This window comes from Heptranchias perlo, unplaced genomic scaffold, assembly GCF_035084215.1.
Source record: "Heptranchias perlo isolate sHepPer1 unplaced genomic scaffold, sHepPer1.hap1 HAP1_SCAFFOLD_118, whole genome shotgun sequence".
In the NCBI taxonomy this organism is placed as follows: Eukaryota; Metazoa; Chordata; class Chondrichthyes; order Hexanchiformes; family Hexanchidae; genus Heptranchias; species Heptranchias perlo.
The window spans coordinates 1,072,283-1,136,946 of NW_027138407.1; the positions used below are offsets into that span (position 1 = coordinate 1,072,283).

At 42.9% G+C, this 64,664-nt stretch overlaps 1 gene segment (V, D, J or C); it reads left to right on the plus strand.

The window, feature by feature from the left end:
- The first annotated feature begins 19,347 nt into the window (after positions 1 to 19,347).
- Positions 19,348 to 33,194, plus strand: LOC137308014 (Ig heavy chain C region-like). The segment is given in 8 exon segments: positions 19,348 to 19,472; positions 19,593 to 19,899; positions 20,769 to 20,779; positions 21,122 to 21,169; positions 25,982 to 26,281; positions 28,025 to 28,333; positions 30,736 to 31,044; positions 32,735 to 33,194. Coding segments are annotated over 8 exon segments (1,719 nt in total).
- Positions 33,195 to 64,664: the final 31,470 nt, after the last annotated feature.

The window sequence follows — 64,664 nt, forward strand, 5'->3', positions numbered from 1 at the left end:
TTCCTGGGGCAGCAAATTCCACAGACCTACCACCCTCTGAGTGAAGAAGTTTCTCCTCATCTCAGTTTTGAAAGAGCAGCCCCTTATTCTAAGATTATGCCCCCTAGTTCTAGTTTCACCCATCTTTGGGAACATCCTTACTGCATCCACCCGATCAAGACCCTTCACAATCTTATATGTTTCAATAAGATCGCCTCTCATTCTTCTGAACTCCAATGAGTAGAGTCCCAATCTACTCAACCTCTCCTCATATGTCCGCCCCCTCATCCCCGGGATTAACCGAGTGAACCTTCTTTGTACTGCCTCGAGAGCAAGTATGTCTTTTCTTAAGTATGGAGACCAAAACTGTATGCAGTATTCCAGGTGCGGTCTCACCAATACCTTATATAACTGCAGCAATACCTCCTTGTTTTTATATTCTATCCCCCTAGCAATAAAAGCCAACATTCCGTTGGCTTTCTTGATCACCTGCTGCACCTGCATACCAACTTTTTGATTTTCTTGCACTAGGACCCCCAGGTCCCTTTGTACTGCAGTACTTTCCAGTCTCTCGCCATTAAGAAAATAACTTGCTCTCTGATTTTTCCTGCCAAAGTGCATAACCTCACATTTTCCAATATTATATTGCATCTGCCAAATCTCCGCCCACTCACCCAGCCTGTCTATATCCCCTTGCAGGTTTTTTATGTCCTCCTCACTCTCTACTTTCCCTCCCATCTTTGTATCATCTGCAAATTTTGATATGTTGCACTCGGTCCCCTCCTCCAAATCGTTAATATAGATTGTAAAGAGTTGGGGACCCAGCACCGACCCCTGTGGAACACCACTGGTTACTGGTTGCCAGTCCGAAAATGAACCATTTATCCCAACTCTCTGCTTCCTGTTTGATAACCAATCCTCCACCCATGCCAGAATATTACCCCCAATCCCGTGATTTTTTATCTTAAGTAATAATCTTTTATGTGGCACCTTGTCGAATGCCTTCTGGAAGTCTAAATACACTACGTCCACTGGTTCCCCTTTATCCACCCTATACGTTATATCCTCGAAGAACTCAAGCAAATTTGTCAGACATGACTTCCCCTTCATAAAGCCATGCTGACTTTGTCCTATTAAATTATGCTTATCTAAATGTTCCGTTCCATTGGATGTCAACTCGGTGGAGGCTTGAACTGTTAAAACAGTGACAAGACCAGTGTCCAGTGCATTAATTTCAGAGCTTACAACATATTGCAACTTGTATTTTAAAATGTTGCTAAGGAAACTGTTTTGGCAGAATAAATAAGGAGAAACTGTTTCCAGTCGGCAAGGTTCGGGAACCAGAGAACAGCGATTGAAGGCAATTGGCAAAAGAACTAGAGGCTACATAGGCTATGTGTTGTTATGACCTGGAATGCACTGCCTGAAAGGTGAGGGAAGAAGATTCAATCGCAAATTTCAAAAGAGAATTGGATGAATACTTGACGGGAAAAATTACACGGCTATGGGGAAAGAGCAAGGGAGTGGGACTAATCGGATAGCTGTTTCAAAGTGCCGGCACAGGCATGATGGGCCGAATTGCCTCCTTCTGTGCTATAACATACTATGATACTATGAGCTTGCATTTCTGTAGCGCCTTTCACGACTTCAGGTCGTCCAAAAGCGCTTTACAGCCAAAATTACTTTATGAATTGCAGTCACTGTTGTAATGTAGCGAAACATGGCAGACAATTTGCGCACAGTTTGCTCCCACAATCAAAAACATGATAATGACCAGATGAAATGTTTCTAAATGTTGTTGGCTGAGGGGTAAATATTGGTCCAGGACACTGGAGAGAACTCCCAACCTCTTCTTCGAAGTGTTGTAATGCGTTACCTACATTACATCGAATTACATAGACATTACAGCGCAGAAACAGGCCATTCGACCCAACTGGTCTATGCCGGTGTCCTCCCACCCTACTTCACCAAACCATGCCTGCAATCCAATCTATTCCTTCCTGCCGCATTTACTTATCGAGCTTCCCTTAAATTCACCAAAGCTATTCGCCTCAGCTACTCCACGTGCCACATTCCAACGACTGTCTGGGTAAAGAAATTTCTCCTCAATTCCTTCTTGGATTTATTAGTGACTATCTTATATTTATGACTTCTGGTTTTAGATTCCACCCACAAATGGAAACATGTTCTCTACGTCTAAGCAATGAAATCCCTTCATACTTTCACGGACCTCTATTAGGTCACCCCTCAACCTTCTCTTTTCTACAGAAGAGAGCTCCAGCCTGCTCAGTCTTTCCTCATAGTTATAACGTATCATCCTTGTAAATCTTTTTCACACCTTCTCCAGTGCATTTATATCATTTTTGTAATAAGAAGGCCAGAACTCTGCACATCACTCCAAGTGTGATCTAACAATGGTTGTATATAAGTGTAACATAAATTCTATTTTGTTCAATTCAATTCCTCTAGAAACGATCCCCATTGCTTTGTTTGCAAATTATTGCCTTCTGAACCTGCGTTGCTACTTTTAATGATTTGTAAATGTGTTCCCCCAGATCCCTTTGCTCGCCTGCCCTGTTCAGACTCTTATTTTCCAGGGATTAGGTGGCCTCCTTATTCCTCCTACCAAAATGCACCACCTCACACTTATCTATATTGAAATTAATTTGACAATTACAACAGCAGCTACACGTCTAAAAATTGTCTGGAGAACTCTTTGAGATGTCCTGAGGTCGTGAATGGCGCTATATAAATGCAAGTCTTTTTATGGTTTGAATGAGTTTAAACAGCCTGTCAAAGTGCTCGGATGCAGCATTTCCACGGCCAAGAAGCAGAAATATCAAGTAAATAGAAAGAAAAAGATGGCATGACAAATACACGTAAAGCAATGTACTCCACAAACAATGAATGACTTTGAAACCTTGCTAATTAACAAAAGGGGAAGTCACAGAGCAGTGAAATAAATTATGTTGTGGTGGTTGAAGGAATGGTGTTAACCCGGACTCCCGAATAAGTCCCTTCCCTTCCTCAAAGGGCACCACAGAACATTAGAAGTTCGCGGCACAGAAACAAGCCTTTTGCCCATGGCCTCCATGCAGGATCTGTGTTGTAACTATCCAAAGCTAAATTCGCTCTCATCGCATGGCCCGGTGTCATCTTTGCTTCGAATATATTTCTCGACCGTTCCCTTAGAAGATGCAATGGTCTCTGTCTCAGTCAGGAGCGAACTCACTTAACTTCCCTCTGTGTCCTGGGGTTATATAATATTGGTGATTTCTGGTCATTCGGTTCCGCCAACTGGAGGAATTTTTTCTCCGCAAATCACCATTTCAAACCAATTCATAATTTTAAAAGTTAAGTCTCTTTTTAGTCTTATTTGCGGCGCAAATAATCCTACATGGTCACAAATCTCCACACCAGATATCGTGCCGCGCCCGGTACTCTCTTGGTGAATCTACACTGTATCCTGTTATTGATCTACTGACATTTTCATCAATCGGATGCGCCAAAACTATGAAATGTTTAATGGCCATCTGAAGCACCCGAACAGGTGCATAGGAAGTCGGTTTAATGACGCATTCGAGCGTCTGCACCTCCGACTTTGCAGCCGAGATAATGAGCACTTTACGTTCTCGGTCACATGGTTGACTCCTGCCCAGAAACTCTGATGCTAAGTTCAGGATGTCAACTTCTTGTGATTCCATAAAGAGACAAACTGAAATCATTTTATTTGTTGTTGTGAGCAACGAAATTATGGAGTGAGCAATGTGCATCTTAGAATCCTCCAATGCACCGCGCGGAGGGAGGCAATCCTTCCAGCCCTGTCTGTGCTGGTGCCGGCTGTTCAACGGGAGTTGTTTACTGTAGTCTTATTTCCCTGCCCTTTCCCGCTATCATTTATATAGCCTCTATTTTCAAACGTCTCTCCATCTCTTTGTGTCTATTCCTCTGCCCCTAATTGTATCACTCTGTTGTAATATATCCCCCTGTCCCATCACCTCTTCCGTGTGTACTTCTCTCTTTCTCTCTTTCTTTCTTTCTTTCATCAGTGTTTTAATCTCTGCCTCAGCATCCACTTGTGGCGACGCCTTCTACTTTCTAATAACCATCTTTGGGGGATTTCTGTTTAACTGCCCCTCATTTCTCCCAATGATTTCCTTCAGTTTTTCTCCCTTTTTAGTGAACGTATGAAAATCAAATAAGTTCATGTGTTTTATTCTTTAAAATTAAGATGGATGCGTATACAATGTTGAAACAAGAAGCAAGCTATACTCTGGTTATCGTTGCTGTCAGGGTACTCCCGCCCACACATACAGGAAGAATGTTCATGAGGAACACATGAAGCTGCTGCCTGGTATTTCATTCTGAGTGGACACACTTCCTGTTTTTTCTGCTGCCGGCTCGAAACCGCACATCTCACTTCTGAGCAAAACATAAATACAATGGCTTCAATCTGATGGAAACATCTTACAACGCGGCCTATATCTGACCGCAGAGTCGGGGCAGGACGGCAGAGATAGCATCGTGGTGACATTTGCAAATGAGTCCATTGTTTCTGTTAGAATCTCCTTTCCCGGACATGCCTGGCGTTATCCTTAGAGCAGTCTCTGAGCTCCCTCTGCTATCTGAAGCCGTGAGCTGATAGTTTGATCCCTGTCATGTTATATTTTCTCTGTGTTACTTGTTTCTCTATTTCTCAGCTTTTATCCTCGTGTCTCTTTCTCTTTTTAAATGTCTTTCTCCAATTATTTCTCTCTTTCTCAGTTTTTCTGTCTGTCTGGGCTTCATAAATAAAGTACAACATTGGACACAATACTGAAAATAGTGGGCAAATAAACAAGTATTTGATCCCAGCAAACCCTTTGGCCCTGCTGAAGAAGGTGATGAACCGACTATTATGGCAGCATATCCTTCCTTTGTTGTGGTTACACTAAAAAGCTTGGGAATAATTTTCCTCTTCATTGCCGGGGCAGTAATCCTTTCCCAGGATCAATTAATTATAATTTGTAAAAGTTCCGGGGCCTTTCTTAATGTCTGAATAGGGCTCAAAGACACTCGCAATTTCCAGCTCTCTCCCGCCCCTTTGTTTTTTACACTGGATCTCGCTTCTGGATCACTTCGCTATGTTATTCTTCAAATAGATTCCATTTCCGCTCTGGTAACATTACACCCCTCCCTGTTAGTTTTACAACAAAAACACATCTATTGTTTTGGACAAAAAAAAGGAAAGACTTGAATTTATATAGCGCCTTTCACAACCTCAGAAGCTTTGCAGCCAGTGAAGTACTTTTGAAGAGTAGTCACTGTTACAATGTCGGAAATGCTGCAATCAATCTCTGCAAAGCTTGTGCCCACAATTAGCAATGTGATAATGACTAGATCATCTGTTTTTAGTGATGTTGGCTGAGGGATAAATATTATCCAGGACACCATGGAGAACTCCTCTGCTCCTCTTTGACATAGTGCCATGGGATCTTTTATATCAACCGGAGAGGGCAGATTTAACGTCTCATATGTAAGGTGGCACCTCCGACAGTGCGGTACTCCCTCAGTACTGGACCTGGAGCATCGGCCTACATTACGTGCTCAAGTCTTTGAAGTGGGACGTGAAACCATGACTTTATGAATCAGGGGCGAGAGTGCTGCCCACCGGGCCAAAGCTGATATGATCCCTTCCCTGTTCTCATTAAACCAGACCGTGCCGGTGTTATTACACTCACCCCACCCCATTAATAGTGCGGTGGTCCTTGACTCTGTTATTCGATATTAGTCAATGTCTTCGCTATTAAAGCATTAGGCCCTGACTCGAACACGCTGCCTGTTATTATTGCATGCGTGCCAATCTTTGTTTCGATTGCATGAGACACTCCCTTTTTATCATCATACTAGATCCAGCATTGTGTTCAGTATTACTCTGGAGTCTACCTCTATTATTAGATCAAACACATATCTCAGTTAATATTATATTAGGTCCTGTCTCAGTTATTATTGTACTTGACCATGTCTCTCTTTATATTACACCATACCACGGCTCTCTTTATTTTATACGAGATCCTGTCTCTGTTTATATTAAACTAGATTCTGTTTCTGCTTACATTAGACCCCGTCTCAGTTATTACAGCGCTAAACCCTGTTTCTGTTTATATTAGACGAGACCATGTCTGAGTTATTAATGCATTAGACCATGTCTCTGTTAATATTACACTAGAAAGTGCATCAGTTATTACTGCACGAGGCCACTTGTCTGTTTATATTACACTAGAGCGGGTCTCTCTGTTTGTATTACACTTGGCCACGTCTCTGTTTATATTGTACTATACCATGCCTCTGTCTATATTACTCTAGATGGAGTCACCTTTTGTTATACTAGGCCCTGTCTCAATTATTACTGCACTAGACGACACCTCTTTTAATATTACACTATCCGTGTCTCAGTTATTTCTATACTCGACCATGTCTCTGTTTCGATTACACTAGACCAAGTCATGTTTATATTATACCAGGTCCTGACTCACTTATTACTGCACTAGACAATGGCTCTGTCTATATTACACTAGGTCATGTGTCTCAGCCATTAATACACAGGGACATGTCTCAGTCATTACTGTACTAGGCCATGCCTCTGTTTAAATTACACCTGGACATTTCTCAGTTATTACTGCACTGGACAATGTCTCTGTTTATATTGCACTAGACCCTGTCCGAGATATTACTGCGCTAGACCATAGCTCTGTTTATATTACACTAGACCAAGTCCAGTTATTATTGCACTTGATCCTATCTCTGTTTTTGCATTACACTAGACCCTATTTCCGTTATTACTGCACTAGACCCCGTATCTGTTTATATTACGCCTGTCCGTTTCTCAGTTAATACTGCACTACACAATGTCTTTTTTTCACCACACTGCGCCCTGACTCACTTACTACTGCAGTACACCCTGACTCTATTTATATTACACGAGACCCAATCTCAGTTGTTACTGCAGTAGAGAATGCCTCTCCTTACATTACACTGGACCATGTCTCTGTTTATATTACAACAGTCCATGTCTCCGTTTTTAGTGCACTAGACCATGTGACTGATTATATTACACTAGACCCTGCCTTAGGTATTAATGTGCTAGATCCATGCCTCTGTTTATATTACACTAGACCATTTCTCAGTTATTATTGCACTAGCCCACGTCTCTGTTAATATCCTACTAGGTTATGTCTCGATTATATCAAGCTTCTGTTTATACTACACTAGGTCTCCTTTCATAGAGTTATAGAAACATAGAAAGTTACGTCACAGAAAGAGGCCATTCGGCCCATCGTGTCAGTGCCGGCCGAAAAAGAGCTTTCCAGCTTAATCCCACTTTCCAGCAGTTTGTCCTTTGCCCTGTAGGTTACGGCACTTCAAATGCATATCCAAGTACTTTTTAAATGGGGTGAGGGTTTCTGCCTCTACCACTCTTTCAGGTTATGAGTTCCAGACCCCACCACCCTCTGGGTTAAAAGATTTCTCCTCAGCTCCCCTCTCATCTTTCTACCAATTACTTCAAATTTATGCCCCTTGGTCTCTGAACCCCCTGCTAAGGGAAATTTGTCCTCCCTATCCACTCCATCTAGTACCATAATAATTTTACATTCCTGAATTAAATCTCCCCTCAGCCTCCTTTGTTCCAAAGAAGACAACACCAGCCTATCCAATATTTTCTCATAGCTAAAATTCTCCAGCCCTGGCAACATCCTCGTAAATCTCATCTGAACGCTGTAATGTGGTGACCAGAATTGTATGCAATACTCAAACTGTGGCCTTACCAATGTTTTTTACAGTTCTAGCATAACCTCCCTGCTCTTATATTCTATGCCTCGGGGAATAAAGGAACGCATCCCGTATGCCCTTTTAACCGCCTTATCTACCTGCCCTGCTATCTTCAGGGATCTGCGGACATGTATTCCAAGGTCCCTTTGTTCCTTTACACCTCTCAGTATCCTTCCATTTATTGTGTATTCCTTTGTCATGTTTACCCTCCCCAAATGCATTACATCACACTTCTCTGGATTAAATTCCATTTGACACTTTTCTTCCCACCTGGCCAGTCCAATGATATCTTCCTGCAGTCGACAGCCTTCCTCCTTCCTATAAACCACACGGCCAATTTTTGTATCGTCTGAAAACTTCTTGATCAAGCCCCCCGCGACCCCCACCCCCACATTCAAGTCCAAATCATTAATATATACCACAAAAGGCAAGAGATCTGGTACTGAGCCTTTCAGAACCACACTGGAAACAGCCTTCCTGTCGCAAAAACACCCGCCAACCATTATCTTTTGCTTCCTGCCAATGAGCCAATTTTGAATCCAACTAGCGACTTTCCCTTGAATCCAATGGGCTTTTTTGACCAGTCCGCCATGTGGGACCTTTCCAAAGCCTTCCTAAAATCCATGTATACTACATCAAACTCGGTACCCTCATCGACCCTCCTTGTTACCTCCCCAAAATATTTAATCAAGTTAGTCAGACACGACCTTCCCTTAACAAATCCATGCTGACTTTCCTTAATTAACCCGTGCCTTTCTAAATGAAGATTTATGCTGTCGCTCAGAATTGATTCCAATCATTTGCCCACCACCGAGGTCAAACTGATTGGCCTATAATTACTCGGTCGATCTATTTCTCCCTTTTTAAACACGGTACAATGTAAGCAGTCCTCCAGTCCTCCAGCACCACGCCTGTAGCTGGGGAGGATTTTCTATTCATTTAAGACCAACCCTGCCTGAGTTGCATTGCACTGGAACCGGACTCTGTTTGTGTTACACGAGGGCATGTCTTGATTGTTATTATACCAGGCCTGTCTCAGTTACAACTCCACTTGACACTGTCTCTGCTTAAATTATACTAGACCCTGTCTCAGTTATTACTGCACTTGAGCACGTCTTGATTGCATGAGACGAGGCCTTGTGTGAGTTATCACTGCAGTAGACTCTGTCCCTGTTAATATTACACTCGGCTCTGTCTGTTGTTAACTGCACCAGGACTTGCCTCTATTTACACAACAGTAGACCCTCTCTCATTTAACACTGCAACTAAACCATGTCTCTGACTATAATGATGTGGAGATGCCGGTGATGGACTGGGGTTGACAAATGTAAGGAATCTTACAACACCAGGTTATAGTCCAACTGTTTTATTTGAAAATCACAAGCTTTCGGAGGCTTTCTCCTTCGTCACACTCGCTCAGCTGACGAAGGAGAAAGCCTCCGAAAGCTTGTGATTTTCAAATAAAACAGTTGGACTATAACCTGGTGTTGTTAGATTCCTTACATCTGACTATAATGCCATAGACTATGTCTCAGTTAGAACTGCACTAGAGCCTGTCGTTGCTAATATTACATAAGGCCCTGTCTCAATTGTTACTACACTAGACCGTGCCTTTGATCATATTACAGAAGGCCATGTCTCTTTTAATATTACACCAGTCCCTTTCTCTGAACATATTACACCAGAGCATGGCCCTGCTTGTGGTACAGTGGACCCTGTCTCAGATAATATTACATTACTCTGTTTTTATTACACTCGGCCATTTCTCAGCGAATACATCAGTATACCATGCCTCTGTTTATATTACACTAGACCACATCATTTTTATATTATACTCGGCCCTGACTCATTTATTATTGCACTAGACACTATCTATGTTGATATTACACTTGACACTGCCTCAGTTATTGCTGCAATTGACCACGTCTCTGCTCATTTGACACGCAGCCATGTGTGAAATAGTACGTCACCAGACCCTGTCACTATTATTATTACACTTAGCCCTGTCTCAGTTACCACTGCCCAGAACATACCTCTTATTTTACACGACACCATCTCTCCTTTAATACTGCACTAGACCATGTCTCCAGCTATATTGCAATATACTATGTCTCAGTTAGCACTGCACAAGAGGCTGTCTCTGTTGAAATTACACGAGATCCTCTCTCAGATATTATTGCACTAGTCTCTGTCTCTGTTTATACTACAATAGGTCATGTCTTAATCATTACTGTGCTAGACCATGCCTCTGTTTCTATTGCACTGGACCATTTCTCAGCTAATACTGCAGTAGATCATGCCAGTGTTTATATTTCAGTAGACGGTGTCATCGTTATATTACACAAGGCCCTGACTCAGTTATTGCTGCACTAAACCATGTCTCTGTTTATATTGCACTCGCCTACCTCTCTGTTAAAATTACACCATGCCGGTCTCAATTATTACTGGACAAGAAAACGCCTCTGTTTATATTACACTGGATCTGTCGCAATTATTGATGTACTAGCGCACGCCTCTCTTTATTTTACACTAGGCTGCTTAATCTATTTAATTAAAATCAGACCCTATCTCAGTTGTGCTGTACACGGCAGGAGTGAGAGGGGGTATATCCGAGGGTTCGGCCATTGAGTCTATATGGGTAGAACTGAAAAATAAGAAGGGAGAGATCACTTTGATAGGATTGTACTACAGACCCCTGTAGTCAACGGGAAATTGAGGAGCAAATATGTAAGGAGATTACAGACAGCTGCAAGAAAAATAGAGTGGTAATAGTAGGGGACTTTAACTTTCCCAATATTGACTGGGACAGCCATAGCATTAGGGGCTTGGATGGAGAGAAATTTGTTGAGTGTATTCAGGAGGAATTTCTCATTCAGTATGTGGATGGCCCGACTAGAGAGGGGGCAAAACTTGACCTCCTCTTGGGAAATAATGAAGGGCAGGTGACAGAAGTGTTAGTGAGGCATCACTTTGGGACCAGTGATCATAATTCCATTAGTTTTAAGATAGCTATGGAGAATGATAGGTCTGGCCCAAAAGTTAAAATTCTAAATTGTGGAAAGGCCAATTTTGATGGTATTAGACAGGAACTTTCAGAAGTTGATTGGGCGAGTCTGTTGGCAGGCAAAGGGACGTCTGGTAAGTGGGAGGCTTTCAAAAGTGTGTTAACCAGGGTTCAGGGTAAGCACATTCCTTATAAAGTGAAGGGCAAGGCTGGTAGAAGTAGGGAACCTTGGATGACTCGGGAGATTGTGGCCCTTGTCAAAAAGAAGAAGGAGGCATATGACATGCATAGACAGCTGGGATCAAGTGGATCCCTTGAAGAGTATAGAGATTGCCGGAGTAGAGTTAAGAGAGAAATCAGGAGGGCAAAAAGGGGACATGAGATTGATTTGGCAGATAAGGCAAAGGAGAATCCAAAGATCTTCTACAAATACATAAAGGGCAAAAGAGTAACTAGGGAGAGAGTAGGGCCTCTTAAGGATGAACAAGGTCATCTATGTGCGGAACCACAAGAGATGGGTGAGATCCGGAATGAATATTTCACATCGGTATTTACGGTTGAGAAAGGCATGGATGTTAGGGAACTTGGGGAAATAAATAGTGATGTCTTGAGGAGTGTACATATTACAGAGAGGGAGGTGCTGGAAGTCTAAACGCGCATCAAGGTAGATAAATCTCCGGGACCTGATGAAATGTATCCCAGGACGTTATGGGAGGTTAGGGAGGAAATTGTGGGTCCCCTAGCAGAGATATTTGAATCATCGACAGCTACAGGTGAGGTGCCTGAAGATTGGAGGGTAGTAAATGTTGTGCCTTTGTTTAAGAAGGGCGGCAGGGAAAAGCCTGGGAACTACAGACCGGTGAGCCTGACCTCTGTAGTTGGTAAGTTGTTAGAGGGTATTCTGAGGGACAGGATCTACAGGCATTTGGAGAGGCAGGGACTGATTAGGAACAGTCAGCATGGTTTTGTGAGAGGAAAATCATGTCTCACGAATTTGATTGAGTTTTTTGAAGGGGTAACCAAGAAGATAGATGAGGGCTGTGCAGTAGACGTGGTCTACATGGACTTCAGCAAAGCCTTGACAAGGTACTGCATGGTAGATTGTTACATAAGGTTAAATCTCACGGGATCCAAGGTGAGGTAGCCAATTGGATACAAAATTAGATTGACGACAGAAGACAGAGGGTGGTTGCAGAGGGTTGTTTTTCAAACTGGAGGCCTGTCTCCAGCGGTGTGCCTCAAGGATCGGTGCTGGGTCCTCTGTTATTTGTTATTTATATTAATGATTTGGATGAGAATTTAGGAGGCATGGTTAGTAAGTTTGCAGATGACACCAAGATTGGTAGCATTGTGGACAGTGAAGAAGGTTATCTAGGATTGCAACGGGATCTTGATAAATTGGGCCAGTGGGCCGATGAATGGCAGATGGAGTTTAATTTAGATAAATGTGAGGTGATGCATTTTGGTAGATCTAATCGGGCCAGGACCTACTCCGTTAATGGTAGGGCGTTGGGGAGAGTTATAGAACAAAGAGATCTAGGCGTACAGGTTCATAACTCCTTGAAAGTGGAGTCACAGGTGGATGGAGTGGTGAAGAAGGCATTCAGCATGCTTGGTTTCATTGGTCAGAACATTGAATACAGGAGTTGGGATGTCTTGTTGAAGTTGTACAAGACATTAGTAAGGCCACACTTGGAATACTGTGTACAGTTCTGGTCACCCTATTATAGAAAGGATATTATTAAACTAGAAAGAGTGCAGAAAAGATTTACTAGGATGCTACCGGGACTTGATGGTTTGACTTATAGGGAGAGGTTAGATCGACTGGGACTTTTTTCCCTGGACAGTAGGAGGTTAAGGGGTGATCTTATAGAAGTCTATAAAATAATGAGGGGCATAGATAAGGTAGATAGTCAAAATCTTTTCCCAAAGGTAGGGGAGTCTATAACGAGGGGGCATAGATTTAAGGTGAGAGGGGAGAGATACAAAAGGGTCCAGAGGGGCAATTTTTTCACTCAAAAGGTGGTGAGTGTCTGGAACGAGCTGCCAGAGGCAGTAGTAGAGGCGGGTACAATTTTGTCTTTTAAAAAGCATTTGGACAGTTACATGGGTAAGATGGGTATAGAGGGATATGGGCCAAGTGCAGGCAATTGGGACTAGCTTAGTGGTATAAACTGGGCGACATGGACATGTTGGGCCGAGGGGCCTGTTGTTGTAACTTCTATGATTCTATGATTCTATGTCTCTGTTTATATTACACTAAACCATGTCTCAGTTATTATTGCACTAGCCCACGAGTCTTTTAATATTACACTCGGCCACGCCTCAATTATTACTGTACAATAACATGCCTCTGTTTATATTACACTAGATTTTCTCGCAGTTACTAATGTACTAGACAATGCCTTTGTTTATATTACACGAGACCATGTTTCCGTTGGTATTATACTCGGCCTGCCTCAGTTATTAGTGCACTAGACACCGTCTCTGTTTATATTATACCATACCCTGCCTCAGTTATTAGTGCACTAGACACCGGCTCTGTTTATATTCCACCAGGCCCTGTCTCAGTTATTAATGCATTTGACCACGTCTCTGCTTAGAGAACACAAGGCCATGTCACAGTTTGTATTACACTGGACCCTATCTGGGTTATTACTGCTCTGCACCCTGTCTCTGTTCATATTATACTATTCCCAGTCTCAGTTATTACTGCAATAGGCACTACTCATGTTTATATTACATTATTCCCTGTCACATTTATTACTGCACTAGGCTATGTCTCTGAATATTTTGCAATATGTCATGTCTCTGTTTAAATTACACCAGAGCGTCTCTCATTTAATCCTGCACTAGACCATGTCTCTGACTATATTACATTAGGCCCTCTCTCGGTTACTTCTGCACTAGGACCTGTGTCTGTTTAAATTACAATAAACCCTGTCTCAGTTATTACGGCACTTGGCCAATGTTTCCGATTATATTACAATAGACGATGTCTAAATTAGCACTGCACTAGACGCTGTCTCTGTTGATATGAAACTAGACTATGTCTCTGTTCATATTATTCTGGACCATGTCTCAGTCATTATTACACCAGCCCAGTCTCTGTTAGTAGTACACGAAGCCATGTCTCAATTATTACTGTACAAGAACATGCCTCTGTTTATTTTACACGAGACCAGTTCTTTGTTTGTTTAAAACCAGACCCTGCCTCAGTTGTACTGCAATGGAACCTGTCTCTGTTCATATTACACTGGACCATGCCTCTATTGGTATTGCACTGAGCCTGTGTCAGTTATTACTGCACTAGACTCTATTTATAATAAACTAGACCCTGTTTCAGTTATTACTGTACCTGACCATGTCTCTGACTATATGACACTAGGCCAAGTGTTTTTATTACCGCTGTAGACTCTGTCTTTGTTCGGATTACACTCGGTCCTGTCTCAGTTATTACTTCACTGGAACATGCCTCTGATTATGTTACACTGGACCATCTCACATTTTATACTGCACTCGCCCACGTCTCTGTAAATATTACACTAAGCCAGTCTCAATTATTACTGCACAAGAACATGCCTCTGTTTATATTACACTGCACTTTGTTATTAATGTACTCGACCATTTGCCTGTTTATCTTACACGAGGCTACTTCTCTGTTTATTTAAAACCAGACCCTGCCTCATTTGAATTGCACTCGAACCCGTCTCTGTTTACATTACACTGGACCATGTCTCTATTGGAATTACATCAGGCCCTGTCTCGTCTTTTATGCACTAGAATATGCTTTTTTTATATTTCACTAGTCCCTGTCTCTGAATATATTTCACTTGACCATGTCTCTGATTATAGTGCTTTCGACCCTGCCTCAGATATTCCTTCACTAATCCCTGACCCTGTTTATATTGAACTAGGCCATGTCTCTGTTTATATTAAACTTTGATGAGGCAACGTTATGATCTCATGTCATTATCAGTCCACGCAAATTGACAGCAATTCTAATAATTGGAGCTTAATTGTTGTCTCATTCCTTGATCGATGTGCTGAGTCGAGTCCATGACTCGATGTAACACTGATCGAGTGCGGTCGAGGGTTTCTCGGTGTGCAAGGAGAAATCTGCACGACTCTTTCTGCATGTATTGTTTGCTACCCCCTGGTGGGCACAAGTAGCAATTACACTGATTGCAATGAAGAGCATGAAAATGGCATATTCGTTTTCTAGTCCATTAAGAAGGAATATGCATTTAAACGTCATCTTATCACGTGTTCCGAATGTTTCAAAGCGATTCCAGTACATAGCAATTCTATTAATTGGAGCGATCTGGAATGAGTTAAATGTGATCTGATTGAATTGATCATTTTAACATCAACATTTTGCATTTATACAGCGCCTGTAACATAGTAAAATGTGCCAAGATGCTTCACAGGAATGTAATCAGGCAACATTTGACAGGGAGCCATAGAAAGAGATAATAGGACAGGTGACCAAAACGCTTGGTAGGTATGATTTAAGGAGAGAGAGGCAGATAAATGGAGAAGTTAAAGGAGGATATTACAGAGCTGAGGGCTGGACGGCTAATAGCAGGAACGGGAATAGAACATTCGAGCCCTCGAGCCTATTCCGCTATTTAATTCATAGCTGATCTGTGTCTTAACTCCATTTACCCGCCTTGGTTCCATAAACCTTAATAATCTTGCTCAACACAAATCGATCAATGTCAATTTTGAAATGTTCAGTTGGGCCTCAGCCTCAACAGTTGTTAGTGGGAGAGAGTTCCAGATTTCCGCTATCCTTTGTGCGAAAAAAAGTGCTTTCTGGTATCACCCCTCAACGGCCGAGCTCTAATTTTAAGGTTATGCCCTTTGGCTCTGGTCACCCCCCTTCCCCCACCCCGCAGAAGAAGTTGCACAATGAAAGAGGAGAGGCAATTGAAACTAAATGGTACAATTTTGAAGGGGTGCAAGAACCGAGAGGCCTGGGGGCTGAACGTACACAAATCTTTAAAGGTGGCAGGACAAGTTGATGAGGCTGTTTAAAAAAGCAGATGGGATACTGAGCTTTTAATAGAGGCATAGAGTAAAAAAGCAAGAAAGTTATGCTGAACCTTTATAAAACATTGGTCAGGCCCCAGCTGGAGTATTATGCCAAATTCCGCGCACCATACTTTAGGAAGTGTGTCAAGGTCTTGGAGAGGATGGAGAGGGATTTTACTATACTGGTAGCAGAGAAGAAGGACGTCAGTTATGTGGAGAGACGAGAGAAGCTCGGATTGTTCTCCTCAGAGCAGAGGAGGTTAAGGAGAGATTTAATAGATGTGTTCAAAATTATGAAGAGTCTTGACAGAGTAGATAGAGAGAAAATCTTTCCACTGGCAGGACGAGTGGTACCCAGAGGACACAGATATCAGCTAACTGGTGAAAGAACAAGAGGGGAGAGCAGGACTTCTTTTATACACAGCGAGTTGTTATGATCTGGAATACACTACCTGAAAGATTGGTTGAAACAGGTTCAATAGTAACATTCCAAAAGGATATTGGATAAATATTTGAAAAGAATAAAAACATTGCACGACCATGGGGAAAGAGCAGGCGAGTAGGACCAATTCAATAGCTCTTTCAAAGAGCCGGTACTGGCACAATGAGTCGAATGGCTGTGAACTATTTTAATATATTTTGGTTATGTGGGCTGAAGGGATAATTTTATGCATTGGAACATAGGAACAGGAGAAGACCATCCTGCTCCTCGAGTCTGTTCCGCCATTAAGTTAGATCATAACTGAACTGTACCTTAATCTGTGTACTCAAAGGAATACAAGTCAAGTCGATATAACCTGTCCTCATAATCTAACCTTTATAAACTTGTTTCTTTTTCAATAGAAAATTTGGTGCTGGAGGAGCTGACTTACATGAGAGTATGCTCGCGTTGGAGCAAATAAAAAAAGATGGCGACAGAGCTCATAGATTTGTTCTCGCCAAAATTTGCAATGCACAATGTGACAAGTTTACAAACGGGGTTTCTGTTCACGTGATGTCTGCAAAAGAATTAGTAATGAAAGGAAATCTGACGCAAAGTGTAAGAAAACTGTAACATCCGAAGTAAGGCCTTGTAGATAGGAATTACGGCGAATGATTCCCAATTTAGTGTGATATCACAATAGATTTATGATGAAACCCTGGCAACTTGGGAAGCTGAGATGTAGAGTTGGGTGATTCTATCTAATGCGCCTATTGAAATGGGAGATGAAAGGCTACAGCATTATCCAAGGGAGAAGGTGCAAATACAGAATGATCGAGTTAATCAGGGAGTTTCATTATAATTCTGGACATAGTAATTTGAGGAAGATAGATGAAGGTTGGGTTGAGTACATTGATATGGAGAGACACCAATGGAGGGAGATAAAGGTGTGACTGAGTACAGTGAGGGATACGGAGCGACATCAACAGTGGGAGATAGAAAGAAGGGTTTACTGAGTACGGGGAGTGATACAGAGAGAAACCATCAGAGGGAGATAGATAAACTTATAACCTCCACCTATTTATCCAATCCGTCCGTCCATTAAGCTTCTCATTCACCTATTTATCCATTCCCCAAATATTCTGCAACATTGAAGCAACCATAACTGTTGGGATCTATGGTCACTCCTTCTGTCTGTCTGACTGTCTCTCCCTCTCATTCTCTATCTCTATCTCCTTGTTCTTCTGTCTGTTTGTCCGTCAATGTGCACCCTTGAACCGTGGCCCTATTTTGGATCATTGTAGTTAGGGTGCAATTGTTCATTGTGTGTTGACTGTTGCAATTGGCTGGGTGGTTAAGGGGCCATGGCAGAGAGAATCAGTTACACCAACATTATTAATGCATCATCAACTTCAACTACTTAGCAAGTGCGTCTGTCTAAATGAACTTCCATATAACCAATAGGGTTGTGTTTTGAAAGCATGCGAATATTGTTGCTGGGCAAACTTGTTTGGTAAATAAGTTCCATTCTTAATAGATGGGGATTGGAGTTAGCTTTATATTGCTGATCAGTGGGCTGGAAACAGCTCATTGATTTTTCTGCACAGAACCCACAGATGTTTCCTGTAAATTGCATTGTGAGTTCTCGCCCCTCCCTGACTGTGAAATGATGAATTTCTATCACAAAATATGTGGGAGATATATCATCTGAGTGTGGGTGGGAACAAAATGGAATTTAACGCTTCGACTAAAGAATGATTCGGCAACGTTCATGAAAATATGTTTTGTCTGTTATGACATTAAAAATGTGACCTTTCGTACATAACAAGTGCACAACCACATAAAATACGACTAGAGCAATGTAAAGAGTTTGAGACATTAATTAAGGAAGTTTTACCGAAATATAAAGTCAATTCTACACTTATTAAATGCGATGTTGTATTATATTCCTGCAGAATGCAATGGAAATTGTGCTGGTATCACTTACACATAGAAACGTGCAGATATAAAGAGCGCAATAACCAATATGTTACCAGATTTTGATTCCATTGATCATTTTGAACCTGACCCCATAAAATGCATTCTGTCGAGGTACAGTCCCAGCAATAGAGCCTCTGACCGGGAATTCTAGTTACACACTAAGGGTTTGGTCTAATTGTAATTGACAACCTTTATGTTTTAAAATGAATCTCGCACCTGGTCAGCTGTGAGAAATGTGCCCTTGGTATTAGAACAGCTGTCCGCAGCTGGGTTAGCGTCGGCGCTGAACCAAACTGCACCATGGTGACACGCAATTAAAGCAATCAATTTAATGATTTCCCTTACTTGGTACAAATTAAAAAGTTGCCTAAAACTAATGATATCACAAATGCAATTTCTCCTTTAATCGATTTGCACTGATCGATAATGTTTAATCTGCAGTGTTGACGGCATGTCCATTGTCTGTGGGACACTAAGGTAACTACAAATAGAAAGGGAGGCTGCCTGATTTAATTCTCACCCAGACAGATTCGGACGGACTATGCAGTCCTCACACCTAAAAAGATCGGTATCGATCTTAACTTGTATAATTTAGAATTGTTGTGTATGAAATAAAGTGACAGTCTTCACACAGGTGAACTAAGAGCCAGTGCCCGATTGTACCAGGGACGATTGTATTAGGTGCGGAGTTGCACAGAAGCGATGGATGCTATCTGACAATAAATAGTGCTATTCCCAAACTTTCTCTTTCCGTCCTGGAAACAAATATAATAAACTCTTTTGTCCTTTTCCAGCCATCGCACAAACAGGTGCCAATCGGGAATGGACACTGAGTAAATGCGTGGTGGGTGTGGGGAATGTAAATTCTCACACTGATGCAATTTTAAACTATACCTGTTTTGGATAGATGGTATCATCGCGAATAATAAATCCAAAATCAAAGATAAAGTATTTTTGGGAATCGACACGTAACACGGATTATTAATGGTTATTTTTTTTTACCCATCTTGAATCGGATTTGAAAATAGAGGAGGAGTCAAGCTGCTGATGGGAGAGGCGTCCCCAGCTCTCTCTCACACACATAAGGATCCACCCAGTTTAAATAGCGGGACGGTTCGGCTTCAAGTTCACAATCAGGAGGCTGTTCTGTGGCGCCTATATACTGTACCGAGCCAGTTATACCAAGAGTCCGAACGATGGGACTTGCTTCATGCATCTGTTTGTTACTAACTTTCTTCACCTGTGAGTTTTTCTGACTGCTTTATTGCTGTATTAGAAATGAGTATTAGATATTGTGTTTTGATTTCTATTAATTGATTTGAATGTATCCAATTTTAATTGGATTTTTTTCTTCACTGGCAGATGTCCGGTCCGATATCGTGCTGACACAGCCGGCTTCAGAGACTAAAAAGCCCGGAGAATCTCTCAAACTGTCCTGTTCAGTGAGCGGTTTCAGTCTGGATAGTTACTATGTGCACTGGGTGAAGCAGGTTACCGGGAAGGGGCTGGAGTGGTTACTTGCTTACAGACGTCCGTCGGATAGCATTTATTACGCGCCTGGAGTCGAAGGTCGAATCGTCCCTTCAAGAGACTCGACCACAACATATATTACAATCAATAGTCTGAAAGCCGACGACACCGCCATGTATTACTGTGCAAAAGACTCACAGCGACCGAATCAAGTCCTGGGCTCGTACAGAAACAGAACAGGAACAATTGCAGCAACTCCCATCGAAAGCTGACGGTCAGTAATGGCATAAAATATATTAAGAGTTGTGATGCAACCTAGATTGGAATGAGGTATTTGCTACAACAATAAACTGGCTAAGAATAAAATATACATCAGCGAAGTTGGTATAGAAGAGGACCCATTGTTACTGTTTACAATGCCCGGGATTGGAGACGAGGGGTTCAATGAATGCTTTAATATTGTATCAGTGGCCACAATTTTTGGTCCAATTTTGCCCATCTGAAAACAATTCTTGATAGATTCTGAACAAATTCTGCTAAAACCTTCTGTTGACTGAGCGATTTATTTCCTAAGGTGTTGAACTGAGAGTGAGTGCAGTATTTGTACGGGTTCTTGTTACTGTGGTACTACAGTGGGAGTCACTGTGCTGTACAGAGCGAGTTCCTCATACAAAAACCCCAGACATGGAGGCTGCTGAAACCAGCGATCACTGCAACATTAACAGCAGTATAGTGAATGGAAGTTAAATATAGAGAATGAGTACAAGTAATAATGTAAAAAAATGCATGAAAACTTTCACCGACTGTTCAGATTTCAGTGGTATGTGAGGTCTGGACTGGCGCACTAACAGCCTTTCATCAATGTAATGGCTTTTTCATCTTCATACAGTGCATTAAGGCACTTTCCTGGGAATCTGAATCGAGCTTTTGAAAGCTCTCTCCAATTTTCCATCTGCATTCCAAGACTAACCGTCCACGGGAGTATTTGACACGGTGTGTGTCACTGTGAACTGGATGGCACAGCCCTAACTGCCCAGACAGAAACCCCTTCAGCAGTAATTGAGTCAGTCTGGGCCATTGCTCACCGGTAAAACCCCACTGTGCATTTGGTGACTTAAGTGTTTACATTGTTAACTAGCACTGAAGTCCTGGTAGGATTTACGTGAGAAAAAAGTTAGATAATTTTTCATGACTCAATGTGCAATTGGAAGAAACGTTCAACAATTACTGTGTACAGTAATCAGGATGAAATTACATTATGAGCAAGCAAATGCATCCACTAACAGACTTACAATACTTTAGAAATCCATTGTACACGTACTTTAGTGATGGGATGCCAATATTTAAAATAATGCCCCATTTTCTCGATTTTATGCAGAGCCCATTACTGTGTGACGCAGCCCAGGGAATGTAACACTGTGATGCGCTTGACTACTGGGGACAAGGGACCATGGTGATGGTGACTGCAGGTAAGAAACATCCATTCGCTGAATAACTGTGTTGTATTTCTATCTTTATCTTATATTTCGCTTTATTTTAATAATTAATTATTTCAGTGATCCCGTGGAACTGGTGGCTTCTTTCTGAGATAGATTACAATGTTACTTTTGATTGTGCTTCAGAAGTTGACAGACTAAAGCAGCTGTTCCACGGTAAATGGTAGTTTGGGATTTAACGTCTGATTGATGTGGGTTCCTTTTGATCGGCTGCTGAGATTGTATGTGTGGGTTATTTTAAAATCTCCGGCCGATATTAATCTGCTTGGAGTTTCTACATTGTTTCATCTGGGTGACATCTGACTGCTGCAAGTTCTCGGTTACAACGTGAAGAGGATGTCTTCAGAAATGTTTTATGCTCCGCCTAAACTCTGCAGACTAGTGACTGAATCCAACAACACTGAATAATCTAATTTTAGCTCTTGGATGTGTATCTGGTTCTTTTCAGGGCGTACTGCAATTCTTTAAATACTTTAGTAGAACATTAGCAATAGTCCGCGGTGATATAGAGAACTGGTTAAAATAGCTCACTCCTAAATCCATCATGTGAAATACACTCTGCGACGAACCGGAATTTTGATTATATCGATATGTTGAGAGAAGTACAGAATTTACAATGGAATAGGTCGAAAGCAGGACATTATTCGAAGTTAAAGATCATTTAAATTATTCAAATATGATTTGATTGAAGAAAAATAATATATTTGTCTGAATGTATTCATCTATTATGATGTTCACTATTTTAATGTTGATAAAGTGTCATGTAAATTTAATTAAAACCCTAATATTGCACAAGTTACTAGGCAGAAACAACTTTAGAATTGACATTAACTAATTTGAAAAATGCAGTATAACATCAGCGAATATGAATCTAACTTACAATATAATATTAGTGCTAATTGATTAAACATAAATGCCCTCCCACAATTGCGTTGTATACCGGTCAGGATTGAATTTACTGGAAAACCTCAAAGGTTGGAGGGAATTTTTAATTTTGTCTAAATTTAATTTAGAAAACAATGCACTCCTTATTTAGCTGTGCTCAGACCGATAAGGTGTCACCGCAGATTTATTGACTCCCTAGTGTTGTGTTTTGCCTTGATGATTTTATAGGTTATATTTAATTCCGAAATTATATAAAACCAGTTGGTAATCGGTTTTCAATGTCAATGTCTCCTCGTTTGTTAAATTCGTATTCTGTCACTGAGTCCCTGTTACGGGAAGTAAATTGCCCAGGAATGTGAATTATTTCTTATTTCTTGTTTTGAGAGAAACTCAATCTTACACGGTTTGCAAGATTGTAGTCAGAGAGGGGGAAGTTGTTGGAAGTCGAAGAGGGGTTTTCAATTTAATATCAGTTGAATTTCAAAGAACGTGGAGAGTTGACGTGGCCTGAAATTGACAAGAGATAAATTAGAAATCAAACAACTTCATTGAAATCGACAGATTGCACGGATCTATCGGTTGAGGGCACAATTGTTGCACCGTTTGTGTCTGTTCTGTTTTTGTGCGACTGCTTACTGTGTGAGAATCAGGAGAAATCTTGACAAGTTTCAAAACTTCTGGTTCGTTCTCCTGTATTTCAGGGAGTGCAGTTCGTCCCATTTATTTAATAAGCTTGTATCTGTGCGAAATGCAAAAGCTTGACTTTAAGATTGAAGAGGCGCCTGAGAAATGAGATCAGAAACCCAACTTGTGCCATTCCGAAGGAGCACTTCAGAAACACTACTGGCAGAGTGTAGAAGGAACATTAATCAGTTTCTAACCCATGCTGTAACTGCCATGGGAGTGTTTGATGGGACAGTGTGTGGGGTGCTTTACTCTGTATCTAACGCATGCTTTACCTGCCCTGGGAGTGTTTGCTGGGACAATGCAAAGGGAGCTTTACTCTGTAACTGACCCGTGCTGTACCTGCCCTGGGAGTGTTTGATGGGACAGCGTAGAGGGTGCTTTACTCTGTATCTAACGCATGCTTTACCTGCCCTGGGAGTGTTTGCTGGGACAATGCAGAGGGAGGTTTACTCTGTATCTAACTCGTGCTGTACCTGTCCTGGGCGTGTTTGATGGGATAGTGTCGAGGGAGATTACTCTGTATCTAACCCGTGCTTTGCCTGCTGCGGTGGAGTTTGATGGGACATTGCAGCGGGAGTTTTACTCTGCATTCAACCCTTGCAATACCTGACCTGGAATATCTGACTGGACGGTGAAGCGGTTGCTTTACTCTATCTTATCTGTCCTGTATCCTACCTGAGAGTGTTTTGGACTCAATATTCAAGTCACCTTAGTCTGCATCTAACCAATTAAGGTGTGAGTGCTCGAGCCAGATAGATGAGAATAAATCGTTCTATTGACCCGATGAAACGACCACACATTAATTGATGTTGACTCAGAGTAAAGATCCCTCGACACTGTCCCATCAAACTCACCTACAGCAGGTACAGCACGAGTTTGATACAAAGTAAAGCACCACACTGTGCATTTAAATTATGAAAATAACATTCAACCTCTTATCAGAACAGAGCAGACGCTGCTTTCTGGAGCGTTACAGTCACTTCCTCAAACGGTTTGTTCTGAAAGTGATAACAGGATCAGGCCAATCTCATTCAATAATTATCTGATACTCAAAATATTTAACCGTTATCACTTTATTGAAAATTGGGCAACCCGTGCTGTACCTGGCCTGGGAGTGTTTGGTGGGATAGGGTCGAGGGAGCTTTACTCCGTATTTAACTTGTCCTTCATAAGGACTTTGTGTTTCATGGGGCAAGGTCTCAATTGATTTATCCTGTACCTATCACTTCCATGGATGAGCTGGGGAGATTTAATGGAGCAGTGTAGAGGAAGGTTAACTATGTATCTAACTATGCTGTACCTATCCATGAAGAATTTGAAAGGACAGGTTATAGGAACATTTGTTCTATATTCAACCTGTGCTGTACTTGAGCTGGGAATATTAGATGTGACAGCATGGACAAAGTTTTACTCTGTATCTAAACTGTTTATCATCTGACCTCGGTGTTTGATAGGGCATTGTTGAGGGGGCTTTGTGCTGTACCTAACTTCTGCTGTATATGAGCTGTGATTATTTGATGGGACAATGCATGGAGAGTTTTATTCTGCATCTAACTCTTGTTGAATCTAACCTGGAAGTGTAGCTTTAAACGGTGTCTAAGCCTTTCTATACCTGTCCCGGAGTTTCTGACAGTGCAGTGTAGCGGGTGCTTTACTCTCTATCTTATCTGTATTGTATCTGACCTGAGAGTGCTTTGTCCCGTAGTGTTGAAGGAACCTTAATCTGCATCAAACCAATAAATTGCGAGTGCTCGAACCAGATATATAAAAAAATCAATCGTTCCATTACCCCAATGAAAAAATCACACATTAATTGATTTTAATCATCTTTAGAAAAAATATCTGCCCTTTTTTAATGAAGTGATAATGTATAAATATTTTGAGTATCAAATAATTATTGAATGAGATTAGCCTGATACTGACGTCACTTTCGGATGGAACAGTTTCAGGAAGTGACTGAAACCCCAGCAGAAAGCAGCGCCTTTTCTGATCTGATGGGAGGCTGGAAGTTATTTTGACAATTTAAATGAAGAATATGGAGGCTCCCGTTCCAAGTAACCGTCATGAGAACATTATGTTTCAAACCATTATTTCGTTCAATTCTTTTTTAGAAAAAATAACGGGCTGGGACAAACTCGGGGGAGATTCAATTATTGTATTGGGTCACAACACAAGACATACAGTCAGTGAACTGCACTTCTCTGAAACGTTAAAAGAGATACAGTCAGACTGCAGTGAGTCTTAATTCTCCAAAAGCTTTCAGTCAAATTCCTCAGAACCCTTTATGTTAAATATCCCCTTTCATTGTAACAAACAATAAAAATATATCAAAATTCTGAAGCGATTCCCTTCCATTAAATCGGGAAGAATTAATTTCGTGGAGTCGTGCAGACAGAGCTTTCGGTATTTGATCAATTAGCTTCGCGTGTTGTACGCACGTACCAGAAACGATAGTTGTCCAAATCAACAGCAAGCACATTAATTTTGTTTTATTTTTCTTCCTTGCAAAGAACCCGCTGATATCCAATCAATTTATATTGTTTAAGCAATGCCAATGTTAAATATTTATAGAAACAGCCTGTCCCAATGTACAAACATCAACAAGAAGTGACGAATCAGAAAGCAGTGCCTGTTCTCACTGGTCGGAAGGTACTTTGGAAAATGAAGTGGACCATTTAAAGAACTACTTTCCCATGAACCGGTTTTGTGAATCGTATTTAATTGGAATTATTAATTGAGTGGAGGCAGGAGGAAACTCAGGGTCAGACTGCAGAGGTAGTAATTTCAAAAAGCCGGTCGAATTTTTGGATTAAGGAAACTAACACAATCAGAACAGAAACAAGTGTTTCCCCGAAATGTTAATATCATGGAATGGTCATATTTTCTGTTAATAATAAGAGGCTGATAGCAAAAGTATGTAGGGAGGAGCTCAGTGGAAGTACTATGAAAGAATTAAATGTGAAAGTAGCTGTGGAATGAGGGGAGTCTTCCTTAACAGGAGATCAACAGGTGGAGGATGTCCACGATAAAATAGTCCAGCTTTCACTCGGTATAAAGAGACTTGATGGAGCGAATTCCCCTCTCAGATTCCGACAAGTGCTGATCAGCAAATAATGGAACTAGATTATCTGGTCGTCAAATTTCGAGTTGTTTGGTTATTTTATGAGCAGAGATTACAGAGTCTAACTTGTCTAATTCACCACTCTTCCCCAGTGACACCGTCTTCCCCCACCCTCTACGGCCTGTTCTCCTCCTGTGTACAATCCAACACCGACGGCTCCTTGACCTACGGCTGTTTGGCGATGGACTACAGCCCCGAAATCACCAACCTTTCCTGGAAGAAAGAGAACCAACTGATCGCCACCGGAATAAAAACCTACCCGTCAGTGATCAACAAGAAGGGAACCTACACCCTGAGCAGCCAGTTAATGATCCCCGAGTCAGAGGTGGGGAGCAGCAAAATCTACTGCGAGGTTCAACAAGGCGGGTCGGACTGGAGCAAGGAAATGCCAGGTTAGTGTTGTGGGCTATAGGGGGAAAAATTAAAAATCTGTGGAAAGCAGAGAAGTGATGTTAAATTTCTTTGGACCCTTGGTTAAACCGCACTTGGAGTTCTGTGCACAGTTCTGGTGTCCGTATCACGCTTGGAGTTCTGTGCACAGTTCTGCTCTCCATATCATCGTTAAAGTACTGTGCACAGTTCTGGTCTCCATATCATGCTTGGAGTACTGTGTACAGTTCTGGTCTCCATAACACACTTAGAGTTCTGTGCACAGTTCTGGTGTCCATATCACACTTAAAGCACTGTGCAAAGTTCTGGTCTCCGTATCACACTTAGAGCTATGTACAGTTCTGGTCTCCATATCACACTTGGAGATCTGTGCACAGTTCTGGTGTCCATATCACACTTGGAGTTCTGTGCACAGTTCTGCTCTCCATATCATCGTTAAAGTACTGTGCACAGTTCTGGTCTCCATATCATGCTTGGAGTACTGTGTACAGTTCTGGTCTCCATAACACACTTAGAGTTCTGTGCACAGTTCTGGTGTCCATATCACACATAGAGTTCTGTGCACAGTTCTGGTCTCCATATCACGCTTGGAGTTCTGTGCACAGTTCTGGTCTCCATATCACACTTGGAGTTCTGTGCACAGTTCTGGTGTCCATATCACACTTGGAGTTCTGTGCACAGTTCTTCTCTCCATATCATACTTAAAGTACTGTGCACAGTTCTGGTCTCCATATTACGCTTGGAGCACTGTGCACAGTTCTGGTCTCCATATCACACTTAGAGTTCTGTGCACAGTTCTGGTATCCATATCACAATTAGAGTTCTGTGCACAGTTCTGGTCTCCATATCACGCTTGGAGTTCTGTGCACAGTTCTGGTCTCCATATCACGCTTGGAGTCACAACCATAGAACTATAGAAAAGATAAAGCACAGAATAGGGCCATTCATCCCATCGTGTCCGCACCGGCTCGAAAAACAACCAGGTGCCCTTTCTAATCCCACCTTCCAGCACCCGGTCCGGAACCATGCAGCTTACCACACTTTAGGTGCAGGTCCAGGTACATTTTAAAAGAGTTCTGTGCACAGTTCTGCTCTCCATTTCACACTTAATGTAATGTGCACAGTTCTGGTCTCCATGTTACAAAACGGCTAAAGAAGGACTTGAAAAGCTAGAATGAAAGATTGACAAGGATTATACCAGAACTGAGAGGTTATAACTATCAAGAAAGACTGAACAAGCTGGGGTTCTTTTCTTTAGAAAGAAGAGTGAGGGGTGACCTACCAGAAGTCTTTAAGATTATGAAAGGGTTTGATAGGATAGACGTAGAGTCGATGTTTTCCCTTGTGGGGGAAACCAAAACTAGGGTCCATAGATATAATAAAGTCACTCATAAATCCAGTAAGGAATTCAGGAGAAGCTTCTTTACGCAGAGAGTGGTTAGAACGTGGAACTCGCTACCACATGGAATGGTTGAGGTGAACAGCATAGATGCATTTAAGGGGAAGCTCGATAAATACATAAGGGAGAAAGGAATAGTAGGTTATGCTGATAGGGTGAGATGAAGTCGGGTGGGAGGAGACTCGTGTGCAGTATAAACACTGACATGGACCAGTTGCACCGAATGGCCTGTTTCTGTGCTGTAAACGTTATGTAATTCAATGGAAAAAAAAGTAAAACCGCTTTTCAGAAGTTAATTGTTTGGATTGCAAAATTAAAAATCCCAATAAAATATGTTCTTTTGAAGATCGTGTGGTACATCATCCAACTCTTATCCTCACGGTGAGTTCCAGTGAAGAAATCACAAGCAGCAGAGCTGCAACTATCGTGTGTTCAATCATCAAATTCCGTCCAAAGCCAATAACCGTGAATTGGCTGAAGAATGGACAACCCATGGATTCGGGGTTCGTCACCTCTCCCGCATATGAAGTGAACGGGAACTTCTCGGCGACCAGTCGGTTGACTGTCCCCGCCGGGGAATGGTACCACGGCTTCACGTATACTTGCCAGGTCTCTCATCGAAAGTTCACCCAAAGCCAAAACATCACCAAACCAGGTAAGAGGCACAACTCTCGGAAGATCCAGATCATTGTGAGCGCCGATTTCAACACAAGTTAAGAATCTTATCGGAGTTAATACACAACACAGAACAACTTTTAATGTCCAATCCTGCAGTCTGCACTCCCTTCCAATTCAAAGAAGAAAAAGAAAGCCTTGCATTTATATAGCGCCTTTCGCATCCTCAGTACACCCCAAAGCGTTTTACAGACAATTAAGTACTTTTTGAAGGGTAGTCACTGTTGTAATGTAGGAAACGAGGAAGCCAATTTTCGCACAATAGGATCTCATAAGCAGCAATGTGATAATAACCGGACAATCTCTTTTGTAAGTTGATTGAGGGTTACATATTGGTGCAGGGCACTTGAGAGTACACCTCGCCCCAAAGACATCACCTCCAACAGTGCAGCGCTCTCTCAGTACTCCACGGGGAGTGCCACCTTGGATTTTGTGCTCACGTATCTGAGTTGAGACTTGAACCCACAACCTTCCAACGCAGGGTTCCTCAAGTTTCCCGATTCCATGAAGCCAAAGAAGGTTTCCATCTGCTGTGATGTCAGGCAGTGCGTGAGGTGCAATTGGCCACAGGTTTATCCTGAGTTAACTGATCGTATTCCGAGCAGCAGAAGGTGTCTGGAACCCTTTACTGATAGCTATTCGGGGATCCCGTGCTTGAAAGGGCATTTATTCTATGTAGAATACTACGTTCAGTTCTGGGTATCCCACCTCAGGAAGGATATATTGGCATCGGAAAGTGTGCAGCGCTGATTTACAAGAATGAAACCGGGCTTAAATTGTTATATTATGAGGACACTCTGCATAGACTGGGCTTGATTTCTCTTGAGTACAGAAGATTGAGGAGTAAAGTAAGTGAGGTGTTTCATAGAATCATAGAAGTTTACAACATGGAAACAGGCCCTTCGGCCCAACGTGTCCATGTCGCCCAGTTTATACCAGTAAGCTATTCCCAGTTGCCTGCACTTGGCCCATATCCCTCGATACCCATCTTACCCATGTAGCTCTCCAAATGCTTTTTAAAAGACAAAATTGTACCCGCCTCTACTACTGCCTCTGGCAGCTCGTTCCAGACACTCACCACCCTTTGAGTGAAAAAATTGCCAATCTGGACCCTTTTGTATCTCTCCCCTCTCACCTTAAATCTATGCCCCCTCGTTATAGACTCCCCTACCTTTGGGAAAAGATTTTGACTATCGACCTTATCTATGCCCTCATTATTTTATAGACTTCTATAAGATCACCCCTAAACCTCCTACTCTCCAGAGAAAAAAGTCTCAGTCTATCCAACCTCTCCCTATAAGTCAAACCAAGATGATTAAAGGAGTTGATTGGGTAGATAAAGAGAAACTCTTACCTCTGGTGGCGGAGTCCAGAACAGGGGGGCAGAAACCTAAAAATTAGAGCTAGGCCGTTCAGGATTGATGTCAGCAAAGATTTCTTCACACAAAGGGGAGTGAAAATCTGGAACTCTCTTCCCCTAAAAAGCTGTTGAGGCTGGGGTTAATTGATAACTTCAAAACTGATATTGATCGATTTTTGTGAGGTAAGGGTATTAAGGGATACAGAAACAAGGCGGGTAGATTGAGTTAAGATTGATCAGCCATGATCTCATTTAATGGCGGTATCGTCTCGAGGGGCTGAACAATCGTCGCTGTTGCTATATTCCTATTACTGCCCTGCTGTCATATTTCTTTCTGATTCTCTCTCTCCAGAATGACAGATGAGAAATGCTCACTTATGACATGTATGAGCAAACTACCCCATTATAAACAGCATTACAAACGGCATTACAAACTATTGTCCACCATAAAAAGTCTCTTGGCACTTCATTCTCCCGACATTTCACTTCTCCTCTGACGGAGGCTGCGACTGATTCATTTTAATCGCCCCCAAAAATAGCAACAAGGCGCCAGAACGTGAACTTAGTTTCCAGTTGCACCTAAAATCCGGGATATAATTTTACACTCGTTTTGAACCAGTGCAATTTGCATGCACAGCTGTTGAGCCTGGGGACGGAGCCATGGTCATCAGCGGAGATGCGTTGGGGCACAAGGATCGATGGGCGGGAGTAAAAGAACAAGGGGTTTTGGACATATCGTAATTCCATTCGTAGCAGGCTTACGCCCGAGTTTATTCAACTTATTGCGCCGGTATTTGCTTCACAGCCCATTGCAGGTGTCTCTAGGTACAAATAAACAGAAAATGTTAAGTCTCCCGGACTCGTTGCCAATTCGTTGTCCTTATAATAACGATGGTGTTTACATAACGGGAAGAGGTTGATATCTCAAAGCTGATTTATTCTCCTTGAGAGATTGAGGCCTGAATACTGGTGTCCTGATTGTGAAGAAGAAGGTTTGCTTGACTTTCGTTACCGTTTCACAGATCCTTCCTCATGTGATGGTCCAGTGATTACTATTCCGCAACCGTCACAAGAACAGGTCTTACTGGAGGCGACGGTGACATTAACCTGCATCGTAACTGATGCTCCTTATGGAATCAACGTGACCTGGACTCGAGAAAAGCTGCCTTTGAAATCAGAGATTGCCACCCAACCCGGAAAGGATCCCGATAGCGTGATCAGCAAAATAAACATCTCGACACAAGACTGGCTGAGTGGGGAGAAGTTCTACTGCGTGGTGAGCCACCAGGATCTGCCGACTCCTGTAAGAGATTTCATCTGCAAGAAAAAAGGTGAGCGGTGAGACTGTAGAATTAAGTGAGACGTTGTGACAATTGCCCAAGATTGTGCAAGAACCAATTCGTTCTGCCTAAGTCTTTTAATGGGCAAATCGAAAGCAGTAGGTGTAATATATTTGGATTTTCCAAAGGCCGTCGATAATGTGCCACCTTGTAGACTCGTGGCTAAGGTCAGAGTATATGGAGTAAGTGCACAGGTAGCAGAATGTATAGCATGTTGGCAACAAAACAGAAAACAGAGAGTGGTGTTTAAGGCTAGCTACTGAGACTGGCAAAATGTGGGAAGTGCTGTTCCACAGAGACAACTGGTGCTGGGACCACTGTTGTTCACAATTTACATGAATGATTTGGAGTCGGGAATCGGAAGTACAATTTCAAAATTTGCGGATCAGAAGAAATTGGCGAGTTAATGCAAAGGAAGAAAGCGTTAAAATGTAAGAAGACAAAAATAAATTTCCAGAATGGCCGTGGAATTGGCAAATGAATTTCAATATAGATAAATGTGAGGTGATGCATTTTGTTAGGAAGGATAAGGAGGCCACATATTGCTTGGATAATAAGAGTCTAAATTGGGTAGAGGTGCAGAGGGATCTGGGGGTACACAAATCACTATAACTGGCCACGCAGGTTAATATGGCCCAAAAAAAGGAAAACCAAACAGTGCGGCTGATTTATTGATGGATGGAATCGAAAAGCAGAAAGGTTATGTTAAACTTGTGTAGAGCCTTGGATAGACCACACTTGTGATCTCCATGTTATAAAAAGGACATAGAGGCGTTGGAGAAGGTGAAAAAAAGATACCCAAGGAAGATATCAGAACTCAGAGGCCATACCAGGAAAGATTAAAGAAGCTGGGACTCCTTTCTCTGGAAAAGAGCAGCCTGTGGAGTAACCTGATGGAGGTCATTTAGATAATGAAAAGGTTTGATAGGCTAGACGTAGAGAAAATATTTGCACTTGGGGGGAAGTCCAAAACTGAAGATCGTCAATTTCAGATAGTCACTAATAAATCCAATCGGGAATTCAGGAGAAACTTTGTTACCCAAAGAGTGGTAAGTATGTGGAACACTCTACCACAAGGAATAATTGAAGCAAATAGCATAGATACATTTAAGCGGAAGCTAGATAAGCACACGAATGAGAAAGGAATCGAAAGGAATACTGTTGGGAATCGATGAAGTACGGGTTGAGGAGGCCCGTGTGGAGCGTAAAGGCCGGCATGGACGACTTGGGACGAATGGCCTGTTTCTTTACTTCAGACTCAAAGTAACTCAATATAATTCAAATGGTAAACGGACAAAACAAATCCTCTGGGACATGAGCTTTTTAGGGGAAGCTAGATACGCATACGAGAGACAAAGAGGATATGCTGATCGGGTGAGATGGCGAAGGGGTGAGAGGAGGCTCTTGCGGAGCATATACACCAGCATAGAAGATTTGGACCGAATGGCCTGTTTCTGGGCTGTAAATTCTATGTAATTTTCCAGTTCATTTCTTCAAGCGCCCAGAGAGAAAGCTTCCTTAACCACTCCCTGCTTCGGGTTGCAGAACCGGGCAGGCCCCAGAGGAGTAAAGGGATGCATTCAAAATTCAGCGCCAAGCATATTTCTCTCACATCCAACCACAGGCTTCATTGTCTCTGGAACTCTCCAGTTTATTGACATTGATTGTAATTGTTCTGCAGCTGAAAATCCCAGGGAACCGTCCGTGTCTGTCCTCCTGCCCGTGGCAGAAGTCTCCGCTCAGAGGTTTGTGACGCTCACTTGCTTAGTGAGGGGTTTCTCCCCCCGAGAAATCTTCGTCAAATGGACCGTCAATGAAGAGCCGGTGAATTCCAGCAACTACAAGAACACCGAGGTGATGGCGGAGAACGGCAGCAGCTCCTTCTTCATGTACAGCCTGTTATTCGTGTCGGCGGAGGAGTGGACCAGCGGTACTTCTTACTCGTGTGTGGTGGGACATGAAGCGATCCCTTTGAAGATCATGAACAGAACAGTTAATAAATCGAGCGGTAAACCTAGTTTTGTGAACATTTCCCTTGTGCTGATGGACACCGTAAATTCTTGTCAATGAGAAGCTCTCGGTTGCATTTCGGTTCTTAAATCAAAACCAATAAAGGCCTTTTCTTCCAATCGTCAATTAAAGACACATCCGCTCAATTAATTTTGTTTCCCAATTTTGCAAGCGGGAGGGCTTTTTACGTGAAATAGGATATTTGCCGATTTAGGTCCCACGGCTTAAAAAGGCCGTGCTCACAGCTCAGATATACCACGGGCTAGAATCACAGTGAAGCTCTTTTATTACAGGGATTCTCCAGTTAACTTCAATAACTTTCTTCCCTGTTCCGGGGCACTGAGAAGTTCCCAATTCCGAAAAACAAGCGCGACACATTTAGATGTTCGTGTTCCTGTTTTTCGTGTTGCCCAACACTTCTGAATTGTGGCCAGTTTTACTTTCACAGAATCGAACCCATTTGGAACTGAAGTGAGGGCCACACACGAACTGATTTCATTTTAAGACCATTGAACCGGCAGGTAGAACAGAATTCTGTGCGGCATTGAACTCGGACCAAAGAGCTGAAAAGGCAATTGTTAACCCATTGTATCCTCTCTCCAGAGAGAATGTGAAAGGGCAATAGTTGACAGAATGTACCCCGCCTCCCACTCCCTCAACAGAGAGAGTTGAAAGGGCAATTGTTAACTCACTGTACCCCCTACTCCCCCACCAGAGAAAGGTGAAAGGGCAATTGGTAACTCACTATCCCACCCACCAAAGAGAAGTTAAAATGCAAATGTCAACCCACTCTATCCCCGACGACAGAGAAGTGAATGGGAAATAGTTAACTCACTGTACCCGCTACTAGAGAGAGGTGAAAATGCAATTGATAACCCACAGTATCCCCCCACCAGAGAGTATTGAAAGAGCAATTGTTAACTCACTGTACCACCTACTCCCCCACCAGAAAGAGGGAAAAGAGCAATTGTTAACTCACTGTACCACCCACTCCCCACCAGAGAGAGGGGCAGGGGCAATTTTATTCCAATGTACCACCTATTCCCCCACCAGAGTGAAGGGAAAGTGCAATTGTTAACCCACTGTGCACCCCATTCCCGACTAGATGGGAAAGGACGATATTTAACAAATGTACTCCACACTCCCTCACCAGTGAGAGGTTAAAGGGCAATTGTTAACTCACTGTACCACCGACTCCACCACCAGAGAAAGGTGAACTTAACCCATTATAACGCCGACGCCCCACCCCCTCTAGGGAAGGGGCAGGACAATTGTTATCAAACTGTACACCCGACTCCCCCTCCAGAGAGAACTGAATGTGCAATTGTTAATCAGCTGCACGCCCACCAGTGAGAGGTCAAATGGCAATCGTTAATACATTGCACCCTCAGAGAGAGGTAAAAGTGCAATTGTTAATCCGCTGTATCCACCACTAACTCAGCAGAGAAAGGTGAAAGGGTAATTATCAACCCACTGTTCTCCCCACTGCCCCACCAGTGAGAGGTGAAAGGGCAATTGTTAATGCACTGTACACACCCACTCCCCCACCGGAGAATAATGAAAGGGCAATTATTAATCCACTGTACCTCCCTCTGCCCCACCAGATAAATGTGAAAGGACAATTGTTAACCCACTGTATCCCCACTGCCCGGACAGTGAGAAGTGAAAGGGAAATTATTAACCAACTGCACCTCCTACTCCCTCGCAGGAGAGAGGTGAAAGGGCAAATATTAACACACTGCACACCTCCCACTCTCCACCAGAGAAACTTGAAAGGGCAATTGTTGCCCCACTGTACGTCCCACTCCCCCGACAGAGAGAGGGCAATTCAAGAATTCTCTATTATATCGGCTCAGTTCAGATTCGAACCAACTGTCCATAGATTATAAATTTGCCACATGAGAATTATATTCCAAACTGCGAATTTATTCAACATAATGCATTTCAATCATGTTTAGGGCAAACTTGTCCCTGTCAATCGTAAACTAATAGATTGAATTTTAATAGTCCAACATCCAAACCGTTGATGGAATCCCCGCCCGGTTTTTACACGGTTGTGTTGCTGATGATTTTGAGGCCAATCAAATGAATTGTTCATTCCATCGGCAGATGTCACATTGCATCTCACACCGAACACATTTATACACAGAGCGCGGTAGAATCGTCTCTGTGCTAAGCACTGTCAAGATCAGACTCGGTTATTGCTGCTCTGTGAAACTTAGAGCAACAGTAAAAATGCGCTCACACAGATACATAATCACACTAAAACACACATGGACACACGAACACGCAAATAAACACATACACAAGCACACACACACACACACACACATACACATCACACACACACACACACACACAAACTAAACCAAATCAAGAGGTGGCCATAAACACATTCGTAGATACGGTAGGGGACAAATCAAAACTTCAGGCTATAGGCGAATATAGAAATCAACTGTGTTACTTGAATGGACACAGTCTCGAAAAAGTAACCTGAATAAGTAATTCATGATACCGTAACATTTTACAGGTCTCTATTCTGGTACTGTCCATAGACTGAAGTATTGTTCTCAGTTAGAAACTGATACAAGTTGCTGATGTTCAAAGTATTTTCACCATAAATAAATGAACAAGATTGGCACTCAACTCCGATTTCTGACCCAGCATTCTTGGCTGTTTCCAAATGAAGAGTTATCTAATCCTACAGTTAAAATAATCGACACCAATCAGGTCAGCCTCCTCGTTATTTCACCATAATATTCCGAATGATGGATCGTACGAAATTGATCCAAAAGAAATTGGCATGTGACATTTAAGAAAGAAGCATCATTTATACCAACATCGAAAGTATGAGGATCATGAGGGATGAGTGGCTGTGGAGTTAGGAACAGAGATAAATTCCTTAGAGTGATAAACTTAACACAAGAGAGATAGTGAAAATTACATTAGAGAGCAGAATAATACCTTATGGAAAAGAAAAGATAATTTAAAATACTACTGCTAATAACACGAAGAATGATATCCTGGTTTAATAAACAATCTGAATATATTTCCTTCTCTCCGTCCCCTGTAGATTCCTCAGACCAGATCTGGATTGAAGACTATGAGGATGAGAACGGCAACATCTGGACAACCGCTTCCACATTCATCATCCTGTTCTTCCTGAGCATTTTCTACAGCGCTGCCGTCACTCTAGTAAAGGTGAGAAGAGTCAATCCTCTGATATTTCGTTCTGACTGAAGCGGATGGACAAATCTCCAGAAGTTTCATTGATAAAAAAAACACGGACATAAATCCCCAGACCACTAAATATCTGCTTAATTCTTTTATCCCTCTTTTACAGGTGAAGTGATCGGTTGAATTTCGGACGCTTTGGATTTTCCTCATCTGTTTTATCAACATCTCGATATTATTGAAATAATATATACCCTCTTGGCGATTCTCAAAGTTATTGGATCTGAATTTGTAGCTGAGAAAAACACAAAGGGGATTTCTGTCTTTCTCTTTAAAGTGTTTATTGATATGTTAGATAATCGTTGCAATAATGTTAATGTGTTTTAGAGGTTCACCTTTGTTTGAATGCTTCATTTGTAAATAAGTAACTTTTCTTCTTGCTTATTCACGATCGTTTACTTCCCTTTATGTTGAGCCCCTCTTTTCCCTCTCTGATCTCTGTTCCAGTTGTACAGATAGCTGGCAGTTCAGACCGGCTGTATTCTGTTCTCAATGTGACGCTCAATTGTGATATGCACTGTGTTAACTTTTTGAAAACTTCCCTGTAAATTGTACTCTGTGAAATTGCTAATAAATCTGAAATGATAAATGGGACTAATTTGAACTTTGCTGAGTTCCTTCTTCCAAAGACTCCTCCACAACGCTCCATTTTCACTATCAAGCTCTTTTTAAATTTTCCTGACAGGTATTTTTCATCCGCCCTGTCTAACTTGTGTTTGAACCCAAGTCCCTTCGGCTAAAAAGCCACTAAGCGATGTCCCATCATATCAAAGACACATTTACCTCTGCCATTTTATGTCAATGCTCAGAGGTGGAATGATTGCCTGGCGACCAAGGCGCACTTCGCAGTCTTCTCCAACCATGTTTCAATCCAGCCCTGCATTCACCTGACCTACCCGCCGACTCTCGGTACCCGCCCACAGTACTCATTGAGGCCCATTGGAAATAAATCTGGTCTGGAGAACTTCCAGTACATTTTAAACGTGACTGGCCTTAATTCTGAGCAAGAGGATCCTTCCGTTGCTCCCACTGTGCCTGCTCCTAACTGTCTCTCTCCTCATATCTCCCACTCTTTTCTCCCCGTCGGAATTTTAATCAATTTATTTCTGCACTGATGCTTCATTGCTTTCTTTTTATGTTTACTTAATTTGCTTTCTTTTTCTTTCTGTATTAAATCATTTCTTTCCGTTTCTCTCTTCATTTAGAAAAAAATATTTCTCCATTTTATTGTCTTTACCTTTCTGTTTCTCCATTGATTGTTATTTTTAATACTTGTCCTCTGGTGTATTTAGCAGCATAGGCGCAAGGAGCAGGGAATTCAGCTCCTCGAGCCAGTTCGGCCATTCAATTACATGACGGCGGATCTGTATGTTAACTCCATCAGCCCGCCTTGCTTCCGTAACCCTTAATACCCCTGCCTAACAAAAATCAGTCAATCTCAGTTTTGAAATTTTTAATTGACCCCCAGCCTCAACAGGATTTCGAGTGATATAATTCCAGATTTCCACGACCCTTTGTGTGAAGAAGTGCTTCCCGACATCAACCTTAAACTGCCTAGCTCTAATTTGAAGTCTATGCCCCCTTGCCCTGGACTCCACCCACCAGAGGAAACAGTTTCTCTCTATTTTCCCTATCAGACCTTTTTAATAATTTTAAACACCACAATTAGGCCACCCCTTAATCTCCTACATTCAACGGCATACACGCCAATTCATGCGACCTCTGCTCATAATTTAGTCCTTTTAGCTCCGGTATAATTCTGGTGAATCCGTGCTGCATCCCTTCAAGGCCAATATATCCCTCCTGAGGTGCGATGTCCCGAACTGAATTAAATGGCGTCAAACCAGAGCTTCTCACAGCTGTAACATAACTTATACTCCTTTTTTATTCCAGCCCCTTTGGGATCAAGACCAATATTGCATTAAACTTTTCAATTATTGTTGGTACATGTCCACTAGCCTTTAGTGACTTCTGTACTTGGACTCATAAATCTCTAGGGGACAACGTTATATTTGTTCTTGGGACGTGCTCGATTAAAGCAAGGTTTATTTGCCCATCCCTTAAATGGCTTTATTGGAGGGAGGAAGGAAAGACTGGTCCCTCTGCTTGTGGAGCCAGCAAAGAATTGTCATCAAATTAAAATTGTTATCAAGCGAGTGAGAGAGGTTAGAGGGGTAAAGACAGCTAGGCGTACAGATACACAAATGAATGAAAGGTCATCAAAAATAAACAAAGCTCTGGGTTCATTTCTAGAGGGATAGGTTTGAAAAGCAAGGACTTCATGTTAACCCTGTATAGAATCTTGGTGAGATCACTCATGGTGCACTGTTCTGGTCTCCATATTATAAAATGTGTGAAGAGGCATTGCAGAAGGTGCAGAAAAGATTTAAGAGAATGATACCAGAACTGAGAGGATATACTTATCAGGAAAGATTGAAGAAGCTGGGTATCTTTTCTCTAGAAAGAGAAAGCCGAGGGGTGACCTAATAAAAATCTTTAAGATAATGAAAGGGTTTGATAGGGGACACGTAGAGAAGATGTTTCAACTTGTGGGAGACCAAAACTAGGGGCCATAAAGATAAGATGGTCATTAATAAATGCAATGAAGAATTCAGGAGAAACCTCTTTGCCTTGAGGGTGGTTAAAATGTGGAAATTGCTACCACAAGGAGTAGTTGAGGTGTAAAGCATCGATGCATTTAAGGGGAAGCTCGATAATTACGAGGGAAAAAGGTACAGAAGGATATGCTGAAAGGGTGAGACGAAGAAGGTTGGGAGGAGGGTCGCATGAAGAATAAACATCAATATGGACCCGTTGGGCCGAATAGCCTGTTTCTTTGCTGTAAATTCTTTGTAGTTCTATGCAGATTAGGAGAAATATCTGTATGGTTTGTGGGGGGGGGGGGGGGGGTGGGGGGCGGTTGGAGCACGGCCTACTTTGCCACATAGAACGGTTGAGACAGAGAACATAACGTGTTGTAAGGGGTGCAGTAGTGTAGCGGTTACGTTACTGGTCCAGTACTCCAGAGGCCTGGACTAATAATCTATAGTGCATGAATTTGTATTTAGATATTTTAAGTCTGGAAATAAAACGATGATATCAGTAAGAGTGACCATGAAGCTGTTGGATTGTCGTATAAACTAAATTGGTTCACCAATGGCCTTTAAGTAAGGAAGCATTCCGTGCTTACCTCTTGTGGGCCTATATGTGAACTGGAGTAGTTCGTGAATAGACCCATCACCACCTTCTCAGGGCAACTAAGGGATGGGCAATAATGACCGGCCTTGCCAGCGATGCTCACATCCCGAGAATCAATAAGAAAGTGAAAGGTTAATGCAGCAAAATTAATTTCTGATTATTGGCAGAGATTGATTGATAGATGTTTTTAAGCAGAGATATTAAGGGTTACAAAATCAACGCGGGCAAATGGAGTTAAGATACAGTTGGGCCTTGATTTCATTGAGTGGCGGAACGAGCTCGAGGGACTGAATGGCCTCCTCCTATTTCCCACGAAACAAAGTGGGCCGAAAAGCTAGATTTAATGCTTCAACGTGTTTTCTTTAAAAAATATTTTCTATACTCTACTCCTTTGTTTATAAAAGCTAGGGTACAGCGAGGGGTAAACTCGTCTTGGGCTTTGCTGCAAAACTGACGATGTCGAATCGGCAGCCCGCTTTGAACTCTACCCGATATTATTTTCTATTCACTTCATGGAAAAGAAACTCGGGCGGAGTTAAAATCGGGCGTCCGATTCACCATCGCCCGATGTGCACGAATGCCCAGGATCAATTTAAGTCTGATCATATTTTGAAAGTATTTTGCCACATTGGGGCAAGGTCGGGCAAATACCCCGAGTCAACATGCGTCCATTAGAATTTCTTGGACCTAGTGTTTCGGCCTACAAATGGGCTGGAGCATGTTAATTTATAAATGCAGTCATATCAAGACACTTCCCCAGCGCATCAAGATATCGAGGCTGAAAGGATTAAATTATGAGACGAGATTGCACAGGTAAGGCTTGTATTACCATACGTGTTGGAGATTAAGGGTTGATCCAATTGATGTGTTTAAGATGATTAAAGGATTTGGTAGGTTAGGTGGAGAGAACCTATTTTCATGGTGGGGGAGTCCAGAACAAGGAGCCATAACCTTAAAATTAGAGCTATGCCGTTCAGGGGTGATGCCAGGCAGCACTTCTTCACACAACTTTGTAAAAATCTGAAGCACTCTCCCCCAAAACGCTGTTGAGGGTGAGGGTCAAATGAAAATGTGAAAATTTAGCTTGAAGTATTAAGGTTTTCGGGACCAAAGCGATGGATTTAAGATACAGATTAGCTGTGATCTAATTGAATGGCCGAACAGTTTCTAGGGACTTCTCCTCTGCCTATATTCCTATGTTTTATGTTCCGAAAGCGAAGGTCCAGGAACATTTTATCACAATCGTTAAGTTGCAGAATATCATTTTTATGAGGTCCCTGCAACCATTAGCTTTTCCAGTCATTTAGTTTTCTAGGAAGTACTGATTAGTAAAGATACCCCTTCAAATTGTCCTGCTAGCTCATAAATTACTTCAATGTCCAGAAGACACACATACATGCATACATAAACGCACACACACATACATACACACACATGCACACTCACACACACAAACACACACATAAACACATGCATACAAGCACGCATCCACACACACAATCACAAACACATGTACACATACATACTCACTCACAAATATACACACACACTCGCACATAGGTACACACACATGCACATATACACACACGCACACACACACACGCGCGCGCGCACTCACACACACAAAGAGGAGTCACAAAGAGCTGGCACTCGGTACACCGATGTACTCTAAGAACGAACGCTAGGTGGCGTTTCAAATCAAGTGATGTTCTCTGACTGCAGCCCTCAGTCCGTCAACTGCAGGGCGGTTGAAATGTGAGACAATGGGGAAGGGAATCCACATCCTTCAGATCGGCTATCCTTCTTTACAATGTGTTTGAACATATCTTAAAAGACAGTTATTAGATTGCGGCATGTGGTTCATTCATATTGATCAGATTTGGTCAAGCTATTTTCTTAAAGACAGTGTGCCCTGCAATATCTATCTATCTGTCCAATATATCCCTATTTCTAACATTTTACACAAAAAGGCACACACACACAGATAGATAGATATACAGATAGTTAGACAGACAGACAGATAGATAGATAGATAGCTAGATAGAGAAATATAAGTAAATATATATATATATATATATAATTACATGGATAAAAGCATACATTGAGTCTTCTTAGCAGCTGTGAAATTTCTGATTTGTCTCATATTATGTCGGTAATATTTGCTATGAAAGGATGAGGATTAATCTTGAATCACTCTTCCAGCAATGAGCGGGGATTGAGGGGTATGACCAAAGGTGAGCAACAGAGCACTGCACTTTGCACTATTTGTGGCAAACACTGTTGCGTTAAAGTTTACTTATTGCAACTTGTGTTGCACTGTGGCATTTGCTCACAGATTTTTTTATTAAAGTCAAAGATGTTTTTTTTTTCCTGCAGTATTTTCTATTCAGCCTTCGCGTGACACGCTGATTCTGATCGGCAGAGCGTGGAACCGTGTCCTCGCAGCACCGCCGTATGGGCTGCTGCAGGGTCCTAATGACCACTGCATAAAATTACTCTCATTCGGTTAACAGGAACAACTGAAAAGAGTACAGACAAAGTGTTTGCTTTATATATATGTATTGATGAGTGAGTGTGTGCATGTACAAAGAAAACATCATTCTTAATTTTTGCAGGTGAATTCCACAAAGATAACTGATAACTTCACCAAAACTATTTATCAGCATTTTATTTTCTTTCATTGAAAATGTATTTGTAGAACCTTTAATACCTTTAACATTTATTGAAACCGATTCTCTTGAGTGGTCCGCTCTTGTTTAGAAAGCAAAATCATACTATTCGTTCTGTTGGCAGGGCAAACACGTCTGTCCTAAGTATTCAGTTCGAATGCAGATTAAATCGCACCGTCGATAATGAGTAGCTGCCCTCAAGTCTCTGCGCTTTATTGTCAAGTTATCACCTCAGCTTCACTCAAAAGCTCCAGATAAATACCTCGAGTCTGCGATGACTTGATCAAGTGATGCTGAAATTGAAAATATACCTAAACCTGACGTGAGGTTCATAAATCTGTAATTCCCTGACTTATTATTTCCCTCGCTTACTATACTGCTCTCCAGCGACTTTCGCATCATTTCTTTTTCCACTGTCTTAATTTTTTTTTACTGTTACCTTCATTATTTCCTCCCCAACCTCTTCCAATATATTTGGACGCACACTACCAGGGCCCGCTGATTGTTCCTTCCTTATTTTCCACTTCAACCCTACATGCAATGAGCAGAGAAACGGGCACAGCACCAGCCCGCGACTTTTCTTCCATTAAAGACACACTGGGACATAAAAACGTCCGATTCCCGTTCGCCACCCGCTATTCGACACACCGGATATTAAGTTGTATGGACGTCCATGGAATTGGAATATGGGGAGGGGGCAGATAACGGGCAGTCCATGCCATCCAACACATTCATACCATTTACAGCACGGATTAGATATAGATCAAAGCTCCCTCTGCACTGTCCCCATCAAACACTCCCAGGGAAAGTACAGCATGGGTTAGATACAGAGTAAAGCTCCCTCTACACTGTCCCATCAAACATTCCCAGGGCAGGTACAGCACGGGTTAGATACAGAGTAAAGCTCCCTCTACATTGCCCCGTCAAGCACTCCGAGGGCAGGTACAGGGTTAGATACAGAGTAAAGCTCCCTCTACACTGTCCCATCAAACACTCCCAGGGCAGGTACAGCAAGGTTTAGATACAGAGACAAGCTCCCTCTACACTGTCCTATCAAACACTCCCAGGACAGGTACAGAACTTGTTAGATACAGAATAAAGCTCCCTCTATACTACCCCGCAAACACTCACAGGGCAGGTACAGCATGGGATAGATTCAAAATAAAACTTCCCCTATACCGTACCATCAAAAACTCCAAGGGCAGAGTTAAACTCCCTCTACATTGTCCCATCAAAGACTCCCAGGGCAAGTACAGGACTCGTTACGTACAGAGTAAAGCTCCCTCTACACTATACTCATCAAACATTCCCAGGCAGGTACAGCACGGGTTAGATATAGGGACAAGTTCCCTCTAAACTGTCCTATCAAACACTCCCAGGACAGGTACGGAAATTGTTGGATACAGAATAAAGCTCCCTCTATACTGCCCCGCAAACACTCACAGGGCAGGTACAGCATGGGTTAGATTCAAAATAAAACTTCCTCTGTACCGTACCATCAAAAACTCCAAGGGCAGAGTTAAACTCCCTCTACATTGTCCCATCAAAGACTCCCAGGGCAAGTACAGGACTCGTTACGTACAAAGTAAAGCTCACTCTACACGTACCCATCAATCAATCCCAGCGCAGGTACAGATCGCGCGAGATTCAGAGAACAGCTCTTTCTACACACTCCGTCAAACATTCCCAGGGCATGTACAGCACGGTCCAGATACAGAGTTCAGCTCCCTCTACATTGTCCCATCAAACTCTCCCAGGTCATTTAATGCACAGGTTGCATTTTAGAGCAAAGCTCCCCCTCTGAGCACTCCCATCAATTTGGTTAGAGGCCTATGAATGCAGCTGAGAGAGAACTTTTGTAAGACATTGTCATCTTGTTGTGGAGGGTTGCGGGGAAGACAAACAACACCCATTCGTGAGATGCAGGACAGAAGGTCGAAATAGGAGAGAGAGGCGGAGAGGGAAAGGATACAGGACATCTCCACAAATTTTAACTAATTGAGTAAAGGAATCAGAAGCGACGTGGGGAATAAAATTACACAGCGAGTTGTTATGGTCCGGAATGCATTGCCTGAAGGGGTGCTTCTCGTAGATTCAACAGCAACTTTCAAAAGGGAATTGGATAAATACTTGAATGGGGAAAACGTGCAAAATCCTTAACTTCGCCCATCTCTGCCCCGCCTCACTCATCTGCTGCTGAAGCCCTCTTCCATGCCATTGTTACTTCGACACGTGACTATTCCAATGCTCTCCGGGCCGGCCTCCCGTCTTCCACCCTCCTTAAGCTTGATCTCATCCAAATCTCTGCTGCACGTATGCTCACTCGCACCTAATCCCGTCCACCCATCACCCCTGTGCTTGCTGACCTACATTCGATCCCCGTCTGGCAACGCCACGATTTTAAAATTCTCATACTTCTTTTCAAGTTCCTCCATGACCTCGCCCCTCCCTGTCTCTGAAACCTCCTCGAGCCCTATAACCCTCCAAGATCTCTGCGCTCCTCCAACTCTGCCCCCTTGCTCATCGCCGATTTCAGTCGCTCCATCATTGGCTGCCGTGCCTTCAGCTGCCTAGGCCCGAAGTTGCTTAATACCTACCTCTTTGACCAAGATTTTGGCCAGCTGTCCCAATACCTCCTTATGTGGTTCGGTGTCAAATGTTGTTTGATAACGCTCCTGTGAAGCGCCTTGGGACATTTTGCTACTTCAAGTAGCCATATAAATGCAAGTTGTTGTTGTTCAAAGAGGAGAGTGGGACTAATTTGATAACTCTTTCGAAGAGCTGGCAAAGGCACGATGGGCCAAATGGCCTCCTTCCGTGTTGTATCATTCTATGATTCTATGAAATATATTTGCGATGTCCTATATACAGTGACGAGGGGGAAACGTTACGCATTATGAATGTGGGTATCATCTTTACTTTATTCCCCCATAACTTATAAAAATTTAGCAAAAAACAATTGTTACTTCAATCCGTTGTAACATTTGCATTTCTCGCTCTCTTTATTTCAGTGGTGTGTTGGTGGGGGAACATTTGTGATGTTTCAGTCACTCAATACTCTAATCTCGGCCTTCCGTTTCTGTGTTTATTTCCATAAACGTCTCATTAGTTTCGATGAAATGTACACGGCAGCAAACCCAGATCAACAAAGTCACTTAATGGTTTATTTGAACTCACAAAACGGTTCATTTTAAGAATATTGACATTAGGTACAAAATAAATAAATAAAGAGCACTCTAAGTCCTCGGTCACCTGGTTGACTCCAGCCCAGAAACTCTGATGCAGAGGTCAGGATGTCAACTTCTTATTGTTGCACAAAGAGACAAATTGAGGTCATTTTATTTGTTGTCGTGAGCAATGAAATAAGGGAACTAGCAATGTGCATCGTAGAATCCTTCAATGCATAGCATGGAGGGAGGCAATCCTTCCAGTCCTGCCTGTGCTGGTGCCGGCTGTTCAAATCGAGTTGTTTACTGTTATCCCATTTCCCTGCCCCTCCCCTCTATCATGTACATAGACTCCATTTTCAAAAGCCTCTCCCTCTCTGTAGGCCTATTCCTCTTCTCCTAACTGTTTCACCCTTTTGTAATATATCTCCCTGTCCCATCACCATTTCTGTGTCTATTTCTATCTATCTATCTTTCTTTCTTTCCTTCTTTCTTGGTTGTCTGCCTCAGCATCCATATCTGGCAATGCATTTTACTTTCTAATCACTCTTTATGAAGGACAGTTATTTTGTAACTTCCCCTCATTTCTCCTAGTGATCACCCTCAGTCTCTCCCCCTTTTTAGTGAATGTGTTATATCCAAATAAGTTCATGTGTTTTATTCTTTAAAATTAAAATGGAGGTGAATGCAATGCTGAAACAAGAAGCAAGCTATACTCTGGTTAACGTTGCTGTCAGGGTAAGCCCGCCCACACAGACAGGAAGACTGTTCATGCTGAAAACATTAAGCTGCTGCCTGGTATCTCATTCTGAGTGAACACACTTCCTGTTTTTTTGCTAGCAGCTCGAAACCGCACATCTCACTTCTGAGCAGAAAATAAAAAAAGTGGCTTCAATCTGATGGAAACATCTTACAAAGTGGCCTTTATCTGGCCGCAGAGTGGGTGCAGAACGACACAGATAGCATCGTGGTGACATTTGTAAATGAGTCCATTGTTTATGTTAGAACCTCCATTCCCGGACATGACTGGCCGTACCTTTTTTACAGCCTCTGAGCTCTCTCTGTTGTCTGATGCCGTGAGCTAATAGTTTGCTCCCTTTCATTTTATATCTTTCCCTGTGTTAATTGTTCCTCTATTTCTCAGCTATTTTCTCTTACCTCTTCGTGTCTCTTTCTATGCTTAAGTCTCCTTCCTCCTTTATTTCTCTCTCTTCAATTTTTCTGTCTGTCTTGGCTTTTTAAATAAAGGCATAGAGTCCAAAATTGGACGCCGCACTCCAGCGGAGGCCTAACCTGTGATTCGTAAAGTTTTAGCATAATTTCCTTGTTTTCGTATGAAAATAGTGGGCAAAATAAACAATTACTTGCTCCGAGCAGAGCTTTTTTCCCTGCTGGAGAAGGTAATGAACCGACTATTCTGGCACCAGAACTTCACTTCGTTGTGGTTACATTGAAATCCATTGTAGTAATTTTCATCTTCTTCGCCATCGGGGCAGTAATCCTTTCCCAGGATCACATACCTGTAATCTGGTAAAGGATACGGATCATTTCTTGAGGCACGAACGGGGCTAACCTCAACTATTAGTTTTCAGCCCTCTCCCACCCGTTTATTTGTTTCACTAGACCGCACTTCTGTTGGTATCATTTCGCTATGTTCTTAAACTAGATTCCATTTCCACTCTTGTAACATTACACCACCTCTGGTTAGATTTCTACCATCCACACACCTATTGTTATTGGACAAACAGAAATAAAGCCTTACAGTTCTAAAGCACATTTCACATCCTTAGGACGTTTACAGCCAGTGAAGTACTTTTGAAGGGTAGACACTGTTGTACTGTAGGAAACTTAGCATCCAATTTGCACACGGCAAGGCTCCACAAACAGCAACATGACTGATAAATATTGGCCAGGACACAAGGGAGAACTGCCTGTCTCTTTACAAAGTGGTTGTGGGATCTTTAATATCAACCTGAGAGGGCAGAGGCCACCTCGCTTTAATTTCTCATCTGACAATGCATCGCTCCCCCAGTACTGGACCATGCCTGACGGCCTAGATTATGGGCTCAAGTCTCTGGAGTGGGACTTGAACGCACGATCTTGTGAGAGGGGCGAGAGTGCTACCTTTGAGCCACGATTGACACAATCCGTTTACTATTCTCATTACACGAGACCTTGTATGTGTTATTGCACTAACTCCACCCTATCCAGATTGGAGTTTTCCCTTGACTCTGATATTAGACATTAGGCAACACCATCGTTATTATAACACTCGGCCCTGACTCGCACACAGTGCCTCTATCGTTATTATATGAGACCCAATCTTTGTTTCGGTTGCACTAGACATTGCCTGTGTTATCATCATACTAGCTCCAGCGTTGTCTTTAGTATTACAGTAGAGTCTACCTGTTATTATTAGATCAATCACGCGACTCTGCTCATATTACACTAGGCCTTGTCTCAGTTATTACTGCAGTAGACGATGTCGCTGTTTATATTGCCCGAGAACATGTCTCCATTATTACTGTACTAGGCAAGGCCTCTGTTTAGATTACGCTGCGCCGTGTCCTAGTTATTACTGCACTAGACCATATATCTGTTTATATTGCACTAGGCGCTCGTTCCGTTATCACTGCACTTGATGTGTTTCTGTTTATATTACACTGGACCATGGCTCTGTTATTACTGCACTGGACCCTATCTCTGTTTATATTACACTGTGCCCTGTGGCAGTTATTATTGGAGCAGAACATGTCTGTGTCTATATTGCATGAGGTCCTGCTGAAGTTATTATTGCACTGACCAGGCCTCTGTTTATATTACACCCGACCAGGTCCTTGTTTAAATTGCACCAGACCCTGTCCCTGTTTATATTACAGTATACCCTATCCCAGTTGTTTGCACTAGCACCTGTCTCTCTATATATTACACTAGGCCCTATCTCATTTATTACTATACTAGGCCATGACTTTGTTTATTTTACGCATGGCCGTATCTCAGTTATTAGCATACTAGGCCATGTCTTTGTTTATATTACACTAGGTCCTATCTCAGTTATTAGCATACTCGGCCATGTCTTTGTTTATATTACACATGGCCCTGTCTCAGTTATGACTGCACTAGTACAGGTCTCTGTATGTATTACATGAGATCTTGTCTCTCTCTATAGTACACTAGGCTGAGCCTCAGTTATTATTACACTAGATCCTATCTCAGTTACCACTACACTCGACCCTGTCACTGTTATTATTATACTGGGCTATTATACTGTTTAGATTACTTTACACCCTGTCTCAGTTAATATTAAACTAGATCCTGCCTCTGTTTATACTACTATAGACCCTGTCTCAGTTAATAATGTACGCGGTCATATCTCTGTTTGTATTATACTAGGCACTGTCACAGTTATTAATGCACGGCACCCAGTCTTTGTTTATAATACATTAGACCATGTCTCTGTTTATACTACACTAGGCCCTGTCTCAGTTATCATTATACTTGACTCTGTCTCAGTTATTACTGTACTAGTCCATGCCTCTGTTCATCTTACATGATGTCCTGCCGAAGTTATTACTGCACTGACCAGGCCTCTGTTTATACTACACCTGACCTTATCTCAGTTACTACTGTGCCAGGCCATGTCTCTGTTTATATTGCAATGAGCCCTGTCTCATTTATTACTGTACTAGGCCATGCCTCTCTTTATATTACACAAGGTACTGCCAAAGTTATTACTGCTCTGAACAGCCCTCTGTTTATATTACACTAGACCCTGTCTCTGTTTATATTACACCAAACCCTGTCTCTGTTTATATTACACCAAACCCTGTCTCTATTCATATTACACTAGACGCTGTCTCAGTTGTTATTACACTAGAACCTGTCTCTGTTTATATTACACTCGGCCCTGTCTCAGTTATTAGTACACTAGGTCATATCTTTGTTTATATTACACATGGCCCTATTTCAGTTATTAGTATACTAGGCCCTGTCTTTGTTTATATTACACAGAGCCCTGTCTCAGTTATGACTGCAGTACAACAAGTCTCTGTATTTGTTACACAACACTGTGTCTCTCTTTATAGTACACTAGTCCCAGAATCAGTTATTACTACACTAGATCCTGTATCAGTTACTGCTACACTCGACCCTGTCACTGTTGCTATTATACAGGGCTATGATACTGTTTAGATTACATTACTCCCTGTCTCAATTAATATTAAACTAGACCTTATCCCTGTTTATACCACTCTAGATCCTGTCTCAGTTAATAATACACTAGATCATATCTTTGTTTATATTACACTAGGCACTGTCACAGTTATAAGTGCAAGACACCCTATCTCTCTTTATGCTAAACCAGACCATGTCTCTATTTATACTACACTAAGCCCTGTCTCAGTTATTATTACATTAGACCCTGTCTTAGTTATCATTACACTAGACCATGTATCAGTTATTACAATACTAGGCCATGCCTCTGTTTACCTAACATGAGGCCTTGCGAAAATTAATACTGCACTGACCAGGCCTCTGTTTATATTCCACCTGACCTTATCTCAGTTAATATTGTGCCAGGCCATGTCTCTGTTTATATTACACTGAGCCCTGTCTCATTTATTACTGTACTAGGCCATGCCTCTCTTTATATTGCACGAGGTACTGCCAAAGTTATTACAGCACTGACCAGCCCTCTGTTTATATTACACTAGGCCCTGTTTATGTTTATATTACACTAGACCCTGTCTCAGTTATTACTGCTCTCAGCCATGCCCCTGTTAATATCATACAAGACCCTGTCTCAGTGATTACTGCACTACACAAGATCTCTGTTTATATTACACGAGACGCTGTCTCTGTTCATGTTATACTAGGCCCTGTATCATGTATTATTCTACGAGGCCATGTGTTTGCTTACATTATATAAGGCCCTGTCTCAGTTATTACTGCCTATAAAAGTTCTCCACAAATATTATACTAAACTATGTCTCTCTTTATATTACACTAGACCCTGTCTCAGTTATTAAAACACTAGATCCTCTCTCATTTATTACTATACTGGACCCTGTCCCAGTTATTGATGTATAGTGCCTTGATACTGTTTAGATTACATTAGGCCCTGTCTCAGTTAATGCAAAACTAGACCAGGTCTCTGTTATTTATTACACGAGAACTTTTCTCTGTTTATATTAGGTTAGACATTGTCTCAGTTACTTAGGCTATGCCTCTGTTTATATGACACAAGGCCCTGTCTCAGTTATTACTGCACTAGATGAAGTCTCTCTTTATATTACACTAGGCCCTGTCTCAATTATTACTATACTGGACCATGTCTCAGTTATTATGACAGTAGACCTTGGATCAGTTGTTACTCTACTGGGATACTGTTTAGATTAAATTCGACCTGTCTCAGTTAACGCTAAACAACACCAAGTCTCTATTTAAATGGCACTAGGCCCTGTCTCAGTTATTACTGCAATACATCCTGCCTTTTTATATATTACAGTAGACCCTGTCACCGTTGCTACAGTGCTAGGCCTGCCTCTGTTTATACTACACTCGGCCCTGTCGCAGTTATTAGTGTACGAGGCCTTGCCTCTGTTTATATCAAACAAGGCTTTATCTCAGTTATTACTTCACTACTCAAGGTCTCTGTTTATATTACACCAGACCAGGTCCCTGTTTACATTTCACTAAACCCTATCTCAGTTGTTACTGCACTAGAACCTGTCTCTATTTATATTACACTCGGCCCTATCTCAGTTATTCGCATACTAGGCCATGTCTTTGTTTATATTACACATGGCCCTGTTTGAGTCTTGACTGCACTAGAACAGGTCTCTCTATATATTACACTAGACCTGTGTCTCTCTTTTGTACACTAAGCCTGGTGGCAGTTATTACTGCACACGATCCTGTCTCATTTACTACTACACTAGACCCTGTCGGTGTTATTATTATACTGGGCTATGATACTGTTTAAATTACATTACATCCTGTCTCAGTTAATATTAAACTCGACCCTGTCTCTGTTATACTACTTTCGACCCTGTTTCAATTAATAATATATGAGGTCATGTCTCTGTTTATATTACACTAGGCACTGTCACAGTTATTACTGCACTAGACCCTGTCTCTTTTTATTTTACACTAGGCCCTGTCTCAGTTATTACTGCACTAGACCATGCCTCGGTTGATATTATACAAGGCCCTGTCTCATTAATACTGCACTAGGCCAGGTCTCCGTTTATAGAACACTAGACCATGTCTCTGTTGATATTACATTAGGCTCTGTCTCAGTTATTGCTACACTAGACCCTGTCTCAGTTATTAGTGTACTAGGCCATGTCACTGTATAAATTACACTGGGCCATGCCTCTGTTTACATTGACAAGGTCCTGTCTCAGTTATTACTGCACCACACAAAGCCTCTGTTTATAGTACACCAGACCGTGTCTCTCTTTATATTACACTAAGCCCTGTCTCATTTGTTACTGCACAAGACCCTGTCGCTCTTTACATTAGGCCCTTTCTTAATTATCACTATACTTAGCCAGGTCTCTGTTTATATTTTATAAAGCCCTGTATCAGTTATTACTGCACTAAAACAGGTCTCTGTATATAATAAAAAAAAACATGTCTCTCTGTATATTACATTCAGCCCTGTCTCAGTTATTACTATGCTATTCCCTTTCCCAGTTATTACTGTACTGGCTGAAGTATTGATTGGATTACATTGGACCCTGTCTCAGTTGTTACTGCACTAAACCGTGTCTCCATTTACATTACCATTAAGCTCTTTATCAGTTGTTACTGTACTAGTTCATACCTCTGTTTATATTATACAAGGCATTACATCAGTTATTGCTGCACTTGACCAGGTCTCTGTTTAAATTACACTAAACCATAGCTCTCTTTAAATCACACTGGGCCCCGTGTCAGTTGACTGCACTCGACCCTGGCTCAGTTATTACTACACAAGACCATGTCTCAATTATTACTGAACTGGGCAATGATACTGTTTAGATTACATTAGACTTGTCTCACTTAATGCTGAACTTGGCCCTGTCTGTGCGTATATTATGCTAGGGCTTGTCAGAGTTATTACTTCACTACACATTGTCTCTCGTTACATTACACAAGACCCTGTCTCAATTATTACTGTACTAGGTCATATAACTGTTTATATAACACTAGGCCCTGTCTCAGTTATTACTGCACTTGACCGTGCCTCACTTTATATTACATGAGGCCCTGTCTCAGTTATTACTGCACTGGACCATGTCTCTGTTTATATTACACTAAACCATGTCAATGGGAATCAGAGGGAAAGGTCTCCAGCGGCTGCAGTCATACCGAAAACAAAGGAACACGGTAGTGGTTGTTGGAGGCCAATCATCTCAGCCACAGGACATCGCTTCACTTGTTTCTCAGGGCAGTGTACTTTGTCCAACCATCTTCAGCTGCTTCATCAATGATCTTCCCTCCATTATAAGGTCAGAAGTGGGGGTGTTTGCTGATGATTGCATAGTGTTTGCAACCCCTCAGACAATGAAGCACGATCTGGACAACATCCAAGCTTGGGCTGATAAATGGCAAGTAACATTCGTGCCACAGAAGTGCCAGGCAATGACCATCTCCAACAAGAGAGAGTCTAACCATCTCTCCGTGACTTTCACATTGAATTACCATCGCCGAATCCCCTACCATCAACATCCTGGGGGTTAACATTGACCAGAAACCTAACTGGACCAGCCATATAAATACTGTGCTACAAGAGCAGGTCAGAGGCTGGGTATTCTGTGGCAAGTGACTCACCTCCTGACTCCCCAAATTATTTCTACAATCTGCAAGGCACAAGTCAGGAGTGTGATGGAATACTCTGCACTTACTGGATAAGTGCAGCTCCACCAACTCTCAAGAAGCTAGACACCATCCAGGACAAAGCAGCCCGCTTGATTGGCATTCCATCCACCACATTAAACATTCATTCCCTCCACCTCCGGCGCACTGTGGCTGCAGTGTTTGCCTTCTACAAGGTATAGTGCAGCAACTCGCCAAGGATTCTTCGACAGCACCTCCCAAACTTGCGGCCTCTACTACCTAAAAGTACAAGGGCAGCAGACGCATAGGAACAACGCCACCTGCACATTCCCCTCCAGGTCACACACCATCCCGACTTGGAAATATATCGCAGATCCTTCATCGTCGCTAGGTCAAAATCCTGGAACTCCCTACCCAACAGCACTGTGGGAGAACCTTCACCACACGGACTTCAGCGATTCAAGAAGGCGGCTCACCACCACTTTCTTAAGGGCAATTAAGAATGGGCAATAAATGCTGGCCTCGCCAGCGACGCCCACATCCCATGAATAAAAAAAAATCACAGAGACTGCTGTTCTCGATAATGTACACAGGCGATGTTATTTCCTACAATATATACAGAGGGATGTTATTCCCCATAATATACACAGCGACGCCCACATCCCACGAGTGAATAAAAAATGCCTCTGTTTATGTTACATTCGGCCCTTTCTCAGTTATTACTGCACTGAGCCATGTCTCTGTTTGCACTATATTAGGCCCCGCCTCCCTTATTACTGCACTAGATCAGGTCTCAGTTTGTATTACACTGCACCATATCTCTCTTTATGTTACACTAGGTCCTTTCTCAGTTAATGCTGCACGAAGCCAAGTCTCTGTTTGTATTATACTAGGCCCTGTCTCCGTTATTCCTGCAAAAGACCATGCCTCAGTTAGTATCACACCAGACCCTGTCTCAGTTATTACAGAACTAGATGCTGTCTCTGTTTATGTTGTACTTGACCATACCTCTGTTTGTATTACACTAGACCCTGTCTCAGTTATTTGTGTATTAGGCTGTGCCACCTTTTATATTATTATATTATATTACACCAGTCCCTATCACATTTACTACAGCACAAGACCCTGTCTCTGATAATATCGCACTAGACCGGGTATCTGTTTATAGTACACTAGACCCTGACTCGATTATTACTGCACTGGGCCATAATCTCTGATTATTTTACACTAGAGTCATTCTCAGCTATTACTGTACTAGACCATACCACTGCTTATATGTCACCAGACACTGTCTCATTTATTACTGCGCTGGATACTGTTTTTGCTTCGTTTACACAAGACCGTATCTCCATTATTACGGCACTAAACCATGCCTTTGTTGATATTACACGAGATCGTTTCTCTCCTGATATTACCCGAGATCATGCCTCAGATTTTACTGCATTGGACCATGTCTCTATTCATATTACTCTAGAATCTGTCTCAGTTATTACTTTACTTGGTCGTGTCTCTTTTGATAGTGCACGAGGCCCTGTCACAGTTATTACTGCACTAGACTCTCTCCCTGTTTATATTACAATATACCCTTTCTCGATTATTACTATACTAGGCCGTGCCTCTGTTCATATTATACTAGGCCCATTCTCTGTTTATATTGCACTAGTCCCTTTCTCTGTTTATATTGCACTTGACCATGTCTCTGTTGATATTACATTAGACCAGGTATCTGTTAATATTTTTAGGCCCAGTCTCTGTTATTACAGCACAAGACCATGCCACTATTTATATTACACCAGACCCTGTCTCAGTTATTACAGCACTAGACCCTGTCTCTGTTTTTATTGCAGTAGATCGTGTAGCTATTTATATTAAACTAGACACTGTCTCATTTATTACTGCACTAGACCATATCTCTGATTATATTGCACCAGAGTCATTCTCAGCTATTACTGTACTAGACCACGCCGCTGTTCGTACTTCATTAGATACTGCCTTATTTATTACTGCACTGGAACCTGTCTTTGTTTCTTTTACACTAGACCGTATCTCCATTATTACTGCACTAGACCATGTCTCCGTTTAGATTGCACTGGAATCGTTCTCAGTTATAACTGCACTAGACCATGCCTCTGTTTAAATTACTGTACAACCTGTCATCTCTCCTTGTTTTCTACAAGGCCCTATGTGGTTTTCAATATATTAGAGCCTGCCTCTATTATTGTTGCACTAGACCCTGGGCTTTTTATTGATACCCTAGACTCTACCTTTGTAGGTAATGCATTGCCCTTTGTCTCCATTATCGTTACATTTGCCACTTCCTCTTTCACTTTTAACCGCACACTTCACCTCTGTTAGTGTTGCCCTATTCCCAGACTCTTGGTGATTACCCTAGGCTCTGCCACTGTTAGCGTTTCACCAGGGCCTGTTGCTCTTATTATTGCACTGCAGCCTGTAAAATATCATTATTCTAATATCCTTAATCTAATAAGGCAATGCCATGATGTCACGTCATTAACAGTCCAAATAAATTCACAGCAATTCTAATAATTGGATCTATCTAGTATGAGTTAAATGTGACCGAATTGAATTGATCATTTTCAACAGCAACATCTCGCATTTATAGCGCACCTTTAACGTAATAAAAATGTCCCAAGCTGCTTCACAGGAGTGTAATCAGACAACATTAGACACCGACTCACAAAAAGAGATATTAGGACAGGTGACCAAAAGCTTGGTACGGAGGCTTCAAGGCACACCTTAAAGGAGGAGAGAGAAGTAGAGAAGTGGGGAGGTTTACGGTGGGAATTCCAGAGCTTAGGGCCTAGATGGCTATTAGGATATCACTGAACAGGTGCAGGGCATTCTGTCAGGGGAAGGGGAACAGGCGGAAATCGTGGTCCACGTTCGAACCAATGACATAAGTATGAAAAGTGTTGAGGTCCTACAGGCAGAGTTTCAGGCACAGGAAAAAGATTAAAGAACAAGACCTCAAAGGTGATAATCTCTCCATTACTCCCAGTGCCACGTGCGTGTAAGATAGCGCAGTTGAATGCGTGGCTGGAGTAGCGGTACAGGACGAAAGGCTTCAGATTCCTGTGAAATTGGGACCAGTTCTGGGGTATGGGAGTCGTGTACAAACCGGACGGATTACATCTGAACCTGGCGGATAATATAGAAGCAAATGGGAGGCAAAGTGCAGTGACTAACGGATGCTTTTTCTGACTGGACAGAAGTATGCAGTGGGATCCCCCAGGGTTCAGCATTAGGACCATTGCTTTTCGCATTATATATGAATGACCTGGACTTTGGTAAGGGAGTAAAATTTCGAAGTGTGCGGATGGTACAAAACTTAGCAAAGTAGTAAATAGTGAGGAGGATCGCAGCAGACTTCAGGAGAACATAGGCAGACTGCTGAAATGGGGAGACCCGTAGCAGATGCAATTTAATGCAGATGCGCTTTGGGGGAATAGCATGGAGAGGCAGTATAATCTAAATGGTACAATTTGGAGGGGGTGGAAGAGCAGAGGGACCTGGGGTGCAGATTCCGAAATCTTTGAAGGTGGCAGCGGAATTTGATAAGGCAGTTAAGAAAGCCGATGGGATACATGGCTCGGTGAATAGCTGCATTGAATACAAAAACAAGAGAGTCATGCTAAACCTTTACAAATCACTGGTTAGGGCTCAGCTGGAGTATTGTGTACAATTCTGAGCACCACACTTTAGGAAGGATGTCAAGGTCTTGGTACAGGTACAGAGGAGGATCAACCAGGAATGATACCAGGAATGGTGGAGTCATACCTAGCGCAAAGGAAGATGGTAGTGGTTGTTGGAGGCCAAGCATCTCAGCCCCAGGGCATTGCTGCAGGAGTTCCTCAGGGCAGTGTCCTAGGCCCAACCATCTTCAGCTGCTTCATCAATGACCTTCCCTCCATCATAAGGTCAGAAATGGGGATGTTCGCTGATGACTGCACAGTGTTCAGTTCCATTCGCAACCCCTCAGATAATGAAGCAGTCCGAGCCCGCATGCAGCAAGACCTGGACAACATCCAGGCTTGGGCTGATAAGTGGCAAGTAACATTCGCGCCAGATAAGTGCCAGGCAATGACCATCTCCAACAAGAGAGAGTCTAACCACCTCCCCTTGACATTCAACGGCAATACCATCGCCGAATCCCCCACCATCAACATCCTGGGGGTCACTATTGACCAGAAACTTAACTGGACCAGCCATATAAATACTGTGGCTACGAGAGCAGGTCAGAGGCTGGGTATTCTGCGGCGAGTGACTCACCTCCTGACTCCCCAAAGCCTTTCCACCATCTACAAGGCACAAGTCAGGAGTGTGATGGAATACTCTCCACTTGCCTGGATGAGTGCAGCTCCAACAACACTCAAGAAGCTCGACACCATCCAAGATAAAGCAGCCCGCTTGATTGGCACCCCATCCACCACCCTAAACATTCACTCCCTTCACCACCGGCGCACTGTGGCTGCAGTGTGCACCATCCACAGGATGCACTGCAGCAACTCGCCAAGGCTTCTTCGACAGCACCTCCCAAACCCGCGACCTCTACCACCTAGAAGGACAAGGGCAGCAGGCGCATGGGAACAACACCACCCGCACGTTCCCCTCCAAGTCACACACCATCCCGACTTGGAAATATATCGCCGTTCCTTCATTGTCGCTGGGTCAAAATCCTGGAACTCCCTTCCTAACAGCACTGTGGGAGAACCGTCACCACACGGACTGCAGCGGTTCAAGAAGGCGGCTCACCACCACCTTCTCAAGGGCAATTAGGGATGGGCAATAAATACCGGCCTTGCCAGCGACGCCCACATCCCGTGAACGAATAAAAAAAAAATGAGAGACTTCAATTATGTGGAGAGATTGGAGAATCTGGGATTGTTCTTGGAGCAGAGAAGATTAAGGGGAGACCTAACAAATGTATTCAAAATGATATGGGGTTTTGATAGAGCAAATCGGGAGAAATTGTTTTCTTTGGCAAGTAGTTCGGCAACCAGCAGTCGTAGATTTAAAATAATTTGCAGTAGAACAAGAGGGGAAATGAGGAGTCATTTTTTCACACAGAAAGTTGTTGATATCCAGAACGCACTACCTAAAAGCGTCTTGGGAGCAGATTCTATAAGAACTGTCAAAAGACAATTGGACACTTACTTGAACAGGACTAATTTGAAGCATTATGGGGAAAAAGCTTGGGATTGGCACTAAATTGGGAAGCTCTTTCAAAGAGCCGGCACAGGCACAAAGGGTTGTAAGATGTATGATTCTATGATTGTATGACTGAAGGCACGGCCGCCAATCGTGGGGTGATCGAAATCAGGGAAGCGCAAGAGGAAAAAGTAGGAGGAGAGCAGATATATCGGATGCTTGTAGGGCTGGAGGAGGTTACACAGATAGAACTCTGCTCTGAGACCAACCACCGGTGTTGAAGGACCTATTAAGCTTCGAGTCAGATCTCCACATTGCATTTGATTACAGTTTTGGAATTGATGTCTCATTTCTTAATCGATGTGCTATGTCCAGTCCATGTCATGAAGTAACATTTCTTTCACCATATTAATCCACACATGGCTCTCTTGAGTGTGGGAGAGGAATTCTCGGTATGCAATAAGAAAACTGGACCGCTCTTCGTGCTTTGATCATTTGCTGCCCCCTGGTGGGCACAATTTACAATTACACTGTTTGACAATAGGAGCATGAAAATGTCCTCGTTTACCATTAGTGTTTCAAGAAGGAATAAGCATTCAGACGCCATCTAGTCACGTCGTCTGAATGTCACAAAGCGATTCAAGTACATAGGAACGTACGAACAAGAGAAGGCCATGCAAATATTTCCACCGTTCAATTCGTGTACGGTAACATAGTGGTTATGTTACTGGACTAATAATCCAAAGGCCTACACTAATAATCCGTGAATCGTGTAGTTCAAATCCCCGCCACGGCAGCTGGGAAATTTAAATTCAGTTAATTAAATAAAATCTGGAATTAAATGCTAGGATTAGTGATGGTGGCCGTGAAACGACCGGATTGTCGTAAAAACCCATGTGGTTCACAAATTTCCTTCAGGAAAGCAAACCTGCCGTCGTTTCCTGGTCTGGCCGAAATGAGACTCCAGACCCACAACAATGTGGTTGATTCAAACTTACCCTCTAAAATGTCCTAGCAAGCCACTTCAATTGTAAAATCTCGCTTAAAAAAAAGTCATCAGAAGAATAAAACAGGACGGTCCACTAGCCACCGAACACGACAAAGGCAAACCCAAGTCCAGCTGACCCTGCAAAGGAGGTTTCCTTGCCCATCTTTGACCTGATGCCATGAGATCCGGAGTCAATGTTGCAAAGTCCTCCTCACTAACATCTGGGGACTTGTGCCAAAATTAGGAGAGCTGTCCCACAGACCAGTCAAGTAACAGACTGACAGAGCCATACTCACAGAATCATACCTTTTAGCCAACGTCCCAGAATCTTCCATCACCATTTCTGGGTATGTTCTGTCCCACCGGCAGGACAGAACGACCAGAGGTGGCGGTACAGTGATATACAGTCAGGAGGGAGTGGCCCTGGGAGTCCTCAACATTGACTCTGGATCTCATGGCATCAGGTCAAAGATGGGCAAGGAGGACTGCCCTCCCTCAGCTGATGAATCAGTCCTCCTCCATGTTGAACACAACTTGGAGGAAGCACTGAGGGCAGCAAGGGCACAGAATGTACTCTTGGTGGGGGACTTAAATGTCCATCACCAAGAAGTGGCTCGGTAGCACCACTGCTGGCCGAGTCCTGAAGGACATGGCTGCCAGACTGGGCCTGCGGCAGGTGGTGAGCGAACCAACACTAGGGAAAAATTTACTTGACATCATCCTCACCAATCTAGCTGTTGCAAATGCATCTGTCCATGACAGCATTGGTTGGAGTGACCACTACACAGTCCTCTTGGAGATGAAGTCCCATCTTCGAACCGAGGACACCATCCAACGTGTTGTGTGGCACTAACACCGTGCTAAATGGGATAGATCAAGCAGCTCAAAGCTGGGCATTCATGAGGCGCTGTGGGCCATCAGCAGCAGCAGAATTGTATTCCACCACAATCTGTAAACTCATGGCCCGGCATATTCCTCACTCTACCATTACGAACAAGCCAGGGGATCAACCCTGGTTCAATGAAGAGTGTAGAAGAACTTGCCAGGAGCAGCACCAAGCGTACCGAAAAATGACGTGCCAACCTGGTGAAGCAACAACTCAGGACTACATGCATGCTAAACAGCGGAAGCAAGATGCTATAGTCAGAGCGAAGCAATTCCACAACCAACGGATCAGATCAGAGCTCTGCAGTCCTGCCACATCCAGTCATGAATGGTGGTGGACAATTAATCAACTAACGAGAGGAGGAGGATCTGCAAAAATCCCCATTCCTCAATGATGGCCGAGTCCAGCACGTGGGTGCAAAAGATCAAGGCTGAAGCGTTTGCAACCATCTTCAGCCAGAAGTGCCGAGTGGACGATTCATCTTGGCCTCCTCACGGTATCCCCACCATCACAGAAGCCAGTCTTCAGCCAATTCGATTCACTCCACGTGATATCAGAAACTGCTGAGTACACTGGATACAGCAAAGGCTATGGGCCCCGACAACACCCCGGCTGTAGGGCTGTTGACTTGTGCTCCAGAACGAGCTGCGCCTCTAGCCAAGCTGTTCCAGTACAGCTACAACACTGGCCTCTATCCGACAATGTCGAAAATTGACCAGCTATGTCCTGTCCACAAAAAGCAGGATAAGTCCAACCAGCCAATTACCGCCCCATCAGTCTGCTCTCAATCATCAGAAAAGTGATGGAAGGTGTCGTCGACAGTGCTAAGAAGGAACACTTACTCACCAATAACCTGCTCACCGATGCTCAGTTTGGGTTCCGCCAGGACCACTCGGCTCCAGACCTCATTACAACCTTGGTCCAAACATGGACAAAAGAGCTGAATTCCAGAGGTGAGGTGAGAATGACTGCCCTTGACATCAAGGCAGCATTTGACCGAGTGTGGCACCAAGGTGCCCAAGTACAATTGAACTCAATGGGAATCAGGGGTAAACTCTCCAGTGCCTGGAGTCATACCTAGCACTAAGGAAGATGGTCGTGGTTGTTGGAGACCAATCATCTCAGTCCCAGGGCATTGCTGCAGGAGTTCCTCACGGCAGTGTCCTCGGCCCAACCATCTTCAGCTGCTTCATCAATGACCTTCCTTCCATCATAATGTCAGAAATGGGGATGTTCGCTGATGATTGCACTGTTCAGTTCCATTCGCAACCCCTCAAATAATGAAGCAGTCCGAGCCCGCATGCTGCAAAACCTGTACAACATCCAGGCTTGGGCTCATAAGTGGCAAGTAACATTCGGGCCAGACAAATGCCAGTCAATGACCATCTCCAACAAGAGAGAGTCTAACCACCTCCCCTTGACATTCAACGGCATTACCATCGCCGAATCCCCCACCATCAACATCCTGGGGGTCACTATTGACCAGAAACTTAACTGGACCAGCCATATAAATACTGTGGTTACAAGAGCAGGTCAGAGGCTGCGTATTCTGTGGCGAGGGACTCACCGCCTGACTCCCCAAAGCCTTTCCACCATCTTCAAGGCACAAACCAGGAGTGTGATGGAATACTCTCCACTTGCCTGGATGAATGCAGCTTCAGCTACACTCAAGAAACTCGACACCATCCAGGACAAAGCAGCCCGCTTGATTGGCACCCCATCCACCACCCTAAACATTCACTCCCTTCACCACCGGCGCACTGTGGCTGCAGTGTGTACCATCCACAGGATGCACTGCAGCAACTCGCCAAGGCTTCTTCGACAGCACCTCCCAAACCCACGACCTCTCCCACCTGGAAGGACAAGAGCAGCAGGTACATAGGAACAACACCACCTGCACGTTCCCTTCCAAGTCACATACCACCCCGACTTGGAAGTATATCGCCGTTCCTACATTGTCGCTGGGTCAAAATCCTGGAACTCCCTTCCTAACAGCGCTGTGGGAGAACCTTCACCACACGGACTGCATTGGTTCAAGAAGGCGGTTCACCACCACCTTCTCAAGGGGCGACTAGGGATGGGCAATAAATGCCGGCCTCGCCAGCAACGCCAACATCTCATGAACCAATAAAAAAAAATAGATCATGGCTGATCTGCATCTTGACTCCACCTGTCCGCCTTGGTTGCGTATCCCTCAATACCCTTGCCCAACAAAAGTCTATCGATCTTAGTTTTGACATTTTCTATTGATCTAGCCTCAACATATGTTCATGCGTGCCATTACTGAATATGAACATTTTGTTTGAAAACGACATGATTGGTCTCGATCCTTACCGAAATTAAACACCCCAAACACAAATAAAAGATGTCGCTATTGCAACCAATATGGGTCCCAGCTATGCATGCCTTTTTGTGGGATACGTGTAGCATTCCTTGTTCCAGTCCTACTCAGGTTCCCTCCCTCGCCTATTTTTCCGGTATATTAATGACTGTCTCGGTGCCGCTTCCTGCTCTCGCCCTGAACTGGAAAATGTCATCAACTTTGCTTCCAATTTCCACCTTTCCCTGCTCATCACATGGACCATCTACGACTCTTCCCTTCCCTTCCTCGACTTTTCGATTTCCATTTCTGGGGATAGGCTGTCAACCAATATTTAATATAAGCTCACGGACTCCCACAGCTACATTGATTGCACTGCTTCTCAGCCTGCTTCATCTAAGGACTCTATTCCCTTCTCCCAGTTTCTCCATCTCCGTCACATCTGTTCTGACGAAGCCACCTTCCACACCAGTGCTTCCGATATATCTTCCTTTTTCTTCAGCCAAGGATTCCCCTCCACTGTAATTGACATGTCCCCCCTTGTCCTCAACTTCCATCCCATCAGCCTCCATATTCAACGGATCATCCTCTGCCATTTCCACCACTTCCATTGCGATGCCACTATCAAACACATATTCCCTCCGCTCCCCTTCCGAAGGGACAGTTCCTTCCATGGCACGATTGTCCACTCTTCCATCACCCCCAACAGCCACTTTCCTACCCACGGCACCTTCCTGTGCGAGCGCAGTTGATGGAACACCTGCCCTTTCACCCCCTCCCTTCCAACCGTCCTGGGCACTAAACACTCCATTCAGGTGAAACAGCGGTTTACTGGTGCTTCTTTCAATTTAGTATACTGTATTAGCTGCTCACGATGCGGTCTCCTCTACACTGGGGAGACTAAACGCAGATTGGGTGATCGCTTTGCTGAAAACCTCCTCTCAGTCCGCGAGCGCGAGCCTGACCCTTGCCATTTTAATTCTCTGTCCCACTCCCATTCTGACCTCTCTGTCCTCGGCCTGCTAGACTGTTCCAATGAAGCTCAACGGAAGCTTGAGGAACAGCACCTCATCTTTGAATTAGGCACATTGCAGCCTTTTGGATTCAAAATTGATTTCAATAACTTCAGATGATAACCACCGCTCCATTTTCTTCAGACAGCAGGTGCTGATAATGGTTCTGCTGTTGCCATTCACAGCTCATCTAGACTCATCTTTTGTTTCTTTACATGCCCCAATACCACCGTGTATTCCATGTACCATCACCCCTTTTGTCATTGAATTACTCCTTCCCTCCACCATATCAAAGACCTTCCCTTTTGTTCATTCCTCCCCTCCCCTTCCTCCCTGCCTTTGCCTGACTCTGTACTTGCTTAAAAACTGTTAAATCGTTAACTTCTTCCAGTTCTGACGAAAGGTCACCGACCTGAAACGTAAACTCTGTTTCTTTCTCCAAAGATGTGCCTAATTTGCTGAGTAATTCCAGCATTTTCTGTTGTTATATCAGATTTCCAACATCTGCGGTATTTCGCTTTGTGACTGTGTCCAGTGAAACAGGCAGACACCAAAAGGAGGGGATTGATAAAGGTGAGACTGAGCAGAGTGATAGAGATAGACACCAACCGAGGGCGATTGATAAAGCTGAGACTGAGTACATTGTTACAGAGAGACACCAACAGAGGGAGATTGATAAAGGTGAGCCTGAGTACAGTGATACAGAATGACACCAACAGACGGAAATATATAAAGATGGGACTGAGAACAGTGAGTGATATAAAGAGAAACCAATAGACGGAGATAGATAAAACAGTGATAAACACTGAGTTGGAGCGGTCCGCTGTGAGCTCAGAGAGAGTGTGTGCTGGTGTCAGTGATAAATAAAGTGTGGGAGCTACCCGGTATCAGCTCAGAGAAAGTGTGAGCTGGTTTCAGTGAAACTGTGAGATCCACTGAGTGGGAGCGGCCGGAGTAGGTATACTCCGAGACAGAGCTTGTTTCGTTAGTTCGACAGGAAGAAGCCTTCTGAGTTGCACATCAACCGAAAGTTTGACTCCTTGTTAATTTCCCCGAATGTAATATTCGTGTCCTGGGATTAACTCGACCTCTATGTACATTTCTTTCAGCCGCCTTTTCATCTGTTCCGATAA